Here is a 72,089-nt window from a genome sequence, read left to right as displayed (position 1 = left end):
CTACTTCTTTCTGAAGTAAATTACCTAAAATTTCTTAAATAAAATCTGTTCTTGGTAAACTCTCTCAGTTTTTATATTAAAATATATTTAAATACTTTACCCTTATTTTTCTCTCAACACTTTGAAGATAATATCTCACTCTTTTTTGACTTCCACTCTTGCTACCGAGAGACAGCTATCAGTATATTCTTATGCATTTACAGAGAATTTATTTCTTCCAAATGTATTTCAGATTTCTAAGATTTATTTTTCTATCTTGTTTTTACATGAAGGGCTCTCCAACTTTTTGATGTGTTTTCCATGAGTCTTCTTAAATCTGAAGATCTATATCTTTAATTAATTGTGAAAATTTATCTGTCATTTTCTCTTCAGATATTGCTGTTATCAATTTTTAAAATTATTTTCCTAATACATTAGCACCCTATTTTTCATGTCTCAATTTCTCTTTCACACATTGCATTTATTTTTTTCTCTGTGCTATATTTTGAATTATTTCTTTAGCTCTATATTCTAGTTCACTAATTCACTACTCTACTCTTTATCCAGGTCAGTAAATTTTTATTTCAATAATTATATTTCTACTCTCCAGTTGTTATATTTGGTTCTTCATCAAGTATGCTATTTTAATAGCCTATTATTCTTAAGCATATTTTAATAGCCCTTTCATTTCTGTTAACATATGTACCGCATTTTATAACTGTTTTATAAATATCTATTGTTTTGCATATCTGATTTTGTGATCTGCTTTTATTGCTGACTATTCTTTATGATGGCTTATTTCCTTATGCATTTTATGATTTTTTTTATTGTAGCCCCTTTCCTGGAACTCCATATATAAAACTTTAAAGCTTATGTTTAAAGTACATTTTCTCTAAGGAGGATTTTTCTTTATTTCTTCTGGAAACAGAAGCCATTCTCAATCCAGAGCAATTCCAGATTAAATTTTTGGTTAAAGGTTTTCAGATTTCTGAAACTGACTTACATAAGTAAAAGCTTGCAATTAGGAATTCTTAGGTTCCCCTGCCCTTGACCACAGTTTCTGCCTTTTGTGCTAACCCAGCATCAAAGCAGGAAAAAATACCCACCGTCTTCCTTACTGGTAAGGTTTATGTTTTCACCTATTGTAAGTGAAACTTTAAGAGTTCCCAAGTTAACCCAACCTGTGCAGGTTTGTCTCCTGTTCGCTATGCATGTAACCTATTAAATCCAAAGCTCTAAGACGCCATCACTTGAAAGATGCACTCAGAACACACAGTAGCTAAAGAACTGGCTTAGTTCTTTGAATTCCTATTTGATAATGGAACAATGACTCTAAAATGTTTCCTTTAAACACACACACACACACACACAAAGTGTTTGATGTTTTATACAAAGAAGGTTTTTCTGGATATCTAGTCCATCATATTGCAGTAAACAGAAATCAACTATTTGAGTCTTAAAATTTTTTAAATCAGAAAGTGCAAAATTAACAGTGGGCCTAGTGGTTATTCTCTTTCAGAGTTTGGTCCAATCTTATTTTCTACTTGAAGTTATTAGTCAATAAAATGAAGAAATGTACAATATGTTTTTCTAATCTTGTCTCATTAACAAGGCGAGTGGTAGGCCCAACAGATGTGGTCATTCTCACCTAGATAATGGAAAGGTTCCATCTTTAAAGCTGTGGGGACTCAGAATTCAGAGAAGTACATACAGTTGAGATATGAGGTTGAACCAAACCAGGACAGAACCAAATTGAAGAAGTCAAAATTAGATGGTGAAAATCAGGATAAGAAAATAGATATTAGAAGTTAGAAAAACAGTGCTATAATTTGAAAGTAAGTTGACCCAGTAAGTCAAATTGTGTTATCTGGGGCTATTTTATAGGTGTCAATCCTACCAGGATATGTAGAAGGGTCAAGTAGATTCACAGGTTCAGAAGTAAGGGCAGACCCAAATGATCTGTAAGGTTTTAAACAATTCATAGTTTTACTTCTATTTTAAGTTTTTTGAGATAGAGATAAAGACTGCTTTGACAGTTACATGCAAAAGAATAAAACTGGATCACTATTTAACACCATACACAAAATTTAACTCAAAATGGATTAAAACCTAGAATGTAAGACTTGAAACTATGAAACTTCTAGAAAAACACGTCAGCGGTAAACTCCTTGACATCAATCTTGGTGATGATTTTTTTGTATCTAAATCCAAAAGCAAAAGCAACAAGAGAAAATATACATAGTGGAACTATATCAAACTAAAAAAGCTTCTGCAGAGCAAAGGAAATCAACAACAAAAAGATATTCTTCTAAATGAGAGAAAATATTTGCAAATCACATATCTGATAAGCAATTAATATCTAAACTATATAAAGAACTCATAAACTCAATAGCAAAAACACAAACAATTTGATTTAATAATTGGCAGAAGATCCCAACAGATATTTTTCCAAACAAGACATACAAATGGCCAACAAATACATGAAAAGATGCCCAACATCACTAATCATTAGGGAAATGCAAATCAAAACAACAATGACATAGCACCTCACATCTATTAGAATGGCTATCATCAAAAAGACAAGAAGTAAAAAGCATTATTGAGTATATGGAGAAAAGGGAAACTTTGTGCACTATTGGTGGGAATGCAAATTGTTTTCACAACTATGAAAAACAGTTTGGATGTTCCTCAAAAAATTAAAAGTAGAACTACTATATGATCCAGCAGATTCTGGTTATTTATCCAAAGAAAATGAAAACACTAACTTGAGAGGATATTTGCATTCCCATGTTCATTGCAGCATTATTTACAATACAGACATGGAAACAACCTAAGTGTCCATTGATGGATGAATAGATAAAGAGGATGTGGTAATATATACAATGGAATATTATTCAGCCATAAAGAAAGAATAAAATCTTGCCATTTGTGATAACATGGATGGACCTTGAGGGCAGCATGTTAGTGAAATAAGTCAGATTGAATAAGGCAAATACATATGAGCTCATGTATATATGGAATCTAAAAAACAAAAACAAAAACAAAATGAACTCATAGATACAGTAAACAGCATGATAGTTGCCAAAAGTTGGGGCTGAGGGATGGAGAAATTAGGTGAAGGTGGTCAAAAGTACAGACTTCCAGTAGTAAAATAAATAAGTTATAAGAATTTAATGCACAGCATGGTGACTATAGCTAATAATACTATGTTGCATACTTGAAATTTGGTGAAAGAATAGATTTTAGGGCCAGCTGAGTGGCGCATTGGTTAAGAGCTGGCTTGGGACGCCAGAGGGCCCTGGTTCGGATCCCACATATGAGGGCCAATGACACTGCCCTCTATAGCTAAGATGCTGAACAACAGCTCAACCTGGAGCTGGGCTGCCATGGTCATCAATGGCGGCAGAGGCTGCAGCCCCTGCTGCAGTAGGTTGCCATGGGTTACCGTGTGTAGCCAGCAGCCAGCGTGAACGTCCAGCAGCCAGCGTGAATGGCCAGCAGCCAGCATAAGCGGCCAGCAGCTGCAGTGAGTGGCCGTCCAGAAGCCGGCGACTGATCTGCCTCGCCCGGGAAGAGCGCAATGATGGTGCCAACTTGGGCCAGTGAAGCAACTTCCTCCACAACTAGACTGAAGAACAAAAGGACAGCAACTTCTCTGTTCCCCTTCCTCCAATTCCCCAGCGCTGTTCCCATCCCCGATTTCCCAATAAAAATCTTTAAAAAAAAATCTTAAAAGTCCTCATCACAAGAAAATAATTGTAATTAAAAAGCAATGGATGTTAATGAGACTTATTGTGATGATCATTTTGCATTATATACAAATATCAAATCCTTATGTTGTACAACTGAAACTCATATACTATTACATGTCAATTATACCTCAATTTAAAAATTTTATAAAAGGAAAGCTTTATCAAGAGGAGGCTAAATTGAATAGTTATGAAATACAAATTGAATGCTATTAACAATGGCCATTCATTACTGCAAAAGGGGGACAAAAGGCTGAGGCTTCTCCTTTTCCCACATGGACATCTATGTTTTATAGAGCAACCCAGCAGTGAGCAAAACATTCCATTAAGGTACTTAGAAAATACTAAAACTTGTATTTCTATGGAATCCTTTCTAAAGAATATGTATTTTGTGTAAGTTGTGTAGTATATATAATTTGTAAGTCACTAGTAAATATATTTATATGTTTATTCATTCTTCTACTTAACAATATTGAGTAACTTCTATGTGTCAAACAGTATTTTACTATTTTAGCCCTTAGGATATAGATATGAACAAAAATGACTGATCTCACCGAGGCTACAAGGATGAGGCAGAATATAAGCAAATGAACATGTACATACACAACAGGTCATGAAAAATGATATAAAGTACAAAATATATAGAAACAATCAATCATACAAACAATCAAACAAAACAGGGTTAAAGCCTGACTGAATGGGAGGGTGCTGCATTATGAAGGGAGGTCAGACAAGTCCTATTTAAACAGGTGGCATTTGGACCCTGATGGGATGATGTGAGGGAGGGAATCAGGCAAAAATCTAGGAAGAGAACACAGTGAGTCCACAGGACTTGAGGCAGGACCAGCTTCAACATATGAGGGAAAACAAGGGAATATTTGTCCAGGGCAGAGTAATAAGATGGAGAATGGGAGGAGAAAGGTTCAGAGAGGCAGACAGGAGCCAGGTTACAGAAAGCCTTGTGGGCCTCAGAAAAGAATTTGATTTTATTATGGCTGAAGAGAGGCCATTATAGGGATCTGACCACATGACCTGATTTACAATTCAAAAAGATCTCTCTGGCTTCTGCATAGACAATAATCTGTAAGGGGAAAGAGTATGAGATCAGAAAACAGGAAGGCTATTGCAGAGTGTAGGCAAGAGATGGTGGTGGCTTGGACCAAAAATGGTAAGTACTCTCCACAACTCAGTACGTATTTTGGAGATATCTTAGAAAGAAAGTAGGATTTGAATCCAAAAATTGAATTTGGAAGCAGGATTCTTTCCCCATTGCTATTTTCTGTCACAGGGGAAGTCACTTTACTTCTCTGAGCTTTATTTTCTAAAATGAAAATAATAATATTTACCTAAAAGTGCTCTTATAAGAACTAAATATAAGTCAGTCTTATAAGACTGATTATATATATATATATATATATATATATATATATATATATATATATATATATATATATATATATATATATATATAACTATTTGTTGAACCAAATGATATCACTACTTTTATGGGCAGAATGACTGAACATCAGCAATTTCATATAGCTCAACCTAAATATATTTAAAATAAACTATTATCCAAATTCCAAATCAAGCAAAACAAATGAAGTATAAAAGTTTTGTTATTGGCATCAAGTTATGCTTATGAATTCTCTCTTATTAATAGATATGGTTGACATTGTTTGTTGAGCATTTTTAGGTGCCGGACATTGAAACTCAGTTAATCCCCCAAACAACTTTATAAGTCAGGGATAATGTTCCATTATACATCACAGAAGAGGAAACTGAGGAACAAAGATGTAATGCAACATATCAAAGGCCACAACTTACAAGTGGTCAAGTCAGAATCTTAAACATAGGAAATCTGTCACCCAGCCCAAAATTTATTATACCTCACTGTCTCTTCAGTGAGTTCAACTATAAGGACAAAGAGGACTTATTTTTCGATGTCTACAGTGTGAGTTGGCTTTTTCTGAACTGTGCCTAGAATTGACTTTAACCTATCTCATCTCACTTCTGCCTCTGTTGATATACAAAACAGCATCACCAGCTATCTATTCTCACCCCACCTTCTCTCCGCACTGCAGAAGGGCTTTGGTATTCTTTATACAAATGTAAAAAGTCATTTTGGTTGCTTAACAACAATAGAATGGCCTGTCCATTTTAAAATTTCATTAGGAAATACAGCCTGAGGCTATGATGTGATGAACACAGGTGATGCACAAATCCAGGGAGGCAGGAAAGTATTGGGATGAGGATGGACATCATTTGCTCTAGAAATCTGAGGAGCAGGATTTAGTGAGAATGGATGTCTGCAAGAACAGGATAGAGACTCTCAGTGAAGTTCCCACTACTTCAGGAGGCTATAATTCACAAGTTCGATAATAAAGGCCACGAAGCTGTAGCTAAAAATAAGAAGAGGAAAAGTAAAGTTCTCTAAGGAGAATTAACTCGAGTTCAAGGATGTTGTTTGGGGCAGTGGTGGAGAGTAAAGAAGAAGGAATATATCTTCTCATGTTTCTTGATAATCTGAAATCTTTAGTATAACAGTAGAATGTGAATGGCAAACATATTTGTATTTCACAATGCCCTCCCTGATTGGTACTGAATACAATTATACAAGCTAAATTAAGACTAATTTTGCCATCTCTAGTCTAAACCAACTCAAAATCAATGGTCCACTGCAGATTGCCTCATGGGTAAAAGTGAACACAAGAGAGACTAACGTTGCAAAGTAGGTCATGGGAGTCTGTGCTCCCAAGCCAGCTCCTCTATCCATCAAGCTGATAGGCACAAATAAATAAACAGAAGGAACAGCTCTGTGAATGGTTCCTGATTACAGCAGACAGCATTGTTAAGAAAGGAAATGAGGTCTGAATAGGGAAGAGATTACAGTTTGTCTACCAGATACACTAGAGGGATTTGCATATTCGGATTCACTTTCTCAGGATTTCTTTACTTCAGTAAATAGAACAATTCTATTGATGAGCTCTCAGATCCTCCTCTATCTTATCCTAAAGTTGATTTTCAAATGTTATTTTATATAAGAAGCACCCAGTGTTGTTGTGTAATGCAGAGCCCTTGGCCTCAGGCTGGGAGATTCTGACTGTGCCAGTTGGGGGTGAAGCCTAGGAATCAGTGTTTATCCAGCATTCCAGCTATTTTCATGCAAGTCATTTGTGCACCACACTTTTAGAAACACCACTGAGGGTAATATATGTGTATGTGTATACATATATAAATTTTACATTATTTGTATTCATGAAGTAGTGACTGTTCCGTATTCAACATAAATGATATCACAAGAAAGCTTGTCTCAACCATGGCGGCAGTGGCATCTCCAAGCTCCAGGTAAGGGAGCAGGCGAGCTGACAGCTCTGAAAGGAGAGGGCGGGCCATTGTCTGGCGCTGGCTGTACCCTGAGGTGGGGACAGACAGACGGGGTTGGGCTATTCTGCGTGGTAGTGGGCTCTGCCTTCCAGCACTAGACAGAAGGGAGGGGGAAGCCTGGGAGGTGCTGGGTAAGGGGTTGGGGGATTGGGCTGGGTGGGCCGCAAGAAGGCTGGGAGACAGCGGGGTTTGGGGGCTGCTGGAGGAATAGAGGCTTGTGGACATCCCTAGTGCCTTTCATACGTATGCACTTAATAAATATAAGTTGCTTTGAGAAAAAAAAAAAATAAATAAATAAAAGCTTGTCTCAGGCTCCCTACCCTCACTTCCAAACCCCATCACCAATGTCCCCAAGATGGGGACAACATTGACTATGTCAGTCACAAATGATAAAGCTACATTATCAAAGGTAATTTGCTTGTTTAAGTAGATGGAATTTTTTCTCAGTTTATTGAAAAATAATTGATATATATCACTGTACAAGCTAAGGTGTACAGCATGATGACTTGATTTATATGTGTTGTAAATTGATTATCACAATAAGTTTAGTTAACATGCATTATCTCATGTAAATACAATAAAAAGAAAATAAAAAAATTATCTTTGTGATGAGAACTCTTAAATGCACTATTTTAATGACTTTCTTCTAAATTATAGAGTAATGTTGACTATAGTCACCATGCTGTACATAACATCCCTAATACTTATTTATCTTATAACTGGGAGTTTGTAACTTTTGAACACCTTCTTCCAATTGCCCCTCCCCTATGGATTTTTTAAATGTAATTTACAACTGAACATTTATCATGCCTTCTAAATTAATTTCTCTATTAGATAATTTCTATTTACTTATTTATATATTTAAATTTCTTAGGATGACAATGGTCAACAAAACTACATCGGTTTCAAGTGTACAATTCTATAATACATCATCTATATATTGCATTATGTTTTACTACCCATTGGTACAGCTGCTATAAAAACAGTATGGAGGGTCCTCAAAAAATTAATAGACTCAGCAATTTGTCTCCTAAGTGTCTACCCAAAAAATCTGAAAACATTTATCCATAAGGATATATGTACTCCTATGTTCACTGCAGCTTTATTTATGGTAGTCAAGACATGGAAACAACCAAAGTGTCCTTTGATAGGTGATTGGATAAAGAAGATGTGGTACATATACACAATGGAATACTACTCTGCCATAAAAAAGATAAAATACTGCCATTTGTGACAACATGGAGGGATCTTGAGATTATTATGTTAAGGGAAATAAGTCAAACAGAAAAAAGTAGAGAGCGATATGACTTCACTTGTATGTGGGACAATTTTTTTTTTAGTTACATATTTCCCTTTTTTTTCAGTTACAGTTGACATTCAATATCATTTTATATTAGTTTCCAGGATACAGCATAGTACTTAGACATTTATATAATTTATGCAGTAACCCCCCCTTGAGTAGAGGAGTACCTACCTGGCACTATACACAGTTGTTGCAACATTATCGCCTATATGCTCTATACTGTATTTTATATCCCTGTGATTATTTTGTAACTACCAATTTGTATTTTTTAATCCATTCAGCTTTTTCACCAAGCTCCCCAATCCCCTCTCTCTGGCAACCAACAGTTTGTCTCTGTATCTATCAGTCAGTTTATGTTTTGTTTCTTTATTTATTTTGTTCTTTAGATTTTACATATAAGTGAGATCATATGGTATATGTCTTTCTCAGTCTGACTTACTTCACTTAGTATAGTACCCTTTAGATCCACCCATATTGTCACAAATGGTATGATTTCACTCTTTTTTATAGACAAAGCCAATTTCTGAATATTAATTGATAATATCATTTTTAAAAGATATTTATTAAAATATAGCTAGTATACAATATTATATTAGTTTCAGGTGCACACACCATAGTTATTCAACATTTATACACCTAAGGAAGTGATCACCAGGTTAAGTCTCACAACCATCTGACACTGTACCATGCTACCACAATATTATTGACTATATTCCTTATGTAGTACATTGCATCCCCATGACTTATCTGTTATATACCTGGATATTTGAACTTCTCGTTACCCTTTTCTTCTCCCCCTTTTTGATGTTTCAATTACAGTTGACATTTCATATTATATTTATATCAGGTATACAACATAGTGGTTAGACATTTATATAATTTAAGAAGTGACCCCCCTAACTAGTCTAGTACATACCTGGCATTATACATAATTATTACCATATTATTGATGATACTCCCTGTGCTTTACTTTACATAACCATGACTATTCTGTAGCTACCAATTTGGACTTCTTAATCCCTTCACCTTTTTCACTCAGACCTCCAAACCCATTTCTATCACCCCCCAAAATCTAGAACTAGTTGGACACCATACATAATTTTCACAATATTATTGACTATATTCCTTATGCTATACCTTACATCCCCATTGATTACTTGGTAACAACCAATTTGTACTTCTTAATCCCTTCCAATTTTTCATCCATCACTTTCAACCCCCTCTCCCATTTGGCAACCATCAAAATATTCTCAGTATCTATGTGTTTATTTCTGTTTTGTCTGTTTATTTTGTTCTTTAGATTCCACATATAAGTGAAAACACATTGCATCTGTCTTTCTCTGTCTGACATACTCCACTCAGCACAAAATCCTCCATGTCCATCCATGTTGCTGCAGATGGCAAGAACCCATTCCTTTCCATGGCCAAGCAATATTCCATTGTATGTATGTACCACCTCCTCTTTATCCATTCATCCATTGATGGACACCCAGGCTGCCTCCACATCTTGGCCATTGTAAACAATTCTGCAATGAACACATGGATCCACATGTCTCCTTGAAGCAATGTTTTGGGTTTCTTTGGATAAATACCCGGAAATGGGATTACTGGATTCTTCTTTTTTTCTTGTTATAGCCTTTGCTATAAATTCTATTTTGTTTTGTGTAAGTATTACTACCCAAACTTTTGTTTGTTTGTTTGTTTGTTTCCATTTTCATGAAATATCTTTTACCATCTCTTTACTTTCAGCCTGTGTGTATCTTTCAATCTGAAGTAAGCTTCTGGTAGGCAGCATATGTAAGTGTCTTGTTTTCTTATTTTCTTATTCATTCAGCCACTCTATGCTTTGATTGGAACATTTAACCCATTTACATGGAAAGTAATTGTTACTAGATATGTAGTTACTTCCTGACAGTCTTATGGGAGCTTCCTTTTAGGTAATTAACTGCTTTTTTCTTACTACTTTTAAGATTCTCTGTTTTTAAACTTTGGCATTTTTAGAGATGATGTGTATTGATGTGGACCTCTTTGGGTTCATCTTGTTAGGGACTCTCTACTTGCTGGGCTTGTATGTCTATTTCCTTCACTAAATTAAGGAAGTTTTCCTTGAGTATTTCTTCAAATAGGTTTTCAATACCTTGTTCTCTTTCTTCTCCTTCTGGTACCCTCATAATACAAATATTGGTACACTTGATATTGTCCTAGAGGCCCTTTAAACTATCCTCATGTTTTTGGATTCTTTTTTTTCTTTTTGCTATTCTGATTGGGTATTTCTGCTAAATTACCTTCTAAATCACTGATTCAGTCCTCTGCTTTATCTAATCTATTGTTGATTTCCTCTAATGTATTATTCATTTTGGTTATTGTGTTCTTCATTTCTGACTGATTCACTTTTATGTTTTGTATCTCCATTTTTATATTGAAGTTCTCCCTGAGATCAATGAGCATCATTATAACCAATGTTTTGAATTCTGTGTCTGGTAGATTGCTTGTCTCTATTTTGTTTAGTTCTTTTTTTTTTTGAGATTTGTTCCTTTCTTTTATTTGGGACACATTTCTTTGTCTCCTCATTTTAGCTTCCTCCCTATGTTTGTTTCTATGTATTAGGTAGGGCTGCTATGCTTCCCGGTCTTAGTAGAGTGAACTTATGTAGTGGGTGTTCTGTGGGGCCCAATGGTGCAATCTCCCTTTTCAGCTGCGATGGTGTGCCAGGTGTGCCCTTTGTGTGAGTTGTATGTGCCCTCCTGTTGTAGTTGAGCTGTAGTTGCTGTTTGCACTTTGATGGGAGAAATTGACTCTCAGGTTGATTGATTGTGAGGACTTGCCTGATATGAAAAGACAAACTCAGCCCACCTCCATATCCTATCTGGAGTCTTTGCTTAAGAACAAAAAAATGCATACTCAGAACTAGGTAGAAGAGGGCCGGCCGAGTGGCGCGATGGTTAAGAACTCGCTTGGGATGCCAGAGGGCCCCGGTTCGGATCCCACATGTGAGGGCCAGTGACACTGCCCTCTGCAGCTAAGATGCTGAACAACAGCTCAACCTGGAGCTAGGCTGCCATGAGTCGCCGGCGACGGCGTGGGCTGCAGTCCCTGTGGCAGTGGATTGCAATGGGCTACCGTGTGTGGCCAGCAGCCAGCAGCCAGCGTGAGCGGCCAGCAGCCGCAGTGAGCGGCCGTCCAGAAGCCGGCGACTGATCTGCCTCGCCAGAGAAGAGCGCAATGATGGTACCAACTTGGGCCAGTGAAGCAACATCCTCCACAACTAGACTGAAGAACAAAAGGACAGCAACTTGTCTGTTCCCCTTTCCCCAATTCCCCAGCACTGTTCCCATCCCCCCAATTCCCCAATAAAAATCTTAAAAAAAAAAGAACTAGGTAGAAGATGGCATTGGAAAGCTGGGGAACAGTCAGGAATAAACTAGAGAAGCAAGCCCTATGGACACTTGTGGGGCTGGAGTAGGTGTGGCATTATTGGTTTAAACGTGCCTTGCTCCAGTTAGATGTAGGAAAGCAAAATTTCCAAGGACCTTGGTTTTAAATATTGAGACTGTCTTAAACTTCCTATTCCTGTATTCTGTACAGATGGAAGGATGATAAATGACTTAGCAGAATGGAGAAACATCAAATATAATGCCTACAAGGACATATGCTAACAAAGCAAGTCAATTTGCTGTACAGAACCCTGTATGGGATCAAGAATTTGAGGCACTATGTACCAAGAAAAGTAGGGGTGAGACAAAGTAGGTATCATGTAAAGAAAGGCTATCTGCATGTCATTTTTGAATGTCCAATGTACTTGCATAATTATCCATAATGACAACGTTGTTCTTTTTTTCTAACACTTTTTATTTATTTACTTTGTGCCTTATATTATCTAGAAGCATCATTACAATGGTGAAGAGAATTGTGGATAGCAGTAATCCTTATCTTCTTCCAGTCTCAAGGGAAAATATTTTTAAAAATAATTCTTAGGTCTAGTATTTGTTATAGGTTAAAAATATATTTGGCATATTAAGAAACATCTCTCCTTATTTTTCTAAGAATACTAAGAATGATTGTATTTTCTTGTTAATCAGAGATTGATGTTGAATTCTGTTAAATACTCTCCTTGCATTCATCATGTGGTTTACCCCTATATACTATTAATGTGGTAGATTACACTGATTAATTTTTAATGTTGAAACAATTTTGCATCTTTACTTGGATATAATGTTTTAACTCTAAATTTGATTTGGTCATTTTCTCTTTAGAATTTTTCAACTCTTAAGATAATTGCATTTGTTTTCTCGTTTTAAAATGTCTTTCAATATTTGTGTCCTTTAAAGTCTTTTGGTGTGAAGAAAACAGAAATAGAAGAGCAAATTAAAACCAAATAAAGTAGAAGAAAATAGTAAGATAAGAGCAAAACTGTATTAAATTTAAAAAAACAAATATAGAATAAAAACATTAAGAAAGTTAAAAGTTAATTCTTTGAAAAGTAAAGATAATAAAAATTTTAGTGAGATTAAATGAGAAAGAGATAAAACACTTATTAGCAATAAAGGGATCACTATTGGTCTGTAAAGATTGTAAGTAAATAAGAAGATAATTTGAATCTATTTGTGTCAATACATTTGAAAATTTAAAAGAAATTAGTAATTTTTTTATAAAGAGCAACTAGCCAAAACTCACATAAGAAATAGAGAATTTGAATTTTCCTGTATGCAATATGGAAATTTATCCCAAATTAAATGCTTTCTTATAAGGAATATTTCAGGCTCTTTTGGCTTACTAATAAATTCTTCCAAAATTTAGTACAGCAAATAATGCCCATCTTTCATAAAGCCTTCCAGGCAACAGATAGAGAACACTTCCCAACACAATTTTTACAAGTCACTTTAAAAAGAACACCAATTCACAAAAGAGATAACCACATGGCCAGGAAGCATTACTAAAGGTATTTAATCTCATTAGTTTTCAGGTAAAAGCAAATTAAAGCCACAATTAAGTAAACACACACACACACACACACACACACACACACACACACACACACACACACACAGCCCAGAATGGCTAATATTGAAAACAAACAAGTATCCTGACAACACTAATTGGTGAGAAGGTTTTCAGTTGATATTCTGACTACTTATAGAAGTGTAAATTGGTTCAATCACTTTGGAACTGTTGGTAGTATTTACTAAATTTGAACATAAACTTATCTTAATTCCCAGTAATTCCACTTTTAAGTTCATTCCAAACAGAAATGCATACATATGTTAACCAAAAGTCATGTACAATAGTGTGCATAGATAAATTTTTCATGGTAGTCCCAACTGGAAACAACCCAAGTGCCTATAATTAAAAGAATAGATATTTGTGACAATTACATAAAATGGAATACTACATCAAAGTACAAATAAATAGTCTCCTGCTATAGAGTCAATGACATAGTTGAATCTCATAAACATAATATTGAATGAAAGAAGCCAAATATAAAAACATTCAAACTATATGAGTCTATTTATAAGGTCAAGAGCGAGCAAAATAATCCATGGTATATGGGTTACCTTTGCACATGGCAATGAGTGAATTTTATATGAGAAGGCTTCTTGGTAGTTTGTAATATTTTATACCTTGATCTATGTTAGATGAGTTCATGTAGGAAATTTTCATTGTATTGTATACTTAAAAATTGTGCATTTAATTTTACATATGTAAATGTGTTGACATTTACCTCATTTACAGACATTGCTAAAATTTAAAAAAAATGTTAGCTGAAATTTAAAAATAAGTGAAAAGAAAACAAGATCCACTACACACTTATTACAATGGTTAAAATTAAAAACAAAATGAAAAAATATGTCTGGACAATAGCACCCACTGGCAAGGATGCAGAGTAAGACGAACTCTCATTCATTGCTAGAGGGAATGCAAAAATGGGAACTCCAGCTACTTTGGAATATAATTTGACAGTTTTTTTTATAAAGCTCAATGTAGTCTGACCATATGTTCCAGCTATTGTGTGTTAGGTATTTAACTAACTGACTTTAAAACTTATGCACACAAAAAAACTTGCACACATAATCTCCCCAAACTGGAAGCAAACAAAATGTCCTTCAATAAATAAATGGGTAAACTATCGTGCATCAATAATATGGAATACTATCCAGTGATGAAAAAGAATGAGCTATTAATCTACGCAACCACATAGATGAATCTCAACTACATATTGATAAATTAAAGAAGCGAGTCTGAGAAAGGAATAATGCTGTTTGATTCATTCATATGACATTCTAGAAAAGGTAAAAAAAAAAGAAATGGAAAATAAGGGACTTGGTGTGGAGGGAGAATTGACTGGGTAAAGCATAGGGGATTTTGTAGGACCATGAAACTGTTCTATGTAGTAGTGGCAGATACATGACACTATCCCATAGTCATATGACAGTTCTTATTATTCTATGTAAAAACCTATAGAACTTTAATTCATTTTGAGTTGAATTTTGTGTATGCTATAAAACAAGGGTCCAATTTCACTCTTTTGCATGAGAATATCCAGTTTTCCCAACAGCCTTTGTTGGAGAGACTATCCTTTCCCCATTTGTATTCTTGGCACCCTTGTCAAAGATCAGTTGACTATATACATGTGGATCTACTTCTGGGTTCTCTATTCTCTTCCATTGGTCTATATGATTGTCTTCAGTCAGTACCATATTGTTTTCATTACTGTGGCTTTATAATATGTATATTTTGAAATCAGAAAATGTGATGTCTCCAGCTTATTATTCTTTCTTAACATTGATTTGGCTATTTGTGGCCTTTTGTGGTTCCATGTGAATTGTAGAATCATTTTTTTCTATTTCTGTTGAAAATGCCATTGAGATGAATCAAAGATTTAAATGTAAACCTAAAACTATAAAACTCCTAGAAGAAAACAGGGGAAAGCTTCATGACATTGCTTTTTAGCAATGATTTCATGGATATGACACCAAAAGCACAGGCAAGAAAAATGACCAAGTGGGACTACATCAAACAAAAATTGTTCTGCACTGTAAAGGAAATAATCAACAGTGTAAAGCACCCTATGGAATGAGAGAAAACATTTGCAAACCATATCTGATAAGGGGTTAATCTTTCAAATACATACAAGAAAATGCCTACAATTCAATAGCAAAAAAAGCTAATATTCCAATTTTTAAAATGTGATAAGAACTTAAATAGACATTTCTTCACAGAAAATATACAAATGGCTAATAGGTACATGAAAAAAATGCTTGACATTACTAATCATCGGGGAAATGCAAATTAAAACCACAGTAACATATCACCTCACACATGTCAGGATGGCTATTATCAAAAAGACACCCAGGGCCTGTCAAGTGGCACGTTGGTTAAGAACTGACTTGGGATGCCAGCTCTGAGCATCAGGGACCCGGTTCGGATCCCATATATGAGGGCAGTGACACTGCCCTCTACAGCTAAGATGCTGAACAACAGGTCAACCTGGAGCTGGGCTGCCGGGAGTCACCTGTGATGGCGTAGGCTGCAGCCCCTGCTGCAGTGGGTTGCCATGGGCTATGGTGTGTAGCCAGCGCTGCTGTGAGTGGCCGTCCAGAAGCTGGCGACTGATCTGCCTCACTCAGGAAGAGCGCAATGATGGTGCCAACTTGGGCCAGTGAAGCAACGTTCTCCACAACTAGACTGAAGAACAAAAGGACAGCAACTTGTCTGTTCCCCTTCCCCCAATTTCCCAATAAAAATCTTTAAAAACAAAACAAAACCCCAAAGACAAGAATTGGTGAAGATGTGGAGAAATTAGAGCCCTCGCACACTGAAAGTAAGAGTATGAAATGGTGCAGCTGCTGAGCAAAACAGCATGGAGCTTCCTCAAAAAATGAAAAATAAAATTACCATATAATCCAGCAATTTTATTTCTGGGTATTTATTTAAAATAATTGAAATCAGGATCCTTAGTACTTTTGTATTTATTGCAGCAGTATTCACAATAGACAAAATATAAAAACAACCTAAATGTTCATTGATGGACGAATGGATAAAGTGTATACATACCATGAAATACTATTCAGTCTTTAAAAAGATGGAAATTCTGGAATATGTGACAACATGGATGAACCTTGAAGACATTAAGTTAAATGGAATAAGCCAGTTACAGACATACTACATGATTCCACTTATGTGAGGTATCTAAAATGTCAAATTCAGACTCAAAGAGTGAAATGGTGGTTCCAGGGGCTGGAGGAAGAGGGAAATGGGGAGGCACTAATCAATGGGCATGTTTCAGTTCAAGATAAATAAACTCTAAAAATTTGCTGTACTTATACTCAACAATAATGCATTGCATACTTAAAAAATTAAGAGGGTAAGTCTCAGAGTAAGTGTTCTTAGCATAATAAAATAAAATTTAAAAAGAGAAAAAATTTCAGTAAAAAAATAGAACTTTACAGCACAAAGAATGAAACTATATCTATGTAAATTTAAAAACAAAAATTATATCCTGGAGAACCCCAGGATGTAATGTTGTGGTAAAAGAATCTAATTGTATTACAAACGTATGACACAACCCCATTAAAAAGAGTGGAATAAAAGAGCTGCTGACCTAAGTAACTTTGGAAATGACTGGAAACTATAAGACTAAAGATAAAAGGAACCACAGTAAATTCCTCCTTATCTATGGTTTCACTGTCCATATCAGTTACCCAGAGTCAACCCTGGCCTGAAAATATAAAATGGAAAATTCCAGAAATAAACTACAAATTTTAAATTGCAAGCTATTCTGAATAGCATGACGAAATCTTGCACCATCCCCTCCGTCCTGACTGGGACATGAATCATCTCTTTGTCCAATGCCTACACCCCGTAGATGTTCCCTGCCCATTAGTCATTTAATAGTCATTTCAGTTATCCGATCAACTGTCAAGATATTACAGTACTTCTGTTCAAGTAACCCTTATTTTACTTAATAATGGCCCCAAAGTACAAGAGTAGTTATGCTGGCAATTCAGATGTGCTGAAGAGAAGTTATAAAGTGCTTCTTTTAAATGAATAGGTGAAAACTCTTGACTTAATGCAAGAAAAAAATCATATGCTGAGCTGCTAAGGTCTATGGCAAGAATAAATCTTCTATCCATGGAATTGTGAAGAAGGAAAAAGAAATTTGTGCTAGTTTTGCTGTCGCACCTCAAAATTCAAACACATCTCATCACCTAGGCAGTGTATCATCTCACATCATCACAAGAGGGGTGAGAATAGTACAATAAGATATTTTGATAGAGAGAAACCATAGTCCCATAGTTTTATTACAGTATATTATTATAATTGTTTTATTTTACTACTAGTTATTGTTGTTAATCTCTTTCAATGCCTGATTTTTAAATTAAACTTAATCAAAATTATGTATGTATAGGAAAAAAACATAGTATGTATAGGGTTCAGTACTAGCCACTGTTTCAGGCATCCATTGGAGGTCTTGGGAAGCATCCCTTGTGGATAAGAGGAGACAATTTTATACATAAGCATCACATTCTAGGTGATAGAGTCATTTCTCACAGAGGGATGGGTCAACAGTTCTTAAACTGCTGTAAATATACTGCAATTGAACAAATAAGTAAATGAATGGCAGATGGTGAGAGCCTGGTTTCTAAATGTTGGAACAGGAATTTACAGTTAAGCAAGGGGTGGGAAAGCTAGAATGAACCATATGATACTGGACTAAATATGATCTCATATTTAGTTTAAAATGGACATTGATAGGTATAAAACTAATTATAAATTTGTGTGTATACATGGTCAGTATACATATATTTTTCTAATTCTGTCCTCTGAGAAGACCTAGAAGCCATGACACCCCAGCAGCAATGAACACATCCAGTGTCAGGACCTTGTTTTCTAATATTATTCTCCAGTGAAAAAGATAAGGGCTTCTTGGAGATTCTAGGTCAGGGGAAGCAATATATAAGATGAAACGAGACTATTTTATGTCAGAAAGTAGACAAGTGCTAAAACAAACAAACAAACAAACAAACAAACACAAAACCAAAAAACACAATGGTGGTGTATGTCAAAGAGACACAAAGTCAACTGAAAGACCTCCCATTGTCCAACCCTGAAACAATTTGAGTAACAAAATAAATAGCATATTATTGGATTATAACTCAAGGATAAAATAAATATCCATGTGTCCATACTGATATAAATAAGTGATTGAACATTTAACAAAATGAGGGAGAAGAAACTCATTCCTCACGCAGAATTCCAAAATAATGTATGTAGATACTACTTCGTCGAAGTGGTAAAGTGTAATTTCTACTCTTTGAGTATAGATTTTGCTTAGGGACTTGCTTTCAAAAACTACACTATGGAAAGAAGAAAATAAAAAAAGGGGGGGATGTTTAAAGTAGAAAAACCTGGCAAGCTGTACCTTAGACAGGTGACCAAGGTTAACATCACCAGTGATAAGTCATATTAGGTTATGCATTAAACCTTTTTTCTGGGATTAAAATTTTCTAAGTGGAGCTTCTGGTGCTGCGATCATTCAGGATCTAAGGCTTCCTAGAGCCTTTTGTTCTGATGGGTAAGCCATTTTTTCCAACTGCTGTTCTCCTGGTCTTTCTCAGGGTCATTAGATACCCAGAGTGTCCCTCTCCCTGCCTCTACTCTGAACCCTAGCTTAAAAAAAAAGTGTGTAGTTTCAGCTGCCAAAGGTGCTCAGCTATCTGTAGAAAAGGTCAGGGTCAGTTGAAAACAGGATCAAATTTTCCATTTAATGTTTTGTGAGATATTCATTTTCGTCAAATGTTATTCAAAGATTTGATATGTTGACTACATTATAGTATGTTCAGTCTATCAACATATCATGATCCATCCCTTTACCTCTTTATTCATGTATTTATTCATTCATACAAGTGTGACCAAACAATACGGTGAATGTTTAAATAAAAAAATTGATTACATTGAAAGACATTGTCATTAATCACCCTCAAAATACTCCCCCTCTCTTCAAACACACTTATCCCATTGTTCTTGCCACTTTCTGAAGCAGTATTGGAAGTCCTCTTTTGTGAGTGTCTTTAAAGGCACTTTCAATGCTACCATGATGTCCTGAATAGATTCAAAACGTTTATCATTCATGGTCATTTTGACTTTGTGGAAGAGAAAGAAGCTGTACAGTGCCAGATTTAATAAATAAGGTGAATGAGGACTCACAATAATGTTTTTATTGGACAGAAATTTCTGAATACCAGAAGTGATGTGTGACACGGAGCTTTTCCATTGTGATCAACAAAAACGGTGAATGCTGCTGCTGAGTGTCATCCAATGGAAAGGCAGGGATCGTCAACATGGGAAGCGACATGTTAAACCTTAGTAACAGTGTGTGACAAGTTTCTACTGGTTTGGTGCAATCAGTCGGGTGTAAGCTACAGTTGAGAAAAGGTGTGTTTTAAAGTGTGCCTTAAGTCATTCTCCATTATAACAACACTCTGTGTCACACAGAGCTTCTGATATATGGCAATTTCTGTAAAAAAAAAAACCCAAAACATTACAGTGAGTCCTCATCCACCTTATTCATTGGCTCTGGCACCGTGCAACTTCCGGCTCTTCCCCAAAGTCAAAATGACCATGAAAGGTAAATGTTTTGAATTGATTCAGGACATCAAGGCAGCCACAACAATGCATCTAATGATACTCACGAAAGAGTAGTTCCAGAACAGCTTCAGGAAGTGGTAAGAACGATGGGATAAGTGCGTTCGAAGTGAGGGGGAGTGTTTTGAGGGGGATTAATGCAATGTGCCTTTTACTGTAATAATTTTTTAAATTTAAATATTCACTGTATTGTTTGATCACACCTTATACATATACCCTTAATATGATATGTGGAAGATGGTACACCACTAGTGTCAAAGTCATCAAAAGGAAGAAAAATCTGAGAAACTGCCATGGCCCAGAAAAGCCCAAAGAGATATGATAACTAAATTTAATATGATATCCTGGATACAATCCTGGAATACAAAAATGAGATTAGAGAAGAAACCAATAAAATATGAAGAAAGTATGGAGTTTAATAATAATATATCAATATTGGTTTATTACTTGTGATAAATTTACCATATAAATGTACAATGTTACCAATAAATAAAATTGGATGTAGGTCATTCAAAAATTTTTTATTCTATCTTTACATTTTTTTCTGTGAATCTACAAATATTTTAAAATAAAAAGTTTATTTCAATAAAAAATATCATTAAAAACATTTATTAAGTGGAGAAAATGTCCCAAGGAAGTAGAATTGTTTAAATGTACAATGAAATATTAAAAAAAAATCCTACAAGGAAAATTTAGAAAGTTCTACATCCAATACAAGTTTCTACCCACTCCTCCCCTCACTCTCCCCCCCCGAAGAAAAACTAAGGTGGTGGAGGGAAGTTTTAATTGAATTACTGCAATAGGTGGCTTATTGACAATGTTCAAATTTGATGAATAAAGAGATTGTGGCATAAACACAATGGATACAAATATTAAGGTAAAACAAGAAATCAAATAAAAAGCTTAATTTAGTCTTTTGTAGGACACAAACAATGGGTGAAAAGCAATAAAGACAGAGGACAACTGGTTTCATTGTTGATATCATTGTTATAAGCCTTTAGCACCTTTTCAGTTTTTAAAAACTATGTCCACATATTTATCTAGATACAAAAATAATTAACATTAATGATAATAGCAAAAGAGGAAGGGATTAAGATGTACAAATTGTCAGTTATAAAATCAGTCATAGGAATGTAAAGCACAGCAAAAGGAATATAGTCTTTAATATTGTAATAACTATGTATGGTGTCATACGGGTACCAGACTTATTGGGGTGATCACTTTGTTAAATTGTATAAATGTCTAATCACTATGTTGTACACTTGAAACTAATATAATATTGCATTTTAACTGTAATTAAAAAATTAAATTAAAATCAAAAGATAATAGAAAACAAAAATATTAATATTAAGTGGTTTACCTATGAAAGGCTTATGCACCACAAGTATGCCATGGCTTATCAGTTGAAAAACAAGTGGAATTGTTTCAAATTTATTCATAGTAATCCAGAATGTTTTCTCAGGGTTCAAACGGACATAGTTTCTTATGACCATTTCAGCTAATGAACTAGTATACCTTCATTGATCATCTGAGAAAACATACTTATTGCCATATAAATGGTGAGACTGTCAGGTGATATGTAAGTATTAATAATTCTTTATACTTCTGAGCATTCATTTATCTGAGCATCCATTTATCTAATGCTTTAAAATTAACCTGAACATTTCTAGAGAGTAACAGTAAGCTCTTTTCTTGAACATAATACTGTGCATGAAATTGTTTATAATGATTATAGGTACTTCTATGCCTGATAGGGACAAAGATTTGATAGAATCTACTCATTCTCTCTGAAACCTGTATTTAATCATGGAAACTCTATTTTGTTCTCAATAATTAGATAATTGGACTCAGTAAGTGGTGTATTAGATAAGAACAAGATTTCTAATTGTGTTTACAATGAAATATATGAGCTAATAAATAAAATGTGAAAACAGTCTATTAAAATGATTAAAAACTTCTAGAATAGAGTATACTATACCAGGCTCATTAGAATGTATTTGTACACAAAAACAACTCTTATGAATTGCGTTAGAGCCAATCTTTGGGATTCAAACCAATGACCCATGGCTAAGTAAAATGCAAATGTTAAAATATATTAAGGACAGAAAAGCCCAAAGATTGACTGATGCAAATTTTAAGATGTAGCATTTTCTCAACTCTGAGCTTTATATATTCACGCAGACCAGACTTCCATGCACTGTTTTTGATACCACATAAGACACCTTACATACTCGGAGACACATCTGAGAGATGATCTTTTTTGCCATCTCTTGGTGGACCTGACTACCAGGAAAAGGGGTAAAGCCATAGGCTAGATGGAGTTTCTGTTTCCGTGTATGGTTATTGAGGAAGAAATATTGCCCTTTCTTTTTTAAGTTGTTGAATCTTGTTACCAAGTCATGCTATCCTCAGAAATATGGGTCCCAGATTTAGAAACCTAGGGTTCAACAAGTAAATCAGTTAAAATGGCTATCATGTGGGCATGGAGTTTCTTTATTGGTTAACTTTATGTAACTTAACTGGAAAACAACAAGAAAAGTCTTAATGACACTGAACTCTTTTGGTATTCAGCAGCATCTATTGGCACCATTGCAGGTGTATTCCAGTTGAAATACTCTGAATTTCATTTTTAAATGTATTTCATACTACACATGTGAGAAGAGATTATGAGGATTATTGTCAAAAGACTTGAGCTTGAATCCCAATTTTACTATTTTTGACTATATGACTTGGAAAAATCACTTAAAATCTCTAAGTGGGTAGAAGGGTGCTGGTTTACCAATATGGTGCAAGAATTGAAAGTTTCCAAAGAAAAAATATTATATTTTAGAGCATTTATAAACCATAAAACACAGTTAAATGTTAATTACTTTAATCTTTCACAGATTAGCTCATTTTCAGCTGTAGTTTACCCTCTTTTCTTCACAGGAGAAATTCACATTCTTTAGAGCTGTCCCCCAAGACTCATTACTGTTGAAGGCTATGTCAATGTAGTGCTAGCATTGGGACTCCCAGCAATGTTTTTATTTCCCATTTGTCTCTTCACACATTTTCTTAAGTCATATGTTTTCCTTTTCTTCTGATAGATTATTTTATCTATTTATTGTCTCCCATTCACTGCTAAAAATACTATTCCACCTAAATCTTTGGCACTTTTGTCTTATATCAACCCCCCTTCCCCCACACACACACACATTTCCCCAGTGGTACAATGAACAGACATTTTGAAAACCTAACTTATAAAGAAAAGGCTTGCATTCGTTTAAAGTCTTGCGATGTGGTACTGAAAAAGAGTTCTACATCTCTCCTAGGAACTCTAGAATGCCTAACTTGCTCCATTCTTGTATCATTGTCCCAATGCTCACTCGTGGAGGTCACCTAAGACTGCCCTTTCTCTAAAGGGGCTTGCATTCTTCCTGGGTGTTGTCTCCTGATCCCAGTTCCTCTAATATTCCTTATACTAGATAGCTCTTTTAACTACCTGTCTCAAACATCAGTGCTACAGATTCTGTAAGTCACTTTTTTGGCTCTTTCTGCTCCTTTCACAGACTACCCAACTCTAACTCCAGTTTATAATGGAATATAAGTCCTAACATTGGGCCTCTTTAATAGCACTTTATTCGTGTACACACACACACACACACACACACACACACACACACCACACCACACCACACACTGAATCAAATTTATGCAAAATGGCCAAGATATTATCAAATTTAACAAGTAAATAGCCTAAGAGACCTGGAAAGTTCTCTATTCTAGCCCATAAATCACACTGCAAATTTGTGAGGTCAGTACGAATTCATCCATGCCTAATGGCCTCCTGAAGAGATTCTGCAGCCACCTTTATAATCCTTTCCAACGTTTAACAAGTTTCATTCCTTAGAAAAAATTTTAAGAAAAAAAGGCGACCTGCAGAGTGTGTAAATAATTCATTTGCTTTTGCATTTACATAATTTCCCATTTGGTTGGATTTTCCTGGTTTTGACTTTTCAGCATTTTCAGTTTTAGTTTTCCTTGAATTAATGCTGAAATGAATATGGTTGGCAATATACTTAAAAACAAAAACAAAAAAACCCAAAAAAAAACTGGCAACACTTATTCCTGAAGAGAGTTTCCAATACTGAAAAGATATTTCTACCATTATGAAGATAAAATATACAGTGATGAGAGTTATTAACTTAGTACTGAGCTTGCCAATAGCCACACATGACTACTCACATTTTATCTTTTTTTCACTCTATTTTCCACTTTTTTTCACCTATTTAATGTATGCAATACTGTGTGCAACACCTTTTCCATGCAGCAGGAAAAACTTCAAAAAAGGAGGTACAAATACCAATGGGAGACAGGGGAAATTGGTCTCCCCAATCCTATTTCATCTGTGCCTTCTAATTTAGAGTAGGCACTAGGAACTAAAAGTTGGTTGGCATGGGGGGAGGGAATCAGATATTCTGCCATGACAATATCAAAAAGCCATATTATGGGGTACCCATATTAGAAATAAAAGCAGACATTAATTATCCTAGATATTCAATATATTCAACCTCCAAATATCTTCCAAGTGAATTTCTTCAACTATCCTGTTATTCTTGCATTAATGGAGGACTCTCTGATTAAAAGACATATAACCTCTACCCCAGAACATCAGACACTTTGAAAACCACTGCAGACTCACCCTTGCAAGAGAACTGATTGTGTGGAACTTGGTAGTAAGCTTGCACAGATCAACTTCACTCTTCTATGAGCCAATCCACCAAGTATTTCTGCTCCAACTCCTCTGACTATATTTTTGACAGGATTCAAGCAGCCTATTCAAAATGAGATGTTCAGAGCACTACCCTACATGTACTTTGGAGGGATAGCTGCTATTTTGCTTTCTTATTCAAGAAAAAATTCAATCTTCTCAATTCCTCTGAGCAAATCAACAATATATGGGGGAAATTTAGGACCTACTTTATGAAATGTACATGCTGCGGTGGCTCTGACTTTCCCTGTGATGATGACTCAACTGAGTCAAATCACGAACCCAGTTTTCCAGAAGGAGCACAAGAATTTATTCTTCAAATAAAAATCAGTTTAGTCTTATCAATTCTTGATTATCTTGTGGTAGCTTTCTTACATTGCAGATTATCTATCACAAAATTTTAATACTGAACTACATTTCTTCTTGACACCCAATCAGCATGTCTTCCTAGGAACACAAATTTATTTTAATATTAGGCTAAATAAAATCACACGAAAAGGAGAAAAAAATGAAAAGTTATTGTGCTTGGAAGCCAAATACAAATGACTTTGGAATCTCTCTGCACCTCTATTCCCCTTTGTTAGGGCAGATAATCAAATATTGGCATCAATTTCAGGGGAAAGTTGAAAATGATATAAAAATGTGTTTGTGTTTCTAGAGCTTCCTGGCCAATTCAGCACCACAGAACTAGAAATAGCCATGGTATAAATTCCTCTGGATGAAAATGTCTGCCAGTTACTAAACTAGCACGAGGCTTCCCAAATAGTCCCTGTGAAAGAAGCCAGCGTGACAAAGAAGAAAGATTAGCATGGGAAAAATATATTTCTTGTTCTGGTGTCATTATAAATTTCACATTCCTGTTCATCATACTTTATATTATTACCACCTAAGAGACTTATTTAGAAATTGGACCAATAATCAATGATGCAGTTAGAACTACTACATCATTACTTTTCAGTGCTATCAAGGTGTGTGTGTGTGTGTGTGTGTGTGTGTGTGTGTGTGTGTGTGTGTGGTGTTTTAATATAGATTTGAAAAGTGATTTGTTCTAATGGAGTACTTTTCATTGTAGTTTGGGGACAACTGGTTTCCTTGTTGTAGTCATATTTCAAATGTCAAAATACTCAGGTATTTATCTCTGACATCAGGTTATAAGTAGTGTGATATTAAATTTAAACATAGGTGCCATTCTACTTCTAAAATGCCTGTCCTAAAAGACTACATCATTGTTATTGGATCAGTGATAGCTCTGTGTCTCCTATTCTTTCCTTTAAAAAAGAGAATTTGTATTTCATTATATTGGTCCTGCTTCAACTTTGGTTGAAAAGTTGCAGATCAAAAAAGCCATGAGTGGACATGATCCATAAAGATCCAGGACTTTGAACAGAAAACAGAAACTGGGTTTGATATTGGATTATCTCCTTTTGTGACGTATATTTGTCTCTATATGTGAGGGAAAAGGGTACACATGCATATTTGGTGGCCAAAGGGGTGATATTGGCAGAGACAAATAGCTGTCAACCAAAGACGCATGTTTTATTTTGTTGTTATTGTTGCTTTTTAAATTACTGACAAATGGCTGCCCACCCAGGGAATATATTCCCCAGCCTCCTTTGCATGATTTTGGCCATGTAACTAGCTCTTGTTGATGGGATGTGGGCAGAAGTGAAGTATGACCATTACAGGTTGAGGTGAAGAAGCAGGTGTGACTTTACCACTCTTTCTTCTCTCATTAGCCACCTGGATGGAGGAGACTCAGCAAAGGATCCAAAGCCTTAAGAGGTGTTAAAACCAACAAGTCAAAGAAGACTGGGTACATTAATAATAATCACAGGGAAAGCTGCTTACCAATTAGAAACATCTGTTTTAAACTCAAGGTTTGATAAGTTTAACCATCTTAAATTTGGGGGGTTGTTGGTTATAGCAGCCAATTTTACTTTAAATAATACATCATACCACTTGACATCCAAAAGTCATTCTGAATATGCTCCGTAATGTCTTCTAACATTAAGGAAAACTAAAAATATTCTGTAAATCTCATTCAATCTGCAAATATTTACTGAGTGCTAAATATGTGTCAGATTATTAATATATCACTTTTCTTTAACAAAACAGATTTAAAATACCAGATCAGAATATAATCCTAATAGCATGTGTGCATATATATATATATATATATATATATATATATATATATATATTTGGGTTTTTTTTTAGAAATCAAGAGAAAGTTAATTTGGTACTACAACATATATTTTTTTCTATTTTTCAACTTTAACCCTTATCTCCACTTTCTCTTCCCACTCATCTACCACTGGAATGACATTCTCATGCCTTCTTATATCAGAAGCTAACTTTGCCATTTGATAAAATGGGGGTAAATGACATCTGTTCCTTGATATTTACCATTTCTAATCTGCACAAATCCTGCTAAATTCCTTTCAAGGTCAGTGGGGTGGCATTGATCCTCCATGTGGTTTTCCATTATTAGCAAATTAAGATGCCCTTTGGGATCTAATTTCATCACATAAGTCATTTAAATACAGTATGGAGAACAGATTTAACCTCAATACTAATCCCTTTGTGTCTATGTTGAAAATCATCAATGTGTGCTCTCAATCTCCTGAAATTCGCTGCAGTCCTGATTTACAAATGGGAAAATATATGTTTCTTAATCAGAATCATATTCAAATCCAATTAGGTAAATTCTCACAACTTCACGAGGGTGATATCTTTCACTCTCCAATAAAACCTATACTCAACTTAGGAAACAGAAAATAAAAACTTTAAAAAAATTCCATTTATAATCTGGATAATTACTGACAGACTCACAGTGCCTCTAAATAAGGCTCGTATGCTGGCTGTAGAAATAATTTCTAAAGTTTCTAAGATATTAATTTGAAATTAACTGAGCTCTCTCTCTCTCTCTCTCTCTCTCTCTCTCTCTCTCTCTCTCTCTCTCTCTCTCTCTCTCCCCCCCCCTCTCTTTTTAATAAAATTTTATTGGGTGACAATTGTTAGTAAAATTACATAGGTTTCAGGTGTACAATTCTGTAATGCTTCATCTATATATCACATTGTGTGTTTATCACCCAGAGTCAGTTCTCTTTCCATCACCATATATTTGATCCCTTTTACCCTTATCTACCATCCCCCTCCCCCCCTTCCCCTCTGGTAACCACTAAACTATTGTTTGTGTCTATGAGTTTTTGTTTGTTTATTTGTTTTTCTTGTTCTTTTGTTGTTTTCAGTTTTATATACCACATATCAGTGAAATCATATGGTTCTGACTTATTTCGCTTAGCATAATAATCTCAAGATCCATTCTTGTTGTCACAAATAGAACTATTTAATCTTTTCTTATGGCAGAATAGTATTCTAGTATGTATGATTGGATAAAGAGGTGTGGTATATATAATTCTCTTGATTTTAAGACGGCTCAAATTAAGACCAGGCCCCCTTCAGGGGCCGGCCGAGTGGCTCAGTTGGTTAAGAGCTCGCTCAAGAATAGAGTTGCGGTTCAATTCCCGGCGTGAGCTGAGCAGCTGCTGAGCTGCCAACAGGTGGCAGGATGGCTCAGCTTAAAAAAAAATTAAGACCAGGCCCCCTTGAGAATTTATTACAATCATTTTGTTACTAAGAGTTTGTAATTTCCATAGCTCTGTTTAAAACATATTTCCCACAGAATGGCAAAATAACTAACAATTCCATTTTATCAAATTTTCTGCCCGGTGGAAAAGAAGAGCTATCTTCAGAATAAGTCTGTCAGTCAGAGAATTGAATAAAAGACACATGGCAAAGTAAATTTCCCCCACTGTCCTCTCTCCCCTGCCAGCACCTAGCTTTCTCCTTTAACCTTGCTCCAGGTGACTTGTGCCTCAGAGTATATTTCAGAGGTTCTGGTCCAGTAGAATTGCAAAATGGGTTTTGCCAGTAGAACTATTTTCCCAATCATTTGAAAGGAAAGTGCAACTGCACATTTCTAACTCATTTACATTTAAATCATCAACATTTTGGCTTCTGGGAGCTTTCCGATGTCCAGCTAGACGAGGTTACCTTTTAAAGAGCTTTCAAAATACTTTTGCCTTAAAAACAGGAAATCAAAGATTGCTTACCATCTCATTTATTAGGCAAAGTAAGCACAGTTCAATTTTGTAGCAATAATTTTAAATCGTATTCAATATCTCTTTTTCCCCATAAAATCTATTCCCTCAAATTAATAAAGCATTTGCTGTTATGTTTTCCCTCATGATTTTCACCTATCTTCCCCTTCCTTTTGGCATTTCTCCCGAATATGAAACTCACCCTTATGGTTCATGTCAGATATTTTAGTAATTTTAACATCAGGTACACAATATCATGGTCCCTTAAACCTTGAGTTCATAGTTGAGTAAGGTTGCCTAGGACCTTCACATTTTTAGGTCAAGTCATTAGGTTTTATTCACTTTTCCTTCCTTTCATTCTTTACCTCAGCCATGATTCCACTCCTGGTCTCTGGAAAAATGGTTGTTCTTTCAGCATCACCATGTCTGAGCTACTGTATCCTTGAGGTGGCAGGTAGGGGGTGTCAGAAACAAAATTACCCAGTGTCACCACAGGCATTTATAGATGGTAGAATTTTTGTTCAATGATCCTTGATGATCAAAGGGGAGCTGTTTTAATCACCTCAACCATATCAAAACAACTTTTTTTTCTTATGAAGATATACTTTTTCTTATCTGTTTGAAGTGAGTCTGAACTGAAATAGGAAAACCTGAATTCTAGTTCAATCCCACCATTGATTATCATTATAACATTTATAACATTTAGTAAGTATCTACTATACTTTAGGCACTGTATAAGCACTCATACAATTGCATGAAATAGATGTTATCGCTATCACATTTTATAGATTCAAAATCCAAGAGAGATAAGGTCAGTGGTGAAGCTGCAATTTGAACCCAGGCATTCTAAACTCTAGAGTGCTCTCTCTCATCTCCCATAATCTCACTTATGCTAGATCATTAACATACTCACAGATAAATGAAGGTGTTAGGTTGGTTACATTCGTTCTTTCACTTAGCAAGTATTTTTTATGCACCTACAATGTGAAGGTATAGTTCTGGAAAATGGGAATAAAATAGCAAACAATATAGACAGAGTTCCTGTGATCATGGAGTTTACATTTCAGAGGATCATTAAAGGTCTTTCCAACTTTGATATTATCTATTTAATGATTTTATGTATATCTCACTTGTCCCTCCATGTATAACTCAAGTCTTACCTCCTTTATGAAAACTTATTCTGACTATGCTCATTCTTGCTGATCTCTCTATTTTGAACAATTATCATCTGTTTTCCAATATACTGCCATTTAACAGTTGTGTTTAAATTGGGCCACCATAATAAAATTTAAAAGTTATCAGAGAATGAACACTTCAGGGCAACAGCGACTATTTTGGATTCATTTGATAAGAGTTTCTAAGTTACTTAAGAATGTTTTTTGTTTTCTTTTTCCTGGATCATCTCCCTCTGTTTTATTTTAATTTCAGCTTCTGTGTAGTTAGCCATGCCCCTTGACTCATTTCCAAAACTCTATGTACCCCACAAATTCTTAAATTCATTCATTCATTCAGCAAATCCTTATCAAATCTCTGTTAAGGGCAAGATATCATGCGGGGTGATGCAAAGACCAAAAAACAAACAAACAAACAAAACAAACCAATCTTCCAGACATTGAGGAAATCACAGTTGAGTGGGAGACAGATATGTAAATAAATAAATAAATTGCGGTGTAATATGGTATAATAAGATACAAGTAAAATTCTAAATTAGAACCTAATATTAACTGGCAAAAAAAGATGGCTTCACTCTGCCATTTAAGTTGTCTTCTGAATGATACATATAAATTTTCTTAGTAGAGAAATAAGGCCAAGGAATTTTAGTAGTAAGAATAGAATGTGAAAGAGACTGATATGGCAAGAAAACTGTTTGGCAGAGATGTAACATTTGTGGGTTCCTGGAGATGAGACTGAAATTATATGTTGGGGCATAGTTAACAGACTTTGGAAGATAAATTGAATGCAGTGAACAGTGGGAAGCTAACAGAGGTTATTAAAAAGAAAAGTGCCATTGAAAAGGGCAACAGAATTTTCTAGTTTGGAGCATTCTGTAAATGGTAATGTTGCTAATCCTCTAAATGAGTTGCTGCATAAACCCCAGCATAGTATCCTGCTTCTGCATGTACCTCTGTACATGTATCTTCTACATGTACAAATACTCTAGCAACATGGCCTGCAGAGAAGCTGAAGTCTCAAAGATCAGGAGATGGGAACAGTGAGGATTCATTCTGGAGTATAGTTAAGAGAGAAAACACCTGAGAAAATTCCCATGCCTTCTTACCAAATTATTTACTCACATATCACATGGAATTTCAAAAGAGTAATATAAAAATTTTAAAGACAGAATTATCGAGATTCTCTTATTTTACTCACATGAGGAATCAAGGACCTCAAAAGATTTCTCTTTGATGAACCCAGATTCCAATCTATAAATACATGTAAAAGAGGGAGTAAAATATTTGTTGTAACAAAAGCTTTATATTTATAATCATTTTCTGTGATTTCTGGGCAGATATTTGATCCAATCATTGATCTACAAAGTTAGCTTTTGTGTAGGGATCAGAACCATCATCCACTTTTCATATCTATGTTAGATTGCACAGAAAGTAGCTTTTCCTGACCTATCTCTTTTATTCCTTCTTTAAGGAACCATATTTAAAGATATTTATTTGCTCAAATTTACTAGTGGGTGAATTTTTACTTGAAAATAGCTTATGGGAGGGGGAAATGCTTCACTTTCGGTTTATTTAACTTTGTGTGATGAGTGTGCATTGAATTTGGTCTTTCTGTGACTCAGAGTGTCAAGATCAGATGCTTATATTTGACAGTGGGAGGTGAAAAAGTGGAAGCTGGTTTTTATCCAATTATCATAGGAAAAATATCTTGCATTTAGTACAATCTAGGTTACTAAAGTTGCTGAGTTGAATTTGGGGGATGAAATTCCTGCCAGTAAAACATTATTTGATCTTGCATTTACCATCATGTCATTATTTTGACACTGTATCCTGTGTGTTTTATTCAAGTATTATATTAGTCAAGACTCTGTTTTTGTTTTTTAAGTTAAAACAAAAACAAAAACACAACAAACATAAACAACCAGAAGTAATTTAGGCCAAACAATGGAATTGTTGCATATAATTACAAAGTTAGTGACCACTAGGCACATGGATGGATATAGCAATGCGAACAATGTTATGATGTTTATTTCTCTTTTTCTCTCTTGGCTCTCTTTCTTTATATATGTTGGATTTATCCTTAGGCTGGTTCTTTCTATATGGTAGAAAAGGTAGCTGCTAAAAACCACAAGTCTGTACCCATATTGCCTGTCAATATAAATAAATAGACCTTCTGTCTTCAAAGTCTACACAGTAATACCTTGGTTTGCAAGCATAATTCTCTCTGGAAACAAAGGACTTGTATTGCATGACATCCCTTGTTTATCATGTTAAAATGTATTAGAAATGTTTGTTCATCTTGTAGAACACTCACAAACCATGTTATTCACAATCCAAGGTTTTACTGTATTTCAAATATCCTCAAATAAGACCTATGATTGAACCTGATTTGGCTATCTCTCTACCCCTATATATCACTCTATTAATGGGAAAATGTATCATACACTTCATCCAATTACAATGGTTTGTCTAGCTTAGGGTTTGTGCTTGTGGTAAGAGTGAGGAGTACGCCTGAGATAGACAGCCCTGCAGGGGGGGAATGACTGTTTCCCCTAGGAATGGAGTCAGCAAGACTGTAATATCACTTGCATATAATCTGATTCCCAATAGTTCCTTTCTAACTCTCACCACATAAACAACCACCACACAAAGACATTTGCTCCCTTTCCACTCATGAATAGAGATTGAAAACACAGTCTTTTATTTCATTCAGTTTCATATTCAGGATTTCTGAGTGTGGTGCATTGCACCTGTGAAGCCTAAATGCAGTTTCTTAGCATCTAGCTATCTATGGATGGATAAATGAAACCGTTGCTTACTTCCACAATCCACAATACATAGTGATACACTGAAATAAAATAAATCCAATTAAGTTATCATATAAGAAAGTGGCAACAGTTCATAGAACTTACTGCCTCTTAGGAGATAAGGAAAGTAAGTGCCCTCTTCCTTGGAAATAGAGTGGATTTTTTGATAGTTTATCAGTTAGGAGGATTTCAATAGTAAGTAAAAGAAAGCCCTATTGAAATTGGTTTAAATAATAAGGGATTCATATCTAATAAAACAAGAAATCCCTTTGTAGTCCTATTATCTCAGGGATCCAGATGTCATTGTCCCAACTTCTCCCTCCTCAGTATGATGGCTTCATCCTCAGGTTTATAGAGAGATGGTTCCTATAATTTCTGGTGTCACATTCAGGTATCTGTTGAAATCTGATCTGTTCAGAAGTCTAGAGGAGCTATCCCTTTTCATGTCACTTCCTTAATAAGAAGGAAACCTTCTCCAAAATTTTCCCAACACAACTCTTCCCACCCCAAATAAAAAATATATAAAAAAATTAAAAACCTGTTTCCAAGAATTGGTCACATGCTCACACCTAAGTAAATCACAGTCAGTGCTTTTAATTGCTATGATTGGTTCAGACTGCTAGAGCTGGAAGGGTGTTCAGCATCCTCTGAATTACATACTGTGTGGAGAAAGCAGGAATACTTAAACTAAATTAAGATTCTGTCAGGAAGAAGATGGGAGTGGAATAGATGTCGTATACAAAATCTAGAGTGTCAGCTAGTTCGTCAATCTCGCTGAGCTCTGATCTACAATAAGAGGCTCTTTGGGGTTTATTGTTCTTAACAAAACCTCAACAATACCTAGGGAATAGGTGATGATTCATGGGTGTTCAGATTGCAGTCATACATCCTTGTTTATCAGACATGAGAAGAAACCTAGCAATATGCCTGTTTGAAGACTGTAAAGGTAAATACTTTACCAGAAATCTAGTGGAAAGGAATTTATCCTTAAGTTTCTATATTTTGGCAATATGCCTATGGGCCTTGGCCATCATTTAAACCTTCCATTAATGGTTTCCATCTTGGACTCACCTGCGTGTTTAAGGCAGATATCACCTGTCCTCTGCCATCAGATTGGATTACAGTGGAGGATGCTCCTCAGGGGACTATTATCTATCAGACTATGAGTTCATGCACACAGAAAGTTTGGGAAAGTTCTGTCTTTGGCCTCCCCCATTTTTTATATTTTGGTTCTAAATCTTATCTCCTGGTTTGTTTTCCATCTTCTTACCATTGCCACATCAATTGCAGTGCCCTACAGAAAATTTGGTGCTTGCTAATTAACATCTGGCCTTTAGTGTTAACAAGTCAGTAGCTATAAAAAGAAAAGGACCATTCTGATACATGCTATTTCTTTTCAAACATGCCAATTGAGACCAATAATTATCTTTTTTTTTCCTCCTTACCAAAGGCCATAACAGACTTTGGTATCTCATTTTTTTTTCAACTAGTTATCTCAGTGATCTAGTCCCTGTAGCACTTGTACTAAGTGTTATCTAAAAGTTTATCTAAAAGTACCATTTAGATAAAATAATGAGATATTTGACCATTTGCTTCACTCTTACATGGCAAAGATTGTCTATGAAGAAGATTGTCTATGTTCCAGTTAAGTGTGGGGGACTAGCCCTCACTGACCTTTACCTCATCTCAACCTGGTCTACTTACTATTTTAGACTCTGTCACTTGCAATACCTTATGTGGAAATGTCAATTTCTATATTTCTATTTTGGTTGTAATTTTTAAATCTTTATTAAAACTGGCTTTCCAAAAACTAAAATTTATTACCCTACTTGACCAGAATGTCTAAAGATTATTCAGGCTTTGGGCACAGTCAGATCCATGGATGCCAAGGCTATCACCAGGAGGCTGACTTTTGCTCCTCTCTGCATGTTGGAGTCATTCTCAGTCAGGTTCTTTCCCTGTGTCAGGAAGGATGGTTTCTGGCAGCCCCCAGTCTAGTTTTCTATGATTTGCAATCCAAAAGGAAGAGAGACCATCTGTCCACCATATCCATATATTTCATCTATCCAAATCTCCATTCTAGTAAAATTGCTGGGGTCACATTCCTCCACCTGCACAATTCACATTTATCAAGGAGAGAGAATGCATATGATTAGATGAGTCGGGTCATGTGGTACCCACTCTTGTGGCAAGGGTGGTGGGACACATTGACAGACACATCAATATCACAGGGAGGTTGGAAATAGGTTCACAATGTACAAGCACTGAGACAACAAAAACAATTGTTCTCACGGCAGGTAGCAAAGAAGGGCAGCTTGGCCAAGGCCGGATCTAGCTACTGCATTGCCCTCTGTCCACGGTATTATTTAAGCACCCAATGTCTTTCTACTCTCTAGCATTCAACAGCCAACTTATATTATGCAGGAAGATGCATTTGCCCAGTAAGTGAAAACAATCATATAGATGTATCTAAAGAGTTTTTCAGATGAATGCTGCTTTCCAAGTGTAAAATGCTGTTATGAGAAAACCTCTGCAACTTGAATTTAATTTATGCAAAGAATAGGTGGGGGTTAAAAGCAGCAATACACAGTCATTTCTCAAGCTGTCTACTTCACAGCTTACATTAAAAGATCCTCCCTAACTCCCGCAAAAGGGAAAAAAAAATTCACCACAGAATAAAACCTCACCACTATTTTCTATCCCAAGAATATTGCTTTCCATCTTCCTGATTTTACCAGTGAACAGATCATGTGAAAGCATTAATGATTACACAATGCATGGGGTTAGTAAGGTAAGTGGAGCTCATAATTACCTCATTTGCATTCTTTTATTCACTGAAACAGAATTCTTAATGACTTTTATGTGAAATGCAGGGTAATCAGCACAAATGAAGCTCTCTGGGGCAGGGTAGAGAAGTAAGCCAAGTCACTGGCTCTCAGCAGAAAATGCCTGATAAACAGGCAAACAAAAGAGGCCAGCATGGAGGCCTGGGAAGCTACATCTTAAGAGACCAAGTAAGATGTTATATTTTAAGAGACTAGTACAATGAGGTTGAGATCTAAGGAGCAGAACACAAAGACAGAAAGAACCAGTGTATTCTTACCTCCTCCCTGATGTTCTGTAGGAGAAATAACCAACTGTGTTTGCTCATCAGATTGTGGGATATAGAAAGCTTGTCAGTGAGTGGGGTACCTGTGTTCTAGCCCTGGTATGTGCACAAGCGAGCGTTAAAATGCAAAATAAATTACTTCGCCTCTCTGGACTGCAGATTATCCACTTGTAAAACAAAAGGTGCACACTTCAGAATCGCACAGGGGATCTTCCTTAAAACAGCCTCACTTAGCATTTCCTAGACCTAGGAAAGAGTTGTAATTGCATTTTGAACAAAATCCCCAGGTTATCCTTAAACAACCAGTAAGCAAAATGAAAACCTAAAAAAGCATTAATGTGAGCAAAAAGCTCTTTAGATGAACCATTCTTGACATTCAGCAAAAAAATCTAAAAATATGAGAAGAATAAAAAGAGTGACTAATTGACAAGTATATCTATGTGGGTATTTAAAAAATAAAATGCACTATCTCAAATGTGTGGCAATCAAACTGACTTATAATGACAGTATGAGCCAGCTAGTGTGGAAGACAGAGGCCTTTTTCCTAGCACTATGGAACCCGAATGTCGGAGTCCCCTTACATATGAAGCTGTTATCTGGGTGGGCTAAGATGTCTGTATCAACACTTCAGCCCAATTTCTGTACTTCTTTTAAGATGCTTAGAGTAATCAGCCTTGTATTTCAGGTTTTATCATCATTAAGTGCTTGGATCTCAACCTACCTGTCTTCTTCCAATGTTATAGATTGTATAAATGAATTTATATGGTTTCTAGATCCTTTCTATCTCTACTGTATCACTGCCATGTTGGAAAGATATTCCAATTATTTTAGAGATATTCTAGATTTTTCACGAATGTGATGTTTATTTTCAAATGTAACAAAATTATTTTAGGGCAGCCGAATTTGTGGGGCCCCAAACATGGTGAACCAAAAAAATTTGTTCTATGCATTGCTTCATATTTCTATAGCAAAAATGTGCACTAAGAAAACCTATCCTTTTCATTTGAATAATCTCTGACAATTAATTTTGTCTGTATATCTTTAAGAGCTCTGAGAGGTCCATGTGACTAGCATCTCTTTTTAACTCCTAGCCTCCATGATTTTATTTGAACTGTTTATGAGCTAAATTATGACCATCTATTGTCGCTGTGGCAAGTGGTATCATCGTGTGCAAAGAAAAAATACAGGAATATAGCATAGTAGCCAAAGCAGTTAATAGCTCAGTCTTTCCCTCACTGGGTAAGTGTCAGTATTCCATTTTGAATAGCAAGGTTAGGATCACATTCACCACATGTGTGTGCTATTCCCCAGGACACTGTTGCAGAATTTCTACTTCATTATCAACATGTGTGTGAGTGACTGTTGTATTTCTATCTTTTCCCTCTGATCATTATTTTCCTCCTATTTAAAACACCCCACTGTATCTGCAGGGGTCCATAATTTCACTATCCATTGTAGCTTGATACTCCTTAACTTCCTATACCTATCAGGACTATAATCCAATAGCTTTGGTGCCCTAAAGCAGAGAGATATGAGATTTGGACGTCGGGCTTGAACACGGCTTGGCAGTAGCCAGAGGACCTGCACAAGAACTGCCTGCAGCACCGGTATACCAATCACACCGGGTCCATTCAGTCTTGCTATATGCTGAGTCTGACCTACCGCATGGCTGGTTTCTGCAAATTGGTTATAGGAATAAATTCTCTTTCCTTCTTTAATGGCTGCAAAACTTTTTTGAAGGCCAATACAGGTACTCTCTCTGCACAGAAGTGAGTTCACCCAGTGAGTTCACAGAACATGTGCAGGGTCTTTCTTTGCAGCAGGCAGCTCAGAAACAGCTTAAGGTGCCACATTCAGATGCAAAGGCAACACATCCTTAAGATTCTGGGGCTTGTTACTGCGTGGATTATGGGTGATACCATAGGTGCATAGACTGTCTACTCTTCAGTCCAAATACCTCAGTTGTCATGTAGCACAAATTGTCTCTGGCCTTGCCTAACTGGTTCTGTCTCTTGCAAATATTTCTAGCTGGTCTGTTACTGTGCCACATTTATATAGGTAAAAACCACTTCTATGGCATCTGTATCATTTTTCCAGGTACTGCTTCTGCTGTGGACTGCACTTTTAGGCACCTCAGCTTCCCTGGGTTCTTCTGTCAGAATCGGCTGTGTCAGCTGGTGTTCACTTCTGCTCCACCGGCCATGGCAATTCACACTAGGCATGGCTGCTTCTAGCTACTACCATGTCCCCTCCCATTGTCCCCGAAGTCCCTGAGGCTCTGTACTGTACCCATCCCGAATCCTAAAACATAACAACCCCCTGGATACTCTAGGTCACCAAAATTTCGAGTTGGACTCTATGCCCAACTGGGGAGAATGTTCTTTTCCATATGGGGTATGCTCTTTTAAAAAGGTCCTAAACAACTATTGTTTCTGCCTCATTGGACATAGAATTCAGTGAAACAAATATTCAAGATTTTACAATCATCTTTCCTCCTAGCACTTAGACATGCACTTGGTGTAATGAGCTGCTGATGGGTGTAAGTAACAGCTGCTCTTTGGTTATAAGAATCCCTGGGTTTGGGATTCCTGTGTCAAGTGCCTTATGCTTAGCCCTGTATTTCCTTAGGGTTATTTTCTCAGAGGATTTTCTCTCAGGTGCTATACACATATTCCACTTATGTGCATTTCCTTTTTTAGCTAAGAACACTGAAGTGCACCCTGAATCAACCCTGCAGAACAGCAGAAAGTCTCAGGAATCAGAGGCATTAGGCACCTCTAAAAATTTTATGGGATTCAGTATAGGGCTGAATAAAGAAGGATTTGCTTGGGGCCAGCCGAGTGGTTCAGTTGGTTAAGAGCTCACTCAAGAGTGCGAGTTCTCAGCAATAGTGGTTCGATTCCAGGCCTGAGCTGAGCTGCTGCTGAGCTGCCAACAGGTGGCAGGATGGCTCAGCTAAAAAAATAAATAAATAAAAAAAGAAGGATTTGCTTTAAAATTTTAGTGGAAAGAGGTAAACTCCTAGATGTCCTATATTCCCTGAGTTGCCAGGAATTACTCCTCCCTTGGCAGTAGATAAGAGATTTATTCTCAGGTGAAACTGAACAAGATGTTGGAGGAAGTAGCCTACATAATATAAATAAAATAATTAAGTGAGCATCTACATAAGAAGTCATGAGACTCCCCTTCCAACCTCCCACTGCTTGTCCCTTTCTTTTTAGCCCTGGAAAAACTCTAGCCAAGTACAATCCTTACTGCACCCTTAGCAGGGCTTATAGATTTTTTCCAATTAACTTTTTATTGGCTTGCCTATAAATACATATAGCTTGTAATTGCCACATATTCCTAACAAGATAACCAGAATCCAAAATAATAAAGGAAAAGAACTTTGAAAACATAGAAACACTGTTTGGAGCCAAAACAAAAATCAAAGAAAATATTATTATCATTGGAGAAATCAGATCATTTATGGAAACTGTGAAAAAAAAAAGAGGATCCTATGGAAGAAAAAACACACAGAAGATAATTTTTGAAAAAATGATAGCAGGAATAAAATAATAGAAAGGTTGGACGATAGCTGTGAGGCCATATCAAAAGATAGCAAACAAAGAGACAAAAGAAAATAAATGAGAAAGGACATGGAAATCAGGGATCAATGAAGCAAGTCATACATGCAATTTAAAGGAGTTTCCAAAAAGAAGAGCAAACAAAGCAGTGAAGAGGAAATTTACAAATATTTTTAAAACTCGCAAGAATTAAAGAACATGAGTTCTAGTTTGAAATGATCCACTAAGTTATTTACCTCAGCACTCTGAATTAAAAAGAAAAAAAAGTTCTGCTCCAAGCCACATCATCCAGAACTTTCGAGGAAAAGGGAAAAGTTAAAATAGAACTTTTCAGAGAAGGAGAGTAAAAATATTCACCACATACATTTTTTTTTTAATGTTAGTAGACTTGTCAATAGCAACCAGGGAAGTAAAATGACAATGGAAAAATGCCAGCAAAATTCAAAGGGAAATTCAATACCACCCAAACTATCAGTACATGAAAAATAAAGACACTTTAAGACATGTCAATGTTGAAAATTTCTATTTCAAACACCTTTTACCAAAAATTACTAGAGGTTGTATGTAGAATTAAAACCAGGGAGTCAGTCAGATAGAGGAAGAGATTAAATCAGAAATGACCTGCTTAGGGAGCTGGGGAAGGGAGACCTTAAATTGACAGCTGTTCAGTAACCAGTCTAGATTATGGAGGATAATAGGAATAAAGGAGGGAAATTTCACATCATTTTCAGAATATATGATTATTGTAAACCTGAAATCTCAAGAAAGCCAACTAAAAACTTATTAGAAATCTTAAGAAAGTACAGGAGATGGTTGGCTCCAGTTTTATTATACAAAACATAAAAAGCTGCCTTAAGTTCAAATGAAACTTACTTATGAAATAAAAGCAAGTTGAGATACCATGAATGATATCAGTCAAAAAAGATAAAAAATACTTAGTGTGCTCGTTTTGGCAGCACATACACTAAAATTGGAAAAAAAATACTTAGCAAAATACCTAATAAATTTGCAGGATCTATATGATGAAAACCTTAAAACTCTACTGAAGGTTATAAACCAAGACTTGCATAAACAGGAATATGCATCTTCTTACTGCATAGGAGGAACCAATATTCAGAAGAGTTCATTCCACATTAATACATAATTTTAATGGAACCCATTAAAATACTGATTGGTTATATATTTGTGAAACTAGTCAGGTTGATTAAAATTTAAATTAAAATAGAAAAAGAAACAAATGAGAATAGTCAACAAATTTCTTAAAAACAAGAATAATTAGGAGGTACTCTCTTTACCAGATATTAAAATTATTATAAAACTGTAGCAAATGAACAGTTTGTTACTGAGAAATAAATAAATCAATGGAACAGAGAAGATCCACATAGACACAAATGCATAGGGGGTTTAGAGAATTACAAAGGCCATATTTCAAAGCAAAGGAGAAAAGATGGAATATTGTTTTAGTAGGAGAAAATGAGTTTTCATTTACCCCACCACTAGTTTCCTCTGTTATTAACATCTGATATTTGTATGGTACATTTCTCACAAGTAATGAACCAATATCAATACATTGTTATTAAAGTCCATACATTATTCTGATTTCCTAAGTTTTTATTTAATGTCTTTTCTGTTCTGGGTTACCACATTACAATTAGTCATCAGGTCTCTGAAGGCTCCTGTTGGCTGACAGTTTCTCATACTTGGATTGTTTGTAATGATCTTGATAGTTTTGAGAAGTACTAGTCAAGCATTTTATAGAATATCACTCAATTTAGATTTGTCTGATGATTTTTTTCATGATTAGACTGGGATTATGGATTTTAAGGAAGAAGGCTATAGAAGTAAAGTGCCATTCTCGTTACATCAAATCAAGGTACATACTTTCAACATGATTTACACAGTTGACGTTAACTTTGATCACCTGCTCAACATAGTACTTGCCAGATTCTCCACTGTGAAGTTACACTTTTTCACTCTGTACTCTTTGTAAGGAAGTCATTCTGTGCAACTCATTCTTATAGAGAGGGGAGTTACACTTCACCTCTTTGAGGGTAGAGTATATACATAAATTTCTTAGAATTTTTCTGCATAGGAGATTTCTCTCTTTTCCCTATGTATTTGTTTTATTTTGATTATTTTTACACTCATTTTATTGAGATGTAGTTGACGTATACAATTGTATAAGTTTAAGGTGTATAAATTATCAATTCGATACATTTATATATTGCAATATGATTGCCACCATAGCCTTAGCTAACATTTTTGTCATGTCAAATAATTACCACTTCTTTTTTTGTGGTGGGAACAATCAAGATCTAGTCTCCTAGCAACTTTGAAGTTTGTAATGCAATATTGTTGGTTGTCTAAATCACTACGTACATTTTGCATTAGATCCCAGGACTTATTTATCTACTAGTTGCAATTTTGTACTGTAAAAACAACATCTCCCTAATCCCATCTCTCTAGCCCTTGGTACTCACCATTCTAATGTCTGTTTTTATGTGTTAGTCTTTTTAGATTCCACAGCTAAGTGATATCATACACTATTTGTCTTTCTCTGTCTGAATTACCTTATTGAGCATAAATGCCCTTCAGGTCCATCCTTGTTGTCATAAATGGCAAAATTTCCTTCTTTCTCATGGATGAAAAATATTCCACTGTATAGATATATGTCACTTCTTTATCCATTCATTTATTAATGGGAACTTATGCTGTTTCCATATCTTGGCTATTGTGAATAACACTGCAAGAAACATGGGTGTGCATATATCAGTTTGATATCCTATTTTCATCTCCTTTGGGTATATACTCTGCAGTGGGATTGCTGGATGATATTGTAGTTTTATTTTTAATGTTTTCAAGAATCTCCATACTGTTTTTCATAGTGACTGAACCAATTTGCATAATCACCAACAGTGCACAAAGGTTTTCTTTTTTTGACATCCTTGCCAACATTTGTTATCTCTTGTCTACTTGATGACAGCCTATTAAGAGACGTGAGATGATATGTCATTGTGTTTTTTTCATTTAGGTTTGCATTTCCCTGATGATTAGTGATGCTGAGCATCTTTTCATATACCTGTTGGCCATTTGTATGTCTTTGGGAAAATGTCTTTTTAATTCCTCTGCCCATTTTTAAATCAGGTTGCTTGTTTTTTGTTATTGACACATGACTTCTTTATATATGAGATCTGACAATTAAGTTCGCAAACTCATCCTAGAAAAAGTGTTACATATCTCATTGCTGAATATCACTGCAGTCACCTTTGAAGTACACCCCCTGGGAAGCTATGCACTGATGCCAGTGCCTAGTCGACCCTTCAAAGCAATTTTGGAACTCTTTTTCTGGAATGGCCATCAGAGCTGTTGTCGTATTATCCTTGATGTCCTGAATGTCATCCAAATGTCTTCTTTCAATATTTCCTTTATCTTTGGTAAAGAAAGAAGTCATGGGGGGCCAGAACAGTTGAGTAGGGAGGGTGTTCCAATACAGTCATTTGTTTACTGGTGAAAAACTCCCTCACAGACAGTGCCATGTGAGCTGGTGCATTGTTGTGATGCAAGAGCCACAAATTGTTCAGGTCATCTAACTTTTTCACACAGCCTTTTTAGCACTTCCAAATAGTAAACTTGGTTATCTGTTTGTTCAGTTGGTACAAATTTATAATAATTAATCTCTCTGATATCAAGAAAGGTTAGCAATATTGTTGCAACAAGTTCGTGAACTCAATTGTCCCACCTTCATATTTTTTATATTAACCCCTTGTCAAGTATGTGATTCGCAAATCTTTTTCCCCATCCTATAAATTTCCTTTTTATTTTGCTGGTTGCTTCTTTTGCTGTGCAGCTTTGAAGTATGATATAGTTCCACTAGTTCATTATTTGCTTTTGGTGTCTTTTCTAAAAAAGAATTGCCGGGACCAATATCAAGGAGCTCCTCCCCTATGTTTTTTCTTTTTGTTTTCTGGTAGTTTTATGGCATCAGGCTATATTTAAGTCTTTAATGCATTTCAAGTCATTTTTTAATGGTATAAGATAGGGGGTCCACTTGTATTTTTTCTGCATATGGCTATCCAGTTTTCCCAACACCATTTGTTGAAAAGACTATTCTTTCTGCATTTAGTGTTGTTGGGTCCCTTATCAAATATTAGTTGACTATATATTCATGGATTTATTTCTGGGATCTCTTGTCTGTTCTATTGGCTATGTGTCTATTTTATTTCAATATCAAACTGTTTTAATTACTATAGCTTTTAGTATAGTTTGAAATCAGAAGGTGTGATGACTTTGGCTTTGTTCTTCTTTTTTGTGATTGCTTTGGCTATGTGGCCTTTCCTGGTTTCCTAAAATTGTAGGATTCTTTTTTCTATTTCTGTGAAAAATGCCACTAAAATTTTGATAGGGATTGTGTTAACTCTAGAAATGGCTTTAAGTAGTATGCACATTTTAAGAATATTCATTCTTTTAATTCATGAACATGGAATATCTTTCCATTTGTTTGTGTCTACTTCAATTTCTTTCATTAAGGTCTTGTAGTTTTCATTGTACAGATTTTTTTAACTTCCTTGGTTAAATTTATTCCTGAGCATTTTATTGTTTTTGATGCTATTGTGAATGGAATAGTTTTCTTTATTTCTTTTTCGGATGTTTTGTTGTTAATGTATTGAAATGCAACTAATTTCTACATGTTGATGTTATATCCTGCAACTTTAGTGAATTTGTTTTTCAGTTCCAACTGTGTTTTGGTTGCATCTTTAGGGTTTTTATATGTAAAACCATATCATCTACAAAGAATGACAGTTTTCCTTCTTCCTTTACAATTCGGGTGCCTTTTATTTCTTTGTCTAGCTAAGACTTCCAATCCTATGTTGAATGGAAGTGGTGATGGTGGGCCCATTTGTCTTGTCCAGACTCACCAAGAAAAGGAGAGAGAGGACCCAAATTAATAATATCAGAAATGAAAGAGGAGAAATGACAACAGATACCACAGAAATACAGAAAATTTTAAGAAAATACTATGAGCAACTATATGCCAACAAATTCGACAATCTGAAAGAAATGGATAAATTTCTAGAAGCACACAATCTACCAAGTCTGAACCAAGAAGAAACAGAAACTCTGAACAGTCTGATTATTACCAAAGAAATTGAATTAGTAATCAACAAGCTTCCAACAAACAAAACTCCTGGACCAGATGGCTTCACAGGTGAATTTTACAAAACATTCAAGAAAAAATTAATACTTATACTCCTCAAACTATTCCACAAAACACAGAAGGAGGGAAGGCTCCCAAACACATTTTATGAGGTCACTATTACTCCGATCCCAAAATCAGATAAAGATATTACAAAAAAAGAAAACTACAGGCCGATATCCCTAATGAACATAGATGCAAAAATCCTCAACAAAATACTAGCAAACCAAATTCAGCGTCACATTAAAAAGATCATACACCAAGATCAAATGGGATTCATTCCTGGTATGTAAAGTTGGTTCAATATCTGCAAATCAATTAATGTAACACATCACATTAACAAAATGAAAAATAAAAATCATATGATCTTATCAATAGATGCAGAAAAAGCATTTAACAAAATCCTGCAGCCATTTATGATACAAACTCTTTGCAAAGTGGGAATAGTGGGATCATATCTCAACATAATAAAGGCCACATATGATAAGCCCACAGCAAACATCATACTCAATGGGGATAGGCTAAATGCTTTCCCCTTAAAATCAGGAACAAGACAAGGCTGCCCACTTTCACCACTTCTATTCAACATAGTTCTGGAAGTTCTGGCCACAGCAACCAGACAAGAAAATGAAATAAAAGGCATCCAAATTGAAAAGGAGGAGGTAAAATTGTCATTATATGCAGATGACATGATACTATATAGAGAGAATCCCAAAGACTCCACCAAAAAGCTGTTAAAACTGATAAATAGTAAGGTAGCAGAACACAAAATTAATATTTAGAAATCAGTTGCATTTGTATATACCAATAATAAACTATCAGAAGAAGAAGTCCCTGATCTTTGAGGAAAGACTTTCACTTTTTCACCATTTAGTATAATGTTAGCTGTGGGTTTGTCATACATGGCCTTTACTATGTTTAGGTATGTTCCTACTATACCAATTTGCTGAAGTTTTTTTATCATGAAAGAATATCTTGTTAAATGGTATTCTGCATCTATTATAATGATTACATAATTTTTATTTTTCATATATTAATATGGTATATCATATTTATTGATTTGCATATGTTAAACCATCCTTGCATCCCAGAGATAAATCTCACTTGCTCACAGTGTATAATCCTCTTAATGTGTTGTTGAATTTGGCTTGCTATCATTTTGCTGAGAATCTTTGCATCTATATTCATCAGGGATATTAGTCTATAGTTTTCTTGTAGTGTCCTTATCTGTCTTTGGTATCAGGATAATGCTGGCCTCATAAAATCAGTTTGAAATTATTTCCTCATCTTCAATTTATTAGGAGAGTTTGAGGAGGATTAGCATGAATTCTTCTTTAAATGTTTGGTAGATTTCACCAGTGAAGCCATCTGGACCTGGGCTTTTCTGTGTTTGGAGTTTCTTTTATTATTGATTCAATTTCCTTACTTGCTATTGGTCTATCCAGATTTTCTATTTTTTCCTGATTCAGTTTTGGTAGGTGATATCCATTTTAAGGAACTTATCCATTTCTTCTAGGTTATCCAATTTTTTGGCATATAATTGTTTGTACTATGATCCTTTGTACTTCTGTAGTATCAGTTGTAATCTCTCCTCTTTTATTTCTGATTTCAGTTGTCTTTTTTCTTTTTTTCTTAGTCTAGCTAAAGTTTTATCATTTTTATCTTTTGGGGGGAAAAAGCTCTTAGTTTTGTTGACTTTTTAAATGTTTTCTGGTATTTTTAATTTAATTCTACTCTGATCTTTGTCATTTCCTACTTTCTGGTAAATTTGGGATTTATTTAATCTTCCTTTACTAGTTCTTTGAGGTGTAAAGTTGGGTTTTTTATTTGAAATCTTTCTAGTTTCTTAATATTTGCTATTGCTATAAAGTTTTCTCTCAGAACTGCTTTTGCAGCATCCCATGTATTTTGCTATATTGTGTTTTCACTTTCATTTGTTTTGAGATATTTTTTATTTCTTCTATGATCCGTTGGTAGTTCAGGAGCCATTTTTTAATTTTCACATATTTGCATAATTTCCTCCTGTGGTTGATTTCTAGTTTTATACCATTGCAGTTAGAAAAATAGATTTTAATTTATTTCAATTTTATTAAATTTGCTAGGACTTGTTTTGTGTTCTATTATATGGTCTGTCCTGGAGAATGGTTCAAGTGCACTTGAGAAGAATGTGCATTCTGCTTCTACTAGATGATATGTTCTATAAATGTCTGTTAAGTTCACTTGAAATAACATATGGTTCAAGTATTATATTTCCTTGTTGCATTTCTTTCTGGGTGATCTATTCTTTGTTGAAAATGGAGCATTGAAGTCCCTTATTAATATTATTGTATTGTTATTTCTCCCTTCAGATTTATTAGTATTTGTTTAATATATTTAGGTGCTCTGATGTTGGGTGTATATATATTTATGATTGTTATATCTTCTTGACACCATTATTATATAATGACCTTCTTTGTCTCTTGTCACCATTTTTTTGGCTTAGAGTCATTTTGTTTGATGAAAATATAGCCACTCTGCTTTTTTATTTTATTTTCACTTGCGTGAAATATCTTTTTTCATTCCTTCACACCTATGTGTGTCTTTAAAGCTGAAGTGATTCTATTGTAAACAGCATATAGTTGGGTCTCTCTTTTTTAAAGTTTATTTAGCCACCTATGCGTTTCGATTGGTGAATTCAATCCATTTACATTTAGAGTTATTGATATGTAGGGACTTTCTAATTCAATCTTATTAATTTCTTTCTGGTGATTTTATATTCCCATCTTTCTTTCTCCTTCTGTTTCTGTCCACCTTTGTAAGTTGGTGATTTTCTCTGGTGGGGCGCTCTGTTTTCCTTTTCTTTATATTTTCTCAAAAACTATGTTAAGTTTTTGTTTTGTGGTTATTATGAGGCTTACCTGAAATATCTCAAAGATAAAACAATCTTTTTTTTAGCTAAGCCCCACCCACTCTACAAAGCCTTCCTCAATTGCTCCAGCTCATTCAGCTAGTTCTCTTATCCAAATTCTTATTCTAATCATCATCATTACCCAAATTTTTCTAAATCTTGCCAAAGGAGATTTTAGCATTCTAATCTTTAACTAAAATTTTTTCAATAGCAATATCTTTTGAGCAATGAATACATTGTGGGCATCACACAGGGTGCACTCTGCTAGGTACCAGGGATACACAGACGAATAAAACAGAACAACTGTTCTACAAGCATCATGGACTGATGGGTTATTCACACCTAGGCACCTAGGGCTCATTAGAATGTTCAAGTTGTCTACCAAGTAAACTGGAAAAACTTCAAGGCCATCTATATCTGAATCCAATTCATTTTGTTTATTTATCCCCCCATTAATCCTTTTGCCTTGATTCTAAAACAAAGCAAAACAAAACAAAAACTGGGCTACTTACAACTCCCAAACACATCTGCTACCTTTCTGTGTCTCTTTCACTTTCTCATTTTGATCTTGTTCCTGAAACAACCTCTCCACTTCTTACCCATGTCAGTTCTGACATACTTTAAAAACTCAGATTTTAAATGTCATCTTTTTCATGAAACATTACTCATGAAGTTCCAATTTGTCAGGTTTCTTAAAAAGAACCCTATGTTACACTAAATGCAATGACTGGTTCTTGATTTAATACTGGTTTGAACAAACCAACTCTAAAAGATATTTTGGGTTAAGTTAGGGAAATTTGAGTATGAAATGGATCCAAAATGATATTAATGAATTATTGTTAAATTTATCAGAATCATAATGGTATTGTGGTTATGTAAACAAGTCATTATTTTAGATATAAAAATTAAATTAATTAAGGTGAAATACTATGATATCTGTAGCTAAACGGATGTAACTAAATGTAGCTAAACAATGATGGCAAAATGTAAAAATTTTGGAATAAGAATATAGATGTTTTTGGAGTATTCTTTCTACCTTTCTGTATATTTGAAAACATTTCTAATCAAAAGTGAAAACAAGAATCCAAAACATTTTTTTTAACTATGAAAGCAAAACATATTCACTAAAGAAAATTTTGGGAAAAGAAAAGTAACATAAGTAAATGTAATCGTTTTCCTACCATGAAGAGGTTATCATCATTTACTTTATAGTGCATTTCCTTTTGTGCATTTACAAATATAATTATTTTATTTCACAAAATTATGAGTACTCTGGACATATAGATTTTATTTCATTTCTAGTTGAGATAAATTTCACATGTAACATTGTATTTACTTTAGGATACAACATAATTTGATATATTTATATATAGTGAAGTTATCACCAAAATAAATTAAAACAGCCCATTGTAAGCTGATAGCAACTTAACTTTGATTGTCTACAAAAGCTTCACAATTTTAGTTCTCCCTTTTTATATTTTGATGTCATTATTTATCTCTTTCTGTATTGTGTATTTGCTTAAAAATTTTATTAGCTGTAGTTATTTTTTTTTAATTGGGGAATTGGAGAATTGGGGGAGGGGAACAATACTGGGGAATTGGGGAGGGGGACCAGCCAAGTTGTTCTTCAATCTTAGTTGTGGAGGGTGTCAGTCACCATCTGGCTGCCTGTTGGAAGCTCGTAGCCTCTAAGCTCAAGTTGCTGTGTTACAATCTTAGTTGTGGGTACGCATAGTCACCATCCCATGTGGAAGTCGAACTGGCAGCCTTGTTGTTAAGAGCACATGTTCTATCCACTGAGCCATCCAGGTGGCAGCTCAGCTCAAGGGCCCGAGTTCAGTCTTAGTTGTGGGTGGGCATAGCCCACCATTGAACAGGAAGTCTTGTTAGGAGCACATGCTCTCACCAACTGAGCCATCCTGCAACCTGTTGGCAGCTCAGCAGCAGCTCAGCTTGGGCGCAGCATCACTGGTCCATGTGGGGATCGAACCAACGATCCTGTTGCTCAGAGCTTGTGCTCTTAAGCTAACTCTTAACCAACTGAGCTACTCAGCTGGCCTGTAGCTACTTTTGATACTCCTTGCCTTTGGCCTTTATACTATAGTTAAGTGGTTAATGCACTATCCTATTATACAAGTAGAATTTTCTACACCTGACTATATTTACCATTACTAGTGTGTTGTATACTTTCATATGTTTTCATGTGTAGCTGATTGGTATCTTTTCAGGTCAGTTTGAACAAGTCTTTTCATCATTATTTGCAAGGCAGTTCTAGTGGTGATGAACTCCCTTAGCTTTTATTTGTCTGAGAAAGTCTTGATTTCTTCTTCATATCTGAAGGATAACTTTGCTACACAGAGTACTATTTGTTGGCAATAACTTTCATCACTTTGAATATGTCATTCTACTTTCTCCTGATCTGGAGGCTTTCTTCTGGGAAATCTACTAATAGTCTAATGGAGGTTCCATTGTAGGTCACAATCTTCTTTTCCCTGGCTGCTTTTAGGATTTTGCCTTTATCTTTGATTTTTTTATGGTTTTATTATAATATGTCATGGGAAAGGTCTTTTTTGCATTGAGATAATAGGGTGCTCTATTAGCTTTGTGAAGTTGAATGTCCCATTTCCTACCCATGTTTGGGAAGGTTTTAGATATTATTTCTTTACATAACATTTCTGCCACCTTCTCCCTCTGGAATCCTAATAATTATAATATGTATTGATTTGATGGAACCTCATAGATTATATATGGTTTCTTCACTCTTTTTAAAATTCTTTTTGTTTTCCGCTAACATTGTTATTTCAAAATTTCTATCCTGTCCTGTAACCCACTTATTGTGTCTTCCATTTGCTCTGCTCTACTACAAATGCTCTTATTGCATTTTAAAAGTTTTACTTATGAGTCTTCAGCTCCTGAATTTGTGGGGGGTTTTTGGATTTTTATCTCCTTTGTAAAAATCTCATTTTGAACATGTGTAGGGTTTTTGCTTTTGTTTTTTATTTCATTGAATTGTCTTTCTGAGTTTTCTTATAGCTTGTTGAGTTTTTTCATAACAACTGTTTTGAATTTTTATCAGCTAGATTACAAAATTCCTTGCCTTTGAGCTTGGTTACTGGAGAATTATTATGTTTTGGTGATGACTTTCCTTTTTTTAAGTTTTTTTTTTATGTTCCTCATAGTTTCACATTGCTGCTTTTGCATTTGAAGGTGCATACACCTTAAACTTTTTCTAATTGCCTTCAGGTTGGGTATTCTGTTTGTTGATGCTGGTATTATCTGGGGCTTTCTCTACTTTTGTGTGGGTACACCTGCTCTATTATTCTTGTTCCCTCTTTGTGGCAGAATTCTTAAGCTTTTTTTTTCCTTCTCTGATTCTTAAAACTCACCAGACTGGCTACTGGAAACCTCTTTTTTGTTGTTGTTTTCCAGAAGGTGATGCTATCGCTCAAGTTTGTGGTTTTTCCCTTGTCCACAGACCCTGGCCTGTTTTCCAAGTACACTCTTTGTCTCCAGAAGCTTGCTCTCACTGCTGCACTTGGGAGCATGCACAAGGAGCTAGCCACCGGGTGAGGGGAGTTATGGACTTAGCACTGAGAGCATCGGTGGTGCTTGAGGACTGGTAGGGAGATCTCCAGGTGTGGTACTCCAGAGATTTATGGGTAGACTTCTTGCTGAGTGCAGTCATCAGGAACCATATCCCTTTAATGCCCTTGGATATTTTTATCTGCTTTTTTTTGCCACTTCCTTTCTTCTCCCAGCCATAGAGATCGCCCATCAGTGCTCAGTATGCTGGTGGAGAGAAACTGGTTACTCCATCAGCTTCCTGCATCACTGGAATAGCAGGAAACTCACTCACTATTTTTCTTTTACCCAGCAGGTGACATCACCAAGCCTGATAGTCCAGCCCCATGCAATGTTGCCCTGGGGTGGGGGCAGGGTGGCACAGGTACAGTTCTTCTTACCATTTCAACTGCATCCACACTTTTGTGTTCCTGCTTTATAAGTCATTCTGGGATCTCCCCTGGGAAAGGCTGTGACTTCTTGCCACAGACAATTTATCTGTTGTCTGTGTGAATCTGCCCAGGTCAACACTTTCCAGATTTTTTCTCAACCGCTGCAAAAAGGATTGGAGCATGATGGCTGCTTCTTTGGTTCCACCGCCCATACTGAGGACTGTCTGCTTATTCTGGGATGCACAACTGGAAAAGAATCCACCTCCACTCCCACATGTTCACAGGTGTATGGCGCTGGATCTCACAACTTTCACAAAGACACTGTTTCATGGATGGATATATAATTCTCCATTGAAAAAGGGGCACAAAGGAGCAATGTCTTACACCACCAGGATGGTGATGCCATTCTCTCCTCTTCCATGCATTTTTTTATTCAACAATTTATTTATACCAGTATGGACTCATGGAAAATAATTTTATGCTTGAGTTACAATCCAATAGTGCATAATTTATTTTGTTACTCAACTTGTTCTAGCTTTGGCCATTGGGAGCTCTTTTTTTTATTATTGTTAGTTTCAGGTATACAGAACAATGCAATAGTTATTCTTTTCACCCTTCACACAGAAACAGCCCCCCCCATTTACTGCCCTCCCACCCCCGATATCATACTTATCTATTACAGTTCCATCGACTCCATTCATTTGGTTTCTTTGTCCCTGACACCTTCTCCTATAACTGTTTTTTGTTTTTGTTGTTTTCTTATTTATTTGAGCACTTCCTTACTTCATGAAATTGCAACATGCTCCAGGTTAATTTTGCATGTTCAGTGCCTCATCCTAGAGTCAGCCATTTATCAAAAAGCCTTTCATTGGAAAATGGTATTAGAAAACAAGATCTAGGCACTAAGTTTGCTCATTGTTACTGGGGCACCATTTAGGGGTGGTCTCAGCTGATAGATCAGGAAAATATATGTATGTAAACTAAGCCCTCCATATGTACATATCCATAAGTATTTCCATATGTATCCATCTGTATCTATAACATTAGATGACATTGATGTCTTCAACTGTAATCCATGATCACATGGATTCTTATCTGACTTATCTGTTTATCTGTAACCTTCAACTCCCACAGTAAGAAATCTAGATTCCACCAACCTGGATCTACTTACTCACTTGTTCCATGTTCCATCCATTTATTTAATTGTTCCATTGCAGTGTAATTTTCAGAATCATTAACCAATATACTGTGGGGGGAAATTTTTTATCAACTACAAGGCATTGCTATATACAATCCTTTTGGTCATCAGTTTTATAGACTCCATTTGTTTCCAAAGTTACATAGGTTAGTGCTTTTCTCCATCATCCCCTTTAGTATGGCTGTTTTATACATTTCTAGTATGGTTAGATTATTTTATCACAGTCTGCATTACATCCTGGGGTTACCTAATCCTCTAAGTGTTTTTTTTTAATTGTATTCATTAAGGTTTACTCTTCGCAGTATAAAGTTCACAGCATCATGTGTCTACCACTAGAGTATCATACAGTATAGTTTCACTGCCCTACAAAAATCTCCTGTGCTTTTATCTACTTAACCCTAGCCCTACATTAAACTCCTGGCAACTACTCTTCTGTGTATCCTTTCAATATTTTTGTCTATTCCAAATTATCACATAAAAGGAATCATGCAGTATGGAGACTTTACAAATGGACATTTCATTTAGTAATAGGCACTTAAGATTTACTTATGTCTTTACATTCTTTACATAGCTTGATATTTTTATCACTAAATAGTATTCCAATGGAAAATGTATAACAGTTTTTTTATCCACTCACCTGTTCAAGGACATCGTGGTTGTTACCAGTTTGGGGAAAATGTGGAAAAAGCTGCTATAAATATTCAAATGCAGGTTTTTAGATAGATACAAGTTTTCAAATCAATTGGTCAAAGATATGGAAGAGCAATTGCCGTATCTTATGGTAAGATTAGATTTAACTTTGCAAGTAACTTCCAGTTTTCCATAGTGCTGTTCCATTTTGTAATTCCTTCAGCAATGAATGAAAGTCCCTATTGCCCCATATCCTTGCCAACAATTGGTATTGTCAGCTTTTTTTTTTTTGTATAATGGCATCTTGTTGTGATTTTAATTTGTACTTCTCTAGTGACATATAATATGATTCGAACATCTTTGCATATATGTATTCGCAATCTGAACATTTTTTTTGGATGAGGTGTCTGTTCAGATCTGCCCATTTTTAATTGGGTTGTTTGATTTTTTATTGAGTTCTAAGATTTATTTGCTTTTCAAACATATCCACCCAATCTGTTGCTTGTATTTTCATCCCCTTAGCACTGTCTTTTAGAGCAAAAACATTTCAAATTTCAATAAAGATCAACTTATCAATTTCTTTTTCTTCTATTATGCTCTTGGTAAGACATCTAAATCCTATCACCAAACCAAAGGTTACATGATTTTCTTTTTGTTTTCTTCTAGAACTTTTATAGTTTTGCATTTTGCATTTAGATCTATGATCTATTTTTGTTAAATTTTGTGTAAAGTGTATGGTCTGTGTCTAGGTTCTTTTTTCTTTTCTTTTTTTTTTTTGACAAATAAACATTAGAGTGTTCCAGGATCCTTTGTTGAAAAGTCTGTTCTTTCTTCATTGAGTTGCAATTGTACTTTTATAAAAAAATTAGTTGATTATATTTCTGTAAGTCAATTTATGGGTTTCTTAGTCTATGTATAATTTATCACCAATACCACAACGTCACGATTACTGTAGTTTCATAGTAAACTTTGGAATCAGGTAGTATGAGTGCTGTAACTTTCCTCTTTTGTTAAGCATTGTAATGGCTACTCTGTCTTTTCCCTTCCCATATAAATTTTAGAATCAATATGCTAATTTTTACAATATGGCTTGGTAGGATTTTGATTGGAATTTCAGTGAACCTATATATCAAATTGGGCAGTATTAACATCTTAACAATATTGTTTTCAAATAATCAAAAATGGAATTTCTCTTTATTTATATTGTTTAGATCTTTGGTTTCTTTCATCAGTTATTGTAGTTTGCTGAATACCTACTGTGTATATATTTGTTAGTTCATAACTATTTTATTTTTTATGCTATCATAAAGGGTATTTATAATTGTAAATTCTTACTGATCATTGTTGATGTATATAAAAGCAACTGGCTTTTGTATATTGACCTTGTATTCTGTAACATTTTTATACTAGCTTATCAGTTTCAGGAGGGATTTTTTCTTGTTCGTTTGTTTTAGTGGGGAAGGTTTCTATATAGACAATCATGTTATCTGTGAATAAAGAAAATTATATTCCTTGATTCTTAATCTGTATAGCTTTTATTCCTTGTCTTATGGTACTGGATAAAACTTTCAGTATACTGTTGAATATGTTGTTGAAGAACTTTGCACCTATGTTCATGAGTGGTGTGTTCTGAAATTTTCCCTTTCTTCTAATGAATCCTGTGAAACATAAGACTCATTAAGTTAGGAAATATTCTCTCTTGACAAAATTTTGGGGAATTGGTATCATTTCTCTTTAAATGTTTGGCAGAATTCATCTAAGCAACCATCTGGATTTGGTGACTTCCTTTTTTGGAAAGTTAATACTAAGTGATTCATTTTTTTTAATTAAGTGTAGGGCAATTTAGGTTATCTATTTCTCCTTGTGATGGTTATTATAGTTTTTGTATTTCAAGGAATTGATGAATTTCATCAAGCTTTCAAATTTGTAGGCATGGAGTTGTTAATAGTATTCTTTTATTATAATTTTAATAACCACGAAATCAGTAGTGATTGTGCCTCTGTTTTTTTCTGGTATTAGAATCTGTGTCTTCTCCTTTTTCTTTGTTTAGGCTGTTTAGATGTTTATAAATTGAAGTAATTTTTTCAAAGGACCAACTTCTGGTTTTATTGATTTTTGTCTGTTGTTTTTGTGATCTAAATTTAATTGATTTCTTTTCAAATTTTTATTATGTTTTCTGCTTAATTTAGACTTAAATTATATGTTTTCTCCAGTTTCCAATAAACTGACCTTATTGATTTTAGATCTTTCTGTTTTGCTAATATGTGCATTTGAAGCTATAAATTTCTCGGTGCTACTTTCACAGCATGCCACGAATTTTGATGTTATATTTTATTTTCGTTTTATTCAAGTATTTTTAAATTTCTCATAAAACGTTTTTAACCTACACGTTAACATAAGTTTGTTGTTCAATTTCCAAATATTTGAGAATTGTTTTGCTGTCTTTCTCTTATTGATTTTTGGTTTAATTAATTAATTAATTAAATTTATTTGCAGAATATACTTTGCATCATTTCTACTTATTTAAAATTGTTAAGATGTGGGTTATGGCTGGAGTATGTTCTATTTTGGTGTATGTTCCATCTGAACTTAAGAAGAATCTTAATCCTGCTCTTGTTAGATGGACCATTCTATACACATCAATTAGGTCAAGTTGATTGATGATGCTATTTAGATCATCTATATCCATACTGATATCCTGTCAGTCAATCCCTGACAGAGGGATATAATATTAAAGTCTCTAATTAGAATAGTAGAGCTATTTTTTCTTTAATTCTGTCAGATTTTACTTCATGTATTTTGATGCTGTTTTGTTAGGTGAATACACATTTAAGATTATCATCTTGGAGAACTGACCTCTTTATTATTATGTAATTCCCCTATTTATCCCTGATGATCTTTTATTGTTCTGTAGTCTAAATTTTCTGCAATTAATTAGAGATATTTCAGCTTTCTTTTGATTAGTGTTAGCATGGTATATATTTCTCTATCTTTTTGCTTTTAACCTACTTGAGATTTTATATTTAAAGTGAGTTTTTTTAATAGAAAACATAGAGTTGTGTCCTATATTTTTATCCAACTCTGGAAATTTCTGTCTTTAATTGGTAGACTATATCAATAGTCACTTTAAATAGACCATATTTAAAGTGACTATCGACATAGTTTGATTAATAACTACCATTTTTATGACTCTTTGCTATTTGTTGTATATTTCCTTTGATTCTCTCCCTCCCTCTTTTTCTGCTTTCTTTGGTTTTAATTGAGCATTTGGTAGAATTCTATTTTATATATTCTCTCAACATATTAATGAACTACTTTTGTAAAACCTTTATTAAATTTACTTGGGTTACATTGGTTAGTAAAATTAAAGTTTCAAGTGTATATTTCTTTAATACATCATCTATATATATTGCATTGTGTCTTCACCACTCAGAGTCCAAAGGGGTAAAATATACGGTGATGGAAGGAGAACTGACTCTGGGTAGGGAATTAGCAGCTTTTTAAACAAAATTGGGGTGGCCTAATCTAAATGTACCTTTAAATAATACTACAGGTGCAGTGCAGGTTTCTTATAACAGAGTACCACTGATTTATTCCTCTCATCTTTTCTGACACTGGCTTCATTTATTTCAATTATCCATATGCTACAATCACCCAACACATTGTTCCTGTTATTACCACAAGCAACCAGTTTTTAATGTGGTAAAATACACATAACATAAAATTTACCATCTTAACCATTTTTAAGTGTATAGTTCAGTGACATTAAATACATTCACATTGTTGTGCAATCATCCCCATACATTTATTCATCTTATAAAACTGATAGTCTATACCCATTAAATAATACAATAACTTTCCATTCTCTTCTGCCTCAGCTCCTCACAACCACCATTCCATTATAATCTCTGTCTTTATGACTTTGACCTCATACAAGTGAAATCACATAGTATTTGCCTTTTTGTGACTGGTTTATTTCACTTACCATACTGTCCTCAAAATTCAAACACGCTGTAGCGTGTTGCAGAATTTTCTTTCATTTTTAAGGCTGAATAATATTCATGCCATTATATGTGTATACCAAATTTTACCTATTCATTTTTCTGTTAATGGACACTTGGGTTGTTTCTGCATTTTAGCTCTTGTGAATAATGTTAGGAATATGGGCGTACAAATATCTCTTTGAGACCCTGCTTTTAATTCTTTGGGGTATACACCTATAAGTATAACTGCTGGATAATATGGTAGTTCTATTTTTAATTTTCTGAGGAACTTCCATACTGTTTTCCTTAGCAGGTGTATCATTCTACATTCCCACCAACAATGCACAAGGGTTCTGATTTCTCCACATCTTCCTCAATACTTGTTGATTTCTGTTGCTGTTTTTTAAATAGTAGCCATCCTAATGGGTATGAAGTTGTATATCATTCTAGTTTTAATTTTAATTCTGTTAATGTTTAGTATGTTGAACATCTTTTCATGTGCTTATTAGCCATTTGTATATCTTCTTGGGAGAAATATCTATGTTCTTTGTACACTTAAATCAGGTTGTTTGCTTTTTGTTGTTGAGTTTTAGGATCTCTCTATACATTTTGGATATTACTTATCACATATAGAATGTGAAAATATTTTCTTCCACTTTGTGGGATGCTTTTTTACTCTGTTGGTGCTGTGTTTTGTACATTTTTAATTTTTTTGGAAGTTATGTTTATCTTTTTGTTCTTATTGTTACTTGTTCCTTTGGTGTCATATCTAAAAAATTATTGCCAAAGCCAATGTTGTTTCTTCTTGGTTTACTTTAAGAGTTTTGTTTTGTATCTTACATTTAGGTCCTTGATCTATTTGGGTGATTTTTTTTGTATATGATGTTAAGTAACGGTCCAACTTCATTATTTTGCATGTGAGTATTCAGTTTTCCCGACATCATTTGTTGAAAAGGCTGCTTTTCCCTATTGAATGACATTGTCACCCTTGTCAAAAATAATTTCATCATATATACAAGAGCTTGTTTCTGGGCTCTCTATTCTATTTCACTGGTTCGTGTCTATCTTTATGCCAATATTGCACATTTTGATTAATGTAGCTTTACAGTAAATTTTGAAATCCAGAAGTGTGCATTATCCAAGTTTGTTCTTCTTTTTCAACATTTGTTTGGCTATTAAGAGTCCCTTGAGATTTCAGATAAATTTTAGGATGACTTTTTCTAGTTCTGCAAAATATGTCATTAAGATTTTCATAGGGATTGAATTGAATTTGCTTTGAATAGTACTGACATTTTAGTAATATTAATTTTTTTCAATCCATGAACATAGAATATTTTTCCATTGAGTTTTATCTTCGATTTTTTTCATCAGCATCTTGTAGGATTTTTTATTTATTTATTAAATTTAGGTGATGACTTTGTTAGCAAAATTATATAGGTTTCAAGTGTACATTTCTATAATACATCATCTATATTGCATTGTATTGTGGTTTTCATTGTACAATTTTTTTCACCTCATTTGGTGAAGTTAATAGCTATGTATTTTGTTCTTTTTGATGCTATTGTAAATAGAACTGTTTTGTAATTTTCTTTTCATATTGTTCATTGTTTATGCATAGAAATGCAATTTATCTTTGCATGTTGACTTTGTACCTTGTTACTTTGCTGAATTCATTGATAGTTCTAACAGTTTATTTCCAGCTGTTCCCTTTATGAACATTGCTAAGGTAAACATACTGTACACTTCTTCTTGTGCACATTTGTAAGAGTCTCTTTGTTGTGTATATCAGTGAGTAGAATTATTGAGTCGTAAGATATGTGTAGCTTCACTTTTACTGGGTATTGCCCAACAGGTCTAAAAAGAAGTTGATTAATTTAGGATTTACTGGCGGTACTTAAGAGTTTTTTAAACTCCTAAACATCCACTAACAGAGTAAAATAAAACGAGAAGTCAGGACAAATGGTGTGATACAAGTAAGTTGACTTAAAAGGAGGAAAAAAATATCTGTCCCTAAAAATAGAGCAGAGAACAAACAGGTCAATTAATCCAACTCAACCCTGCATCACTTCTCCTAAGCTGCCACCCCCATACCACCAACACACATACCAAATATTCCTTTGAATGTAACTTGTGTCTCTGGTCTAATGCAAAAAGATTAAACATGTTTCAGGTTGCTACCCAAAACTTTCTAGCCCCCTAATTCATACATTCTTTGTCAAGTGGGAGAGGGATTACATAGTCTTATTTTTTTATTTGTTTTTTATCTTTATTTATTGTCTGTCAATTAAATGAAAGTTTAATCACCCTCAGTGGGTTTTTTTTTAATTGGAGAATTGGGAGAGGAGAAGAGTGTTGAAGAATTGGGGAGGGGGACCAGCTAAGTTATTCTTCAATCTTCGTTGTGGAGGGCGCCAGTCACCACCTGGCTGCCCGTCAGCAGCTCGTGGCCTCTAAGCTCAAGGTGCTGTGTTACAATCTTAGTTGCATGTGGGCATAGCCACTATCCTATGCAGGAGTCAAACCACCTGCCTTGTTGTGTTAAGTGCACACGCTCTATCCACTTAGCCATCCAGGTGGCAGCTCAGCTCAAGGTGCTGAGTTCAGTCTTAGTTGTGGGCGGGCGTAGCCCACCATCGAACAGGGAGTCTTGTTGTTAGGAGCACATGTTCTCCCCAGCTGAGCCATCCTGCCACCATTGGCAGCTTAGCAGCAGCTCAGCTCAGGTGCAGCGTCACTGGCTCATGTGGGAATTGAACCTGCAGGAATAGAATCTGTTGCTCAGAGCTCATGCTCTTAAGCTAACTCTTAACCAACTGAGCCACTCGGCCAGCCTCCTCAGTGGGATTTTTTTTAATACTGTTTTGTTACTTCTCTATCCATATAACCTAGACTAGTGTTTGGCATATAATAAGTGCTCAATAAACACTTTTTGAAAGGAGAAAAAATAAAATAATGTTTCTTCAACAGTATCCAACATAGTGCTTATTAGTCAAATATTTGCTGGAAGAATTATGTAAATAAGGACTAATTAATAAAATTCTACTGTCTCCTAAATAAAGATGAATTCATGAAATTCTATTGTCTCCTATCCTATGTGTGTGCTAGAGACTCATCTGAGTAATGTATAATCCAAGCTAGAGGGTTTATTGACTGGTGCTTCTTTAAATTTGTAATACTAAAATGGGGTGAAAACATCACTGGGTGAAGGACAATGCATTTAAGTTCTACTTAGCTCCCTTTTTCTTTCCATACCACTTCCCTAAGGTACTAATTCCAGAAATACTTCTAAATCCAGAATTATGGGGCCAGGTGAGCTCTATCTGATTAAACTGCGGCTCTTAAAAAAGATGGCTATTAGACCTTATCTTTTAACAAAGAGAAACCTAATGGGATTATATCTATTTTAGACCAAATTTCTCAGTGAGGTATTTGGGCCACCACAATTTCCTCAAGATTTAGGATTCTTAAATAATAATTACTGCAAACATTTAGGTGATTAAGTTAAAGTTCCCTATAGAAGTTAATCCATCAACCTGCCAATTGCTCAGATTCAATATCTCATACAGAAAAAGGAATTGGAATTATTTTGTCCCTTTTCTGGGATTTTTCAGAAAGGCAAAATATACACAGTGGTAAGCATAATATTTAATTATCCCCCCAAGTCTCAGGAAATAATTTTGTTTCCATATTAAACATGTGCCTATCTTTGTGTCTGCACAGTGAGTGTGTGTGATTGTGTCTGTATATGTGGCATGTATGTCTTCAATATGTGTGTGTGCATAAATATTCACTTATTTATACATTCAACCAATAACTGCCTATGGTCTGCCTAACATCTTTTCAAGTATGGAGAAGGAGCATTGAGTATATATGGACACAGCATTTCTTGTTCACTTACATTAGTGCTGTTGTCATCATAATAAATTGTCCTCGTAATTACTCTTATTTTCCTTTAACTATCTTAAAGAAGACAAGCATAGACCTTTCTTGACTCAGACCAAAATATTGTTGCAGAAAATAAAATTATGAAAAGCACTTAGAATGTAATCTAAAGTTCTGAGTTTTTCAAGTTTCATTTCTCATGGCTTTGGGAAAGCCTGTTTTGCAGACTTACTGCTATTGGTATAAGAAAATGTTATGTCGCTGAGAGAAACAGGACCTATACAATGTGAACTGAGGGGCTCTGGGGAAAGAGCCACTTTTAAAGGCATTTCAACTCATAAGGTTTAACTTCATGCTAAGATTTCTTCTGCCAGAGTTTTGTTTATCACTATCCCTATTAAAACACATGTAGGTCAGAGAGAGTGAGATTTTAAGTGGTTGTAAATTGATATCTTAATGGGATGTGCTTATTAAAATATTTCCAAGAGATAGCTGACTGGGTACAGGGCTTGACAGGGAAGAGGGAACTGCACTGCGTGAGATCCATTTGGCCAAGAGGCTGACCCAGGCAGGGGAGTAGAAGGGGCAATGGAAGAGGGGACAGGATGGGATGGGGGAAGGGTATGGATGCTCTGATGCAAAATAAGGCTTCTTAGCTCTATAGGGATCTTATTTCTTGATTTTTATAATTATGAGCCCAAGAACAGCATGGTAAACATTATAATTAAATTGTGTGCCTTTACAATTATCATATTTTACTAACAGAATCAGAAGGTACCATATGTTAAGCAGCGAATGAAGAAAATTAATTGTCCTTTAAGTTCTCATATTAAAGTGACTACAGATTGCTAGGTGAGAATTTATATTTTTTTGGAGTGTTTACAGTTTATTGGATATGTATGACAGGCCAATATAAAAGTTCTTATTGAGTGTCAAATGAAAGAGACTGGAGGAGAGGATTGGGCTAATTAGAAATTAAATTTTATTTTTAAAATCAGAATGCCAATCTGTTGATGTATAAGGGTAGATGTGACTTCTAAGACAAGTGAAAACCAGCACGTCTGTTCACTGTAAGGTGGGAAGCAGGATGATCTGGGCCTGGGAGACTAGGCTGTGGGGCCCCACAGCATGGGTGGGACTCTGACTCAGCCATGGTCCAGCTTGTGACCTGGGCACATTTCCTTGTGTCTAAACCTCAGCTAGTGTGTTTGTTTTACATTCCTGTAAAATGGAATGCATAACCCTTTCCCTATAGGGTGACTATGATACCACTGTGTAAAGAGAATAGTACATTATAGGTACAATTTAGACATTCAGTAAATGGCAGTTTTTATCATGACTTTTGTAATTCAAATAGATGATGACATCAGTCTCTTGACAGACTGATGTGCCCGTCAGACTGACAAGGTCCTTTTTCCCTGAAACAGAGTTTGGATAGAAACTTCATAATGTTTAATGAGTTCATAAGTAGTGGATTTATATCTTTAAATGTTGGCACTCCTCTGATTCATGCACCTGGTTTATGTTTGGTGTTGAATATTACAGAATTGTAGAAAGTTTGTAGCAACAGCCAGAGAAAAACTAGGTTTGCTTTGCTGGGAAGCCCCATGCAATGCCAGTATACACGTATGCTGTCCAGATTTCAGCATCTATTCTCAGCTTCCTACTCCCACAAAGTACAGCTTGCCATTGCCCCAATTTGATTAGAATAAAAGAGATATTTAAATGCTAACTAAACTTATAAGAGATTTATAAATTAATCTGAATGCCAGTGTGTTAATATCTATTGGGGGATGAATATGAAAATCTTCCCAGGAACTAGAGTGTTAAAGTATTTTATTAAGGGGATTTCCCCACACCCCCCATGAAATCTATGTGCTTTGTGGGCTATGAGTCTACTGGAGGGAATGGCATTTGAGCAACATGAAGTTGATCATCAAAAGAAATGTTTTCTATTGCCCTCTAAAGAAATAGATGTTCTTGTACCAAAAAAGGGATTTTGTTGGGACCTTTCTAATCAAGTCATTACACTCATATGCATCAGAATCTATTGTCACAATAAGCTGTATAGCAAACCATCCCATGACTCAGTGGATTACTAAAGTAAGCATTATTTAACTCACACTTCAGTGGCTCAGCAATTTTGCCTGGACTAGCTGGGTGGTTCTGATGTTAGCTGAATTCGTCCTCATGTCTGGCAGTCGACTGTTGGTAAGCTGCAGTAACAGAGGTGACTGAGCCCCCTGTCTCTCATCTCCAGCAGCACGAATTGGATATGTTCTCAGGGTAGTGTTGCAGGGGGAGAGCTTGCTCCAAAGTACCTGCCCATTTCAAAGTCTGCTTAATATTTGCAAAGCCCATTGGCCAAGGCAAATCATCTGGCCAAGTGCAGAGTAAGTGTGGGAGGGCACTAAAGGTTACTGAGCAAGGGCAATGGACATAGGTAGGGTAAAGAATCCAGGCATTAACACAATCTACAGGTCACTCTGATCAGGTTCTCACTGCTGAACACGTACCACTGATCTTGGTTCTATAACGTTCATTCTTTTGAAGTTTCACTGTGACAGGACCCAGGCAGGTTCAGGCAAGCACAAGCGGCGGCCCTGGGCACTGGGCCCGGGCTGTACAGATGCATGCAGGCTGATGTATAGACCCTGACTCCCGACATACAAACCTTGACAGGCTCCGCACTCCAGTTACATAAGCCCTTTATGGAAACATGATTTGCAGTCCCGGGAGGAAGCATGCGCACTTCCGTGTGCTCGCCTCTCCCAAAACCTCCTATAATGGTTGCTATTGCTGATTAAAGACACTGGTTCCTCCTCATGTCAGCTCTGCATGCTTTCTTTACCCTGGGCATCTCCCGCCGAAAGTCCCCCCGCAGCCTCCTGGCAATGACACTTGGCATAGTCAGCAGGATGGTGAGGTGAGTGCCCCCCTTCCGCCCCAGTGGAGGAACTGCCCCAGGTAGATAGGATGTAGCCCCAGACATCCCTCTGGTATTTGGTCGCGGTATACTTGCTGGCATGGACTCCGTCAAAAGACTGGGACGCCGTGTGTCCCTGACCGGAAGACTTCCGGAAAGCCCTGGAGGGGTTGGAGCTGAACGTCCTGCAGGCACCGGGAGGCGGCCAGCAGGGTGGCATGGATGTTCCTAGCTGTCTTGCGACATGCTAGCTGTGACAGTCAGGAGTACGCGAATGGGGTGCAGCACTTACAGTGCCAGGAGGAGGACTTGGAGCAACGCCTGGCGGCGGCTGAATGCATGCTCCAAGGGTCCCCCAAGTCGGAAGCGCCCTCCCGGGCTAGCAGCCCACTGGAACCAGTGTAGCGCCCCCTACCGGTGGTGCAACAAAGGATGAAAGTCGAGGAGTTGCTGACTCCTGGGGGTGGGACTGCTAGACTATGGCAGTCCGTGAGACATTTCTTACACCACTTATATGGCCATGAAATTGTGGGAGCTCCCGAAGCAGTGCAAGCAGTGCCTGGGTGAGTCAGTCCCCACTTGGTTGCTGCGTTTGTGGGATGATGGGGCGGACAACACGGAGTTAAGCCCCACCGAGATGGCGCAGCTGGCCAACGTCACCACGGTGCCCTCCCTGAGGCAGCATTTGCGAAATGTGCCCCAGACCAACCCCCAAGCCGGTAATCAGACCCTGATTAACTGGCTCATGCCTGCTGCCCACACAGTCTGGGACAATGCAGGGGACTTGCCGGAACATGTGAGTAAGTGGACCACTTACTTGGACTTGGTGCAAGTCATATGGGAGATGGACATGCGGCAGATGATGCTTGCTTTACAGTATAACAGTCCTGATGAAGAGATATTTACACCTCGCGTGAAAGACCTTATCCTTGCTAAAGGCCCGCCAGGAACTTTTGGGACTATGGCTGCCTTGTTAGCTCCTTATACAGACCAGCCCGTCCACGAGGTCACAGGGGCTTTGACTAGACTGGGGGATGTGGAAGTCCATCGGCAAGGCTGGACTATACAGGCATGGGCTGTGACTAAAAAGGGTACGAGCCCTCCCATCCCCAGAACCAGGGTACAAAAGCCACGCCCAAGGGCCAGGGCGAGAGAGGGGACCCTGTTAAGGTGAGCCGCAGGCAAATGTGGTTTGACCTGATAGCCGCTGGGTTGGCGGAGGAGGAATTACACGGCCAGACCTTCGAGGTCCTCCTGGCCCTCTGGTGAAAGCTACGGCTGGAGCAGAAGTTCACCACAATGTCCCCAAAGGAGCAGAAGGGGGTGTCCCAGGAGTTGCGCCTAGCCGATTTCCTCCCTGACTAGGGAGTGGGCTGGGGCACCTGGTTGGCAGGGGAGCCAGATGACCTGAGGCTGCATGTTAAACTCACCATATATTTGTCCCCCCGGAACGTGCAGTAGGTGCTGGCCCTCGTGGACACCGGGGCAGACAGCACCCTCATTTATGGCAATCCAGAATGTTTTCAGGGCCCAAAAGCCACTATCGAGTGGTATGGTGGCCGACACATCATGGTACATAGAGTCTCTCTCACCCTGGACATCGGACGTCTTCCCCCCAGGGTCTATGAGGTCTACATGTCTCCGATTGCTGAATACATCCTCAGGGTGGGTGTGCACAGGGGACTGACCATCATGACGACTGTGGGGGAATTCCGCTTGCGGGTGCGCATGGTGAAAACAATGGTTAGAGGACATCCCCAGCAGGCGCCTCTCCACCTGCCACTGGCCACTCGAATAGTTAACATCAGACAATATAATTTGCCTGGGGAGCAAGAGAAAATTGGGCATACTATTTTGAAGTTGGAAGAGGCAGGCTTCATACATTCCACCCACAGCCCCTTCAACTCCCCGGTCTGCCAGTATGGAAACCAGATGGCTCCTGGAGAACGACGGTGAACTACCGGCAGATGAACAAGGTGACCCCTGCCACCCCGCTGCACGCTGCTGTTCCAAACATCATGCAGTTGATGGACCGCCTCTCGCAGGAACTAGGATGGTTCCACTATATGGTAGACTTGGCTAACGCCTTCTTCTCCATTGACATTGACACTGCCAGCCAAGAACAGTTCACCTTCATCTGGGAGAGCAGACAGTGGACCTTCCAGGTGTTGCCACAAGGCTACCTGCACAGCCCAACTCTGTGCCATGGGCTGGTAGCGCAGGATTTAGCTACATGAACCAAGCCCTTGACTGTACACTTGTTTCACTATATAGATGATATAATATTAACCTCTGATTCTCTTGCAGATTTGGAAACTGCCACCTGCAGTTTCCGAGACACCCTAACGGATTGGGGGTGGACTGTCAACAAGGACAAGGTCTAGGGCCCTAGTTACTCTGTCAAGTTTTTGGGAGTTATTTGGTCAGGTAAGACAAAAGGAATCCGGAGGCAGTTATAGATAAGATTTAAGCATATCCCCATCCGGAGACGGTGCAATGGTTACAGACTTACCTGGGGCTACTGGGGTTATGGCAAACCTTCATATCACATCTGGTGATGTTAATGCGACCCTTGCACCAGTTGGTTTGCAAAGGGAAGCCCTGGGATTGGTCCCCTGAAGCTGAGCAGGCATTCAGGGTGACAAAATGCACTGTAGCCCAGGCCCAGACCCTATGGGTTGTTGACCCAACCCTGCCATTCCTCCTGACTGTCCAAGTGGAGGACTCTGGGTTTGGCTGGCGTCTCTGGCAAAAGCAGGGCGCGCGAAAGACTCCTATTGGGTTTTGGTCCCAGCTCTGAAAGGGAGGCGAGGAACAGTACTCCCTAGTGGAAAAAAAGTTTGCAGTGGTGTATGCTGCCTTGTTGGCCTGTGAAAGCATCATGGGCCCGCACCCAGTCACGGAGCAAACGACCTACCCAGTGGAAGGCTGGCTACGGTCCTGGGCCACAAGGCCGTGAACTGGCGTGGCACAGACGCCAACATTAATGAAGTGTGGAGCCTGTTTAGAGCAATGGGCTCAGTTCTCCACTAGTCCATTGACCCAAGAACTGCATGCTCTTTTGGGGCCCATCACTTTCTGCTCTGAGCAAGCAGAGGACCCCATGGAAACAGGGGACACTCCTAGTCTTTTGAGGAGGGCAAGCCCCCAGTGCCGGCTGACGCCTGGTACATGGACGGGTCTTGCCAAGAGCAGCCCCCGACATCGGCAGCTGTAGCCCTTCAACCCCTCATTGACAATTTTCGGTATGATACAGGTACCGGATGCTCTAGCCAATGGGCCGTTACAGGCGGTCTGGATGGTTTTGACTAACAAACCTGGCTCGGTACATGTTTGCACTGACAGCTGGGCCATGTATCGAGGCATGACGCTGTGGCTGCCCCAATGGACAGCCCAAGAGTGGCTAATCGGCCACCATCCATTATGGGGCAGAGACCTCTGGGAGTACATTTGGAGACGAGGCCAGAGCACGGGCACCACCATGTACCCCGTCTCAGGCCATCGGGCATTACAGGCGCCCGGCAATGATACGGCTGATGCCTTGGTGTGAGTACGCTCACTTGCAGCGCCCCGAAGGTCCTCCACCATGGCTGCTTGGCTCCACAAGAAGGTAGGCCATGTAGATGCCAGGACTATGGGGCTAGTGGCTACCCACTGGGGCTTACAGCTGATGAGAGCCGAGGCCCAGCAAGATGTCCATCAATGCCCTTGGTGTGCAGAGCACCGCCCGCAGAGATGGTGTCTGCCCACCTCCATGGGGTTCGTACCTCGGGGGGCACAGACCTTGCAAAAATGGCAGGTGGACTATATTGGGCCACTCCCTGCAAACCAGGGAGCCCGTTATGCCCTGATGGCAGTAGACACTGCCACCGGATTGGGCTTTGCTTACCCTGTGGCCCGGGCAGACCAACAACACACGCTCCTAGACTTAGAGCACTTGTCGACTGCCTATGGCCGGCCCTTGCTTATTGCCGTGATCAAGACACCCACTTCACAGGTTCACAGGTTCAGACCTGGGCAAAGGACAATGATATCCAATGGCAACTACACGTTCCATACCTACCTCAAGCTGCCAGTATGGTTGAATGCTTTCATGAGTTGTTGAAGCACAAGTTAAGGGTTTTGGCCCCTGGTGGAAGCACTGGAAAAACAAGGTACTGGTAGCTGTTCGCCTGTTGAATGAGCAGCCACAGAAGACTGGTAAGGCCCCCTTGGATAAGGTAACTAGAGGGGCTTCTGCAACTCCTACGGGTCACAGGGACCAGGGACCCAGAGTTACAGCCCAGGCTAAAGGCGGGGATGATAATCCTACCTGCTCCATCCATGGTGGCCCCTGGATGGACACAGGAATGGATGTGGCCTTGGCAGGCTCAGGCCACCCAAAAACCCTGGGTTGCCCTACTTGAGCCCTGGAAACAGGGTCTAGAAAAAGGCCTGGCTTGGGCGCTGGCCCTTCATGGCACAAGTGACTTTACCAGCCAAGACAAGCGGGTCCTTCTTACGATGGACCCCCACACTATGTCTTTGGCCCATACCCCTGTACACAGTGGACCTAAGTCCTGGCCCCCTACCGACAACCCACAAGGCCCAGGTGTGGTACCACCAACCAGGAACTGTCCCCATACCGGCTACGGTGCTATCACAGGACGAGCACATAGCCTGTATTTTGCCAAAAGGCCATGACTTACCCATGATGGTCTCTTTATCTGCTCTGTCATATTGCCCAGATTAGCTACAGAAACAAGCGTTCTATCCTGGGTGCACATCTTTGCCCAGGTGCATAATGCCTCGCACTGCTGGGTGTGCACAGAGCTGCCAGTGGAGACTGCTGAAGGACTGCCCTGGCGAATCGCCCCTGCCACCGGTACCAACTGGACAGACCTCCAGTGCTGGGACCGAAACAGTCCTGAGGGAAACACTCGCTGTCGCGTTGTCGAAGCTCTCTTGTGAAGGCAGTGCCACAACAACCCCCTGCTCCTTGGCAAGGTTGTGGACAATGGCTGGGGATGGTTGTTGGGGATTCGTGTGACATTGTCTAATCATGCTCCTCTGTGTATCGAACAATGATACTCTTCGGTTCCCAACCGTACAGTGCACTGATTACCTGAGGAGCTCTGCCCCAATGTTACTATTGTAACGAACCCTACTCGCTGGTGGGATGGCCACCGTATAGTGGAAACGACACCCACTGATTTCCTGCCAGGTGATGCTATTTGGGTTTGTGGTCACCATGGCTGGCCATATTTGCCGGCCCGATGGATGGGCTACTGCACTTGGGGGCGCCCCTTTATTCATGGTTGCCTCCTACCCACAATGCCCCAGAGGCCGGCCAATTGGAACCCAGTTTACCATTGTTGGCACCAGAAAAGGCAGTGGCCTGGTGGTTTTACCCCTTAGCCATCTTATTGCCAGGGGGTGGAGTGATAGACGTGGAGCTACAGGTGGAAGCCCTTGCCCAACACATCCCCAACATTCTGAACGGCACGTGAGCCTCTTTAGCCCTGCTCCTTGATGAAACAACCCCAATGAGAAAGGTGGTTTTGCAGAACAGGATGGCTCTAGACCTGTTAACTACTGCGCAGGGGGGACATGTGCCTCTTGCATGTCAAATGCTGTGTTTACATCCCGAACCACCAACAAAAGGTTCTGGAGGCCATGCAGGAGATAGGCACTGAGGTTTCGGCGATCCAGGCCCTGCATAACGACCCCCTTTTGCGTTGGTGGAAAATCCTTGGCTCTTCATTGCGATGGGCAGGCCTTATCTTGGCAGGTATTGCCGTCAGCCTCCTGGTCCTCTGTAGCTTCATGTATTGTTGTTGTGGCCTTTGTGCACAGGGACACTCTCTTTGGGTCAAGTCACGATCCGCCACCCTGCAGGGGGTGGACTGACAGGGCCTGGGAAGGTTCAGGTGCGCACAAGGAGTGGCCTGGGCACAGGGCCCATGCTGTCCAGATGTTTGCAGGCTGAGGTATGGGATATGGGCCCTGACCCCGGTCGAGGCTTGGGCCCACACAAGCGGCGGCCCTGGGCACTGGGCCTGTGTTGTCCAGATGGGTGCAGACTCATGTACGGATCCTGACCCCGCACATACACACCTTGACTCCGGAGCCTGCTCCGCAGGCTCTGGGCTCCGGTTACATAAGCTCTTTATGTAAACATGATTAGCAGTTGCAGGAGGGAACATACGTACTTCCGTGCACTCTCCTCCCCCAAACCTCTATATAATGATTGCTATTGCTGATTAAAGACGCTGGTTCCTTCTCATGTGAGCTCCATGTGCTTCCTTTACCCTGGACATCTCACCGCCAAAAGTTGCCCTGAACCCCCCTGGCGATGACACACTGCTAACTTGTTTTTTTTGGCTGAGCCATCCTGCCACCTGTTGGCAGCTCAGCTCAGGCTGGGAATCAAACCGCTGTTGCTCAGAGCTCAAACTCTTGAGTGAGCTCTTAACCAACTGAGCCACTCGGCCAGCCCTTCACTGCTAACTTCTTAATGCTGTTGACTGGTCATCTCTGTTTCTTTTTAATGTAACATTTTTTTTCCGATTAAAAATATGACAGGCCTATTGTAGAAAATGTATAAAACTTAAATAAATATTATCACCTACTGATCATCACTATTAGCTTTTTCACATGAATCTTTTCAGATTATTTTGTGTTTTAATTAAATGTGGTACATGTGCTCTGTGAAAACTGAAAAAAACAGAACTGTACCCTCAAGGAAATGACAATTATCCATAATTCTAACTCTAGGTAATAACCAATGTTGGCACCTTATCCCATTTCTGTCTGGTATTTTCTTCTTTAAATATATATGTATATATTTGTAATATATTTGCATATATTATCATACTGCATGTATAATTTGTATTCTGTTTTCTTAAAAATGTTACGCTGATAGTATTTTCCATTTAAAAATTTTCAAAATGTTGATTGTAATGATTATATTTAATTATTTGGATATACTACAATATACTTAACTACTTCTCAACTATTACATATTAGGTTGTAGCCCATTATTAGTTTCACCATTCAGCAAATTTTTTGAAGCTCCTACCTAGTGAAAGGCCCTGTTCTCAGTAATGAGTATAAAAGAATGACTATGACAGTCATGATTTCCATGCTAACCTTAAATTAGGTTGTGATTGCTACTTTATGTTTATGTCTTTGTTCACATCTCTAATTACTTTGGAGATAAATTCTCCAAGGCAGCAATATGAGATTAAAGGATATAAATATTTTTACTTTTCTTTATACATACTGCTTAATTGTATTCTTTTTTTTTAATTAAAATTTATTGGGGTGATAATAGTTAGTAAAATTACCTAGGTTTCAAGTGTACAATTAATTCACATTCTGTGTTCACCACCCAGAGTCAGTTCTCCTTCCATCACCATATATTTGACCCCTTGTACCCTCATTGACCACCCCACTCCCTGCTTACCCTCTGGTAACCACTAAACTTTTGTCTGTATTTATGAGTTTTTGTTTCTTTGTTTGTCTTGTTCCTTTGTTGCTTTCAGTTTTATATCCCACATAACAGTGAAATTAACTGTATTCTTAAAAGGCTATATCAATTTCTGTATGTGTATGAGAATGAGTGTTCATTTATCTCATTGGACCTTGACAAACATTGTACACCTAATTTTTAAAAGTAGCTTCTTGCTTTGATTTCATATTTTTGATTAAATGTTTAACACACTTGCACATGCTTGTATCCCTCCTTTATTTTCTCTTAACTGTTTCAATGACTTTCTCATTGATTGATATGAGCTTTTCATATGTTAAGGGTTTTAAGCCTTTTATGCCATACATGTTGCAAATATGTATTTTATCCCTTTATTATTTGTTATTTATGGTTTTAA

The sequence above is a fragment of the Hipposideros armiger genome, unplaced genomic scaffold (genome assembly GCF_001890085.2).
Source record: "Hipposideros armiger isolate ML-2016 unplaced genomic scaffold, ASM189008v1 scaffold_313, whole genome shotgun sequence".
In the NCBI taxonomy this organism is placed as follows: Eukaryota; Metazoa; Chordata; class Mammalia; order Chiroptera; family Hipposideridae; genus Hipposideros; species Hipposideros armiger.
The sequence above is the reverse complement of the archived record's forward strand: the minus strand, read 5'-3'. Positions refer to the sequence as shown.